Below are 71,087 nucleotides of genomic sequence, written 5' to 3'. Positions count from 1 at the left end.
AAAAATTAGCCAGGCATGGTGGTAAGCACCTGTAATCTAGGCTACTCGGGAGGCTGAGGCAGGAGAATTGCTTGAACCTGGGAGGCGGAGGTTGCAGTAAGCTGAGACTGCACCATTGCACTCCAGCCTGGGCAACAAGAGCGAAACTCCATCTCAAAAAAACAAAACAAAACAAAAATTATCCGGGTGTGGTGGCACCTGCCTATAGTCCCAGCTTCTTGGGATGCTGAGGTAGGAGGATAGCTTGAACCCAGGAGGCAGAGGTTGCAGTGAGACAAGGTCGTGCCACTGCACTCCAGCCTGTGCAACAGAGTCTCTGTCGAAAGAAAGAGAGAGAGAGAGAGAAAGAAAGAAAGGAAGGAAAGAAGGAAGGAAAGGAAGGAAGGAAGGAAGGAAGGAAGGAAGGAAGGAAGGAAGGAAGGAAGGAAGGAAGGAAAGAAAAAGTAAAGAGGCCGGGCGCGGTGGCTCAAGCCTGTAATCCCAGCACTTTGGGAGGCCGAGGCGGGCGGATCACAAGGTCAGGAGATCGAGACCACAGTGAAACCCCGTCTCTACCAAAAATACAAAAAAAAAAAATTAGCCGGGCGCGGTGGCGGGCGCCTGTAGTCCCAGCTACTCAGGAGGCTGAGGCAGGAGAATGGCGGGAACCCGGGAGGCGGAGCTTGCAGTGAGCCGAGATCGCGCCACTGCACTCCAGCCTGGGCAACAGAGTGAGACTCCGTCTCAAAAAAAAAAAAAAAGAAAGAAAAAGTAAAGAAAGGATAAATGATAAGTCTGGGCACAGTGGCTCACGCCTGTATTCCCAGCACTATGGGAGGCCAAGGCGGGTGGATCATGAGGTCAGGAGTTCAAAACCCCCTTGGCCAACATAGTGAAACCATGTCTCTACAAAAAATACAAAAATTAGCCGGGCGTGGTGGTGCGCACCTGTAATCTCAGCTACTCAGGGGGCTGAGGCAGGAGAATCACTTGAACCCGGGAGGCGGAGGTTGCAGTGAACCGAGACCGTGCCATTGCCCTCCAGCCTGGGTGACAGAGTGAGACTCCATTTCAAAAAAGAAAAGGAGAGAGAAAGAGGGAGAGAGAGAGAAGGAAAGAAAGAAAAAGAAAGAAGGAAGGAAGGAAGGAAATATTCTAACCCAAGCCTCAGTGAACGCTTTGTTAAGGGCTGAATAGTAACTATTTTCAGCTTTGCAGCCACACAATCTCTGACCTGGGTGTGGCTAGGTCCCAATAAAACTTTATTTATAAGCAGGAAAATGTGAATTTCTATGCTTTTCACATGTTGCACAATATTCTTTTTTCGTTTGTTTTTTTTTTTTTTTTTCTCCCCAAGCATCTAAAAATGTAAAAATCATTCTTACCCAGACCTGGAGATACAAAAACAGGCCTACCCATGGACTGTAGTCTCATGAGCCTTCTGCTAATTTAAAAATCCAGATGTATAATAAATGTATATCCTGACATATGACCCTGGGACAGATTACTCAGTTTTTCTTTGTTTCAATCCCTGTGGATGGATCTGATTCCTGATGTCAAATCTGAGCTATAAAATATATAAAAGTTGGCCAGGTGTGGTGGCTCATGCCTGTAATCCCAACACTTTGGGAAGTGGGTAAATTGCCTAAGCTTAAGAGTCCGAGACCAGCCCAGGAAACATAAGGAGATCCAGTCTCTATTAAAAAAACAAAAATTACTCGGGCATGGTGCCATGCACCTGTAGGCCCAGCTACTTGGGAGGCCAAGCTAGAAGGATCACTTGTGCACAAATGAGCCGTGATTGCGCCACTGCACTCCAGCCTGGGTGACAGAGCAAGACCCTATCTCAAAAACAAAAAAAGAAAAAAAGAAAAAAAATCTATATATAGTTAAGTGAGGGTTATTTCCACAGATAGATGTCCCTACATCCACCCCCTCCTAGGGACTTGATATTTGAATGAAAACACGTGCACATGGTCACCTTCCCAGCTGCTCCTCATTCAGGACTTGTGACTTAATCTGCCATCCAGGAACAAGATGCTTCTAAAGTTCTGGGGCTGGAAATGTGATCCATGATCATCAGGGGTGCCTGTGAAGGTGCAGAGGAGGGGGCCAAGTCCCCACCATGTCCTCATTGTATGACCAGGGTGGAAGAGCCAGCCCAGCTTCTGGGCCAGAAGATTGGCTTGTTTGCTTGCCTAAGAAATGCTGGCAACTCCAAGCTTCTCCTGGAGGATTAGATGATCCCCACCCCCACCACACCCCACCTCCCTCAGAGGGAAAGCCCTTGGCGTGAGAGGGAACAGCTGTAGGAAGAAAACATCACCAGCCCTCTCCTAGGACATCAAGTTCCCAGGGACTGCAGGCATCCTGCCAGGACAGGCCAGTCTCCCATGGACTCAGAAATAGGGAAGGGAAGCAGCCCCAAGTCAGCCCCATGTGCCTCAAACTAAGAGGTGCATTTAAAACCCCACTGATTATGTGATGAGTTGCAGTTTGATTTTTAAAAAACTAAAACAAACAAAATATACTGGTGCCCACACCTTGAAGGGAGACTCCATCTAAAATCCACAGATGATTTTTTTAAAAATGAAATGCCAGGCACAATGGCTCACACCTGTAATCCCAGTACTTTGGGAGGCCGAGGCGGGCGGATCACTTGAGGTCAGGAGTTCGAGACCAGCCTGGCTAACACGGTGAAACCCCATCTCTACTAAAAATACCAAAAATTAGCCAAGCGTGGTGGCACATGCCTATAATCCCAGCTACTTGGGAGGCTGAGGCAGGAGAATGGCTTGAACCCAGGAGACAGAGGTTGCAGGGAGCCAAGATCGTGCCATTGCACTCCAGCTTGGGCAACAAGAGCAAAACTCCATCTCAAAAATAAATAAATAAGAAAAAGAAATGAAATGTTACGATGTTCATGGACAGCGGTTCTTGAAATCAAGTTCTACCTCTCTTTTGCAGTAAGACTCTCCCTTGATGAAGGGATAAGAGGGAGGTTGGGGAGGGCACACCTTCCACAATCCCGTTAGCTGTTCGTGTTACACAGGCGATGCAATAAAAACCAGAGCAGGAGAGACACACAGAAACAAATGTGTCTCCATGGGGACATCGCTGGGGCACTGAGGGCGCAGGCAGAGGTGTGGTTAGCGAGGGCTGGGGAGGGAGAGCAGCCAGGGCTCCACATGGAGGTGGCATTGGAGGTGACTCTACCAGCAGGAAAGGGCAGGCAGGGGCACAACATGTGCAAAGGCTCAGAGGCATGGCAGATATCACATGGTGAAAGGATCTGCAATTACGTACATATATAATTTTTGAGGCGGAGTCTCTGTTGTGCAGGCTGGAGTTCAGTGGCATGATCTCGGCTCGCTGCAACCTCTACTTCCCGGGTTCAAGCGATTCTCCTGCCTCATCCTCCCGAGTAGCTGGGGTTACAGGCATGCACCACCACGCCTGGCTAATTTTTGTATTTTTGGTAGACATAGGGTTTCACCATGTTGGTCAGGCTGGTCTCGAACTCCTGACCTTAGCAGATCTGCCCGCCTCAGCCTCCCAGAGTGCTGGGATTACAGGCGTGGGCCACTGTCCCCGGCCGGATCTGGAAACGTATATCGGGGAGTTATTTGAAATGGTGAATTTGGGTTCACATTCTGCTGGGCTCCTCAGACAGAAACCCCGTGTTGCTATTGCTGAGTATACGAGACTTCTGCGAGACTCCCCAAGCACTGTCACCCGGGACTGTTTCACTGAACAAGGCAGACTCTTCAGGGACCCACCTGTGTCCCCTCAGCCAGCCCCAAGTCACCCTGCAGGCTCCTGTGGCTTCCCCATCCTCCATGAGGACACACCTCTGCCGTGGGGGCACACAGGCTGAGGAGTCAAGAGCAACCCTGAACTAATGAGGATTGAAACTCAGTGGGAAATGTCCTGCCTCCTCGCCTCCCAGAGGGACCTTCTGAGCTGCGTCCGCACAGTCTCCCGCGGGCCCTGCAGGATTGAGCACCAGATCCCAACAGCAATGACAGCGGTCCGTTTGCTCACCCTCACCTCCTTCCTCTCTCCCCTCCTTCCCCTCCCTGTGCTTCCTGGGACCACATCCCAGACGTGTACTCACTCCCAAATCCCTGTGCACCACCCAAAAGGTGGTGCTTTTGAGAAAACCAAAGGCAAATGTAACTTTCCAATGTGGTGCTCTATGCATCACAAAAGCAGTATAAATTGCAGCCCTAGACACACTGAGGCAGGCCAGTCTGGAGGGCAGTGGTGCGATCGATCTCTGTTCACTGTAACCTCGGCCTCCCAGGTTAAAGCGATTCTTCTGCCTCAGCCTCCCAAGTAGCTGGGACTACAGGCATGCCACCATGCCCCGGCTAATTTTTGTATTTTTAGTAGAGATGGGGTTTCTCCATATTGGTCAGGCTGGTCTCGAACTCCTGGCCTCAGGTGATCCACCCACCTCAGCCTCCCAAAGTCCTGGGATTACAGGCATGAGCCACTGCACCCGGCCTAGGCACACATTTTCAAAGGAGCTTTTTACCCTTTCCCCTTGATGCAGATGGACAGGCTGACTTCCTCACCTACCTTTGCTGGCAGGTATGGGAAAGTTCATGCCTCATAGAGGCTGCAGCCCCTGGAGGGCCCCTTACCTGCATCCCTACTTCCTCAGCCATCTGAACGTGCACAGCGAGGCTACAAAGTTCAGCAAACAACTCAAGGGAGGGAGTTCTGACCCCTGGAGATTTCTCATGGTTTTATGAAAAAATAGTATGGTCAGTTCCTTAAAGAATTAAACATAGAATGACCAGGTGATCCCGAAATTCCACATCTGGGCATGTACCCAAAAGAACTGAAAGCAGGGACTCAGATAGATATTTGCACATTCACATCAGCATTATTCACAATGACCAAAAGGTGGAAGCCACCCAAATGTTCATCCATGGATGAAGCAATAAACAAAATGCGGTCTATCCATACAATGGAACATCATTCAGCCTTCAAAACGGAGGAAATTCAGGCCGGGCGTGGTGGCTCACGCGGGTAATCCCAGCACTTTGGGAGGCCGACGTGGGTGGATCACCTGAGGTCAGGAATTCAAGACCAGCCTGGCCAACATGGCAAAACCCCGTCTCTACTAAAAATGCAAAAGTTAGGCATGGTGGTGAGCACCTGTAATCCCAGCTACTCGGGAGGCTGAGGCAGGAGAATCGCTTGAACCCAGGAGATGGAGGTTGCAGTGACCCAAGATTGCCCTGCTGCACTACAGCCTGGGCGACAGAGCAAGACTCTGTCTCAAAAGACCAAAAAAAAAAAAAAAAAGGAAGGAAATTCTGACACATGCTGCATCATGGGAGACCCTTGAGGACGTTGTGCTCAGTGAAGTAAGCCAGACCCAAAATGACAAATACTGTGTGATTCCACTTGTATGAGGTACTAGAAATGCAAAGTCATAGAAACAGAAAGTAGAAAAAAAAAAAGAAAGAGAAAGTAGAATGGTGGATGCCAGGGCCTGGGGGAGCAGGGAATGGGAGTGGTGAATGGGGACAGAGCTTCAGTTTAGGAAGATAAAGTTCTGGGGGTGGATGGTGGTGGCAGTGACACTGTACTTAATGCCACCAAACTGTACACTTAAAAGTGGTTAATATGGGCCTGGTGCACTCACGCCTGTAATCCCAGCACTTTGGAAGGCCAAGGCGGGCAGATCATGAAATCAGGAGTTCAAACCAACATGGTGAAACCTTCTATCTCTACTAAAAATACAAAAATTAGCTGGGCATGGTGGTGCATGCCTGTAATCCCAGCTACTGGGGAGGCTGAGGTAGGAGAATGGCTTGAACCCAGGAGGCAGAGGTTGCAGTGAGCCAAGATTGTGCCACTCCAGCCTGGGTGATAGCAAGACTCCCTCTCGGCCGGGCATGGTGGCTCATGCCTGTAATCCCAACACTTTAGGAGGCTGAGATGGGCAGATCACGAGGTCAGGAGATTGAAACCATCCTGGCTAACATGGTGAAACCCCATCTCTACTAAAAATACAAAAAAGGCCAGGCGAGGCGGCTCACACCTGTAATCCCAGCACTTTGGAAGGCCCAGGCAGGCGGGTCACGAGGTCAGGAGATCAAGACCATCCTGGCTAACACGGTGAAACCCCATCTCTACTAAAAATAGAAAAAATTAGCCGGGTATGGTGGTGGGCGCCTGTAGTCCCAGCTACTTGGGAGGCTGAGGCAGGAGAAACTCTTGAACCGGGGAATCGGAGGTTGCAGTGAGCCAAGATCATGCCACTGCACTGCAGTCTGGGCAACAGAGTGAGACTCCGTCTCAAAAAACAAACAAACAAACAAACAAAATTAGCTGGGCGTGGTGGCGGGCGCCTGTGGTCCCAGCTACTCAGGAGGCTGAAGCAGGAGAATGAGGAGAATGGCGTGAACCCAGGAGGCAGAGCTTGTCGTGAGCCGAGATTGCGCCACTGCACTCCAGCCTGGGTGACAGAGCAAGACTCCATCTTAAAAAAGAAAAAAAAAAAAAAAGACTCCCTCTCAAGAAAAAAGAAAAAAAAAAGGTTAATTTGGTAAATTTATGTTATATATATTTTATTACAATTATAAATAAAGAAGAAAACTGCTTTGTATTTTAAAGGAATTTATTGTCTGTAATCCCAGCACTTCGGGAGGCTGAGGCGGGAGGATCATTTGAAGCCAGGAGTTTGAGACCAGCCTGGGCAGCAAAGCAAGATCCCATCTCTAGAAAAAATTACAAAAAATCAGCCAGGTGTAGTCTGGGCAAAACCTGTCTCTACAAAAAATACAAAAATTAGCCGGATGTGGCAGCACGCACCTATAATCCCAACTACTTGGGAGGTTGAGGTGGGAGGATGGCTCAAACATGGGAAAGGAAGGTTGCAGTGAGCCGAGGTCTCCCCACTGCACTCCAGCCTGGGCGACAAAGCAATCCCCTGCCTGAAAAAAAAAAAAATTAGCCAGGTGTGGTGCCACCACCTGTAGTTCCAGCTACTATGGAGGCTGAGGTGGAAGGATGGTTTGAGCCTGAGAGTTCAAGGCTGCAGCAAGCTATGATTGCACCACCGCACTCCAACCTGGGTGACAGAGTGAGACTCTATCTCTTTTATTTATTTATTTTTTTGATGGAGTCTCACTCTGTCACCCATGCTGGCATGCAGTGGTATAATCTCAGTTTACTGTAATCTCGGCCTCCTGGGTTCAAACAATTCTCTTACCTCAGCCTCCCAAGTTGCTGGGACTACAGGCACCCGCCACCACGCCCGGCTAATTTTTGTACTTTTAGTAGAGACGGGGTTTCACCATGTTGGCCAGGATGGTCTCGATCTCCTGACATTGTGATCTGCCTGCCTTGGCCTCCCAAAATGCTGGGATTACAGGTGTGAGCCACTGCACCTGGCCTATTTATTGTTTCATCTTGGATCTGTAGGAGTTTTGTAGTAAGGGGGGCTTTTTAGGATCTCAGATGTGTCATATTTCTAGAAGCAGAGGCACTGGGACTATATTGGTCAGGGTTCTCCAGAGAAACAAGACCAATTATAAATAATTGGATAGATATGGATATATAGAAAGAGATCTAAGATCGGGCACCGTGGCTCATGCCTGTAATCCCAGCTACTAGGGAGGCTGAGGCAGGAGAATTGCTTGAACCCAAGAGGTGGAGGTTGCAGTGAGCTGAAATTACGCCATTGCACTCCAGCCTGGACAACAAAAGCAAAACTCCATCTCAACAAAACAAAAAAGAGAGATCTATTATGAGGGATTAGCTCACAGGATAATGGAAGCTGAGAAGTTCCATAATCTGCCATCTGCTAGCTGGAGGCCCAGGAAAGCCAGTGGTGCTATTCTAGTCAAAACCCAAAGCCCTAAGAACCAGGGAAGACAATGGTATAAGTCCTGGTCCAAGTCTGAAGACCCAACAACGAGTAGCTCCAATGTCCAAGGGCAGGAGAAGACAGATGTCTCAGCTCTAGCAGAGAGTGAATTCACCTTCCTCTGCCTTTTTGCTCTATTCAGGATTGGCCAATGCCCACTCACATACATGAGGGTAGATCTTTTTTACTCGATCTCCCAATTCAAATGCTGATCTCTTCTGGAAGCATACACATATATCAGGAGAACCCACTCCCGATGGTTACGTGAGTTCTTCTCTATTTCCTAAGTGTCTCAGCTGGTTTTGAGAAATAAATGGAAAGAGCACAAGAGAGAGAAATTTAAAGCTGGGTGTCTGGGGAACACATCACATGTTGGCAGGATCCGTGATGTTCTCCGAGCCATAAAACCAGCAAATTTTTATTAGCAATTTTCAAAAGGGGAGGGAGTGCACGAATAGGGTGTGGGTCACAGAGATCACATGCTTCAGAAGGTAATAAAATATCACAAAGCAAGTGGAGGCAGGGCGAGATCACAGGACCACCGGATGGGGTGAAATTAAAATTGCTAATGAAGTTTTGGCACACATTATCATTGTTAACATCTTATCAGGAAACAGGGTTTGAGAGCAGACAATCTGACCAAAATTTATTAGGTGGGAATTTTCCTCATCCTAATAAGCCTGGGAGCACTACAGGAGACCGGGGCTTGTTTCATCCCTTCAGCTTTGACCATAAAAGACGGCAGGCTTCCAAGGGGGCTGTTTAGAGGTCTGCCCTCAGGGGCGCATTCTCTTTCTCAGGGATGTTCCTTGCTGAGAAAAAGAAATCAGCGATATTTCTCCTATTTGCTTTTGAAAGAGGAGAAATATGGCTCTGTTCTGTCCGGCTCACCAGTGGCCAGTTCAAAGTTACCTCTCTTGTTCCCTGAACATCGCTGTTATCCTGTTCTTTTTTCAAGATGCCTAGATTTCATATTGTTCAAACACACATGCTCTACAAACAATGTGTGCAGTTGACACAATCATCACAGGGTCCTGAGATGACATTCATCCTCCTCAGCTTATGAAGAAAATGACGGGATTAAGAGATTAAAGTAAAGACAGGCATAGGAAATCACAAGGGTATTGATTGAGGAAGTGAGAAGTGTCCATGAAATCTTCACAATTTATGTCTTATGCCTGCAGTAAAGACAGGCATAAGAAATTATAAAAGTATTAATTTGGGGAACTAATAAATGTCCATGAAATCTTCACAATTTATATTCTTCTGCTGTGGCTTCAGCCAGTCCTTCCGTTCGGGGTACCTGACTTCCCACAACACACATACACACACACACACACACACACACACACACACACACACAATGTTTTACCAGCTATCTGAGTACTCTTAGCCCAGTCCAGTTGACACATGAAATTAACCATCACAGGGGCCGAGAACAGTGGCTCATGCCTGTAATTTCAGCACTTTGGGAGGCTGAGGTGTAGCAGGACAAGCCTCAGACAAAACCCCTTAGACACCGAGTTAAAGAAGGAAGGGCTTTATTTGGCCGGGAGCTTCGGCAAGACTCATGCCTCCAACAACCGAGCTCCGTGAGTGAGCAACTCCTGTCCCTTTTAAGGGCTCACAACTCTAAGGGGTCCACGTGAGAGGGTCATGATTGATTGAGCAAGTAGGGGGTAGGTGACTAGGGGCTGCATACACCTGTAGTTAGAAAAATAACAGAACAGGACAGGGATCTTCACAGTGCTTTTTTTAATGCAAGTAACTGATTAGGTCAGGGGTCGATCTTTAACTACCAGGCCCAGGGTGCAGCTCCGGGCTGTCTGCTTGAGGATTTCATATCTGTCTTTTAGTTTTTACTTCTTCTTTCTTTGGAGGCAGAAATTGGGCATAAGACAATATGAGGGGTGGTCTCCCCCCTTAGAGGCAGGCAGATCACTTGAGGTCAGGAGTTCAAGACCAGTCTGGCCAATATGGTGAAACCCCATCTCTACTAAAAATACAAAAAAATTAACCGGGTATGGTGGCGCACACTTGTAATCCCAGCTACTCGGGAGGTTGAGGCAGGAGAATTGCTTGAACCTGGGAGACAGAGGTTGCAGTGAGCCTGTCTGGGCTATAAAGCAAGACCCTGGCTCAAAAAGAAAGAAAGAGAGAGAGAGAAGGAAGGAAGGAAGGAAGGAAGGAAGGAAGGAAGGAAGGAAGGAAGGAAGGAAGGAAGGGAGGGAGGGAGGGAGGGAGGGAGGGAGGGAGGAGAGAGAAGAGAGACAGAAAGAAAGAAAGAAAAAGAAAGAAAGAAAGAGAGAGAGAGAGGGAGGGAGGGAAAGGAAGGAAAGAAAGGAAAGAAAGGAAGAGAGAGAGAGAAGGAGAAAGAAGGAAGGAAGGAAGGGAGGGAGGGAGGGAGGGAGGGAGGGAGGGAGGGAGGAGAGAGAAGAGAGACAGAAAGAAAGAAAGAAAAAGAAAGAAAGAGAGAGAGAGAGGGAGGGAGGGAAAGGAAGGAAAGAAAGGAAAGAAAGAAAGGAAGAGAGAGAGAGAAGGAGAAAGAAGGAAGGAAGGAAGGAAGGGAGGGAGGGAGGGAGGGAGGGAGGAGAGAGAAGAGAGACAGAAAGAAAGAAAGAAAAAGAAAGAAAGAAAGAGAGAGAGAGAGGGAGGGAGGGAAAGGAAGGAAAGAAAGGAAAGAAAGGAAGGAAGAGAGAGAGAGAAGGAGAAAGAAGGAAGGAAGGAAGGAAGGAAGGAAGGAAGGAAGGAAGGAAGGAAGGAAGGAAGGAAGGAAGGAAGGAAGGAAAGGAAGGAGGGAGGGAGGGAGGGAGGGAGGGAGGGAGGGAGGGAGGGAGGGAGGGAGGGATTAACAATCACAGGGACCAAAGGATGAATCTGGGCCTTGTCAGTCACTCAGAATCCCCATCAGCTCCAGGGTGCAGGCTCTGGAGCTGAGTCTCTTCTGCAATCCTGTCCACACTGTTGGCTTTGCAAGCCAGTTTGTTCTCCCCAGATGTGTGGTTCAGCCACGTCTCAGAGTCATGAGGCTTGAATGAAGTTTCAGCGTATGAAGCAGGATGTGTGGAGACAGTCCCTGGATAAGAGGGTAAAACCACCTTGTCCAGGTAAAAGTCCATGTCTACACCCACACAACCTACCTGGCCTGGCACCAACCCTGCCTGCTTTTCCATCCCCCCACATCTCTCACCCCTGGCTACCCAGGCGTCAGCCACACGGACCTCCTTTCAGTTCCTCACACAATCCAAGCTCGTTCTGTGGAAGGAAACTATCTTGGGCCCCCAAAATCACTAAGCTAAAGGGAAAAGTCAAGCTGGGAACTGTTTAGGGCAAATCTGCCTCCTAGTCTATTCAGTCATTCCTCTGCTCACTGAGATAAATGCATATTTGATTCCCTCCTTTGGAAAGGCTAATCAGAAACTCAAAAGAATGCAAACTTTGTCTCTCACCTACGTGTGACCTGGAAGCCCCCTCCCCACTTTGAGTTGTCCCGCCTTTCTAGACAAATGTTTTTTGTTTTTTTTGTTTGTTTGTTTGTTTTTGAGACAAAGTTTCACTCTTGTTGCCTGGGCTGGAGTGCAATGGCACCATCTGGGCTCACCGCAACCTCCACCTCCCGGGTTCAAGCGATTCTCCTGCCTCAGGCTCTTGAGTAGCTAGGATTACAAGCGCCCACCATCATACCCAGCTACTTTTTGTATTTTTAGTAGAGACCGGGTTTCACCATGTTGGCTAGGCTGGTCTCGAACTCCTGACCTCAGGTGATCCACCCACCTTGGTCACCAAACTGCTGGGATTACAGGCGTGAGCCACCACGCCGGAACTGAATGTCCCTCCTTTTGAAGGCTGAATGATGTTCCGTTGTATAAAAAAAGAAAAAAGGAAAGAAAAAAAGATGTTCCATTGTATGTAGAGACCACATTTTGCTTACTCATTCATCCCAAAGTGCTGGGATTACAGGCGTGAGCCACCGCACCTCGCCTGGACAAAACTAATGTTTTTTTTGTGTGTGAAATGGTTCACTCTTATTGCCCAGGCTGGAGTGCAGTGGTGCCATCTCGGCTCACCACAACCTCTGCCCTCTGGGTTCAAGCGATTCTCCTGCCTCAATCTCTTGAGTAGCTGGGATTACAGGCATGCATCACCATGACTGGCTAATTTTGTATTTTTAGTAGAGACAGGGTTTCTCCATGTTGGTCAGGCTGGTCTCAAACTCCTGACCTCAGGTGATCCGCCTGCCTCAGCCTCCCAAAGTGCTCCCAAAGTGGATTACAGGTGTGAACCACCGTGCCTGGCCACCAATGTTCATCTTACACATGTTGATTGATGTCTCATGTCACCCTAAAGTGTATACATCCAAGCTGTGCTCTGACCACTTTGGACACATGTCCTCAGGACCTCCTGAGACTATGTTACCAGCACACGTCCTCAACCGTGGCAAAATAAACTTTCCAAATTAACTGAGACCTGGCCGGGTGTGGTGGCTCACACCTGTAATCCCAGCACTTTGGGAGGCCAGGGCGGGTGGATCACAAGGTCAGGAGTTCAAGACCAGTCTGGCCAACATGATGAAAACACCTCTCTACTAAAAATACAAACTAAAAATTAGCCGGGCATGGTGGCAGGTGTGGTGGCTGGCTGTGCCAGCAGCCGATTAGATGGTGCTCACCCACGCTAAAGGTGGGTCTTCCTGAGGGTGGGTCTTCCTCTCCCAGTCCACTGACTCAAACGTTAATCTCTTCTGACAACACCCAGATATGTTGTAGGAAAATCCCAACACTTTGGGAGGCCAAGGCAGGTGGATCACCTGAGGTCGGGAGTTCAAGACCAGCCTGACCAACTTGGAGAAATCCCATCTCTACTAAAAATACAAAATTAGCCGGGCTTGGTGGCGCATGCCTGTAATCCCAGCTACTCGGGAGGCTGAGGCAGGAGAGTCGCTTAAACCAGGGAGGTGGAGGTTTCGGTGAGCCGCGATCAAGACACTGCTCTCCAGCCTGGGCAACAAGAACGAAATTCCGTCTCAGAGAAAAAAAAAAAAGAAAATTCAGGTTCTTGTCACACGACCAGGAAAGACTAGGCTCGCAGACACTTTAAAGGGTGAGAAAAATGAAATTTACTGGGCAAAAAAGGAACAAGGGGAAACAGGAACTCTCAGCAAAGGGAGGGTCCTGCTCGCAGGTTTCCCACCTCACAGATAGAATCCCAGGTTACCACCCAGGAACGGGAGAGTCCAGATTCCTCCCCACCACTGCAAAGGGCCCAAACTTCCCAAGGCTCCATCCCAGTGTGCACTCCTCCCTGTATGCAGGCCGGTTAAACGATCTCCAGGGAGCCCTTTTTCCTTGGCTGTCTCAGATACATCCAGAAACAATACTTTGCATCCTTCAATCCAATCAAGTTTACATTTAATATTAACCATCAGTGGGCCGGATGCAGTGGCTCATGCCTGTAATCCCAGCACTTTGGGAGGCCGAGGCAGGTGGATCACGAGGTCAGGAGTTTGAGACCAGCCTGGCCAATATGGTGAAACCCTGTCTCCACTGAAAATACAAAAATTAGCCAGGTGTGGTCGCGCACACCTGTAGTCCCAGTCACATTCCTGTAAGTGGCAGAGCATGCCTTGAAGTGCTCAGTGTTCATGAGTTCTGATGGTGAGCATCTCACAGGCCCTAATGAAACCATGGCTGGGGCAGCCAGAGCCCTCTGGTAATAAGAACCCGGTGCATCTCCTTCCACACCTGTCTTTCCTTCCTTTCCCCTCACTGGCAACAGATTTACAAATAAACACAAAGAGAACTGCACACGGCAGCTCATGCCTGTAATCCCAGTACTTTGGGACGCCAAGGCAGGTGGATCACCCGAGATCAGGAGTTCAAGACCAGCCTGGCTACCATGGGGAAACCCTGTCTCTACTAAAAATACAAAAATTAATCAGGCATGGTGGCAGGCATCTGTAATCCCAGCTACTTGGGAGGCTGAGGCAGGAGAATCGCTTGAACCCGGAAGGCGGAGGTTTCAGTGAGCCAAGATCATGCCACTGCACTCCAGCCTGGGCGACAGAGTGAGACTCTGTCTAAAAATAAATAATTTTTTTAAAAAAATCCCCACAAAGAGGTTGGTCAAGGGGAAAGTTGGCTTACAGGTCGGCTTAATTTATGTCAGAGGAAGGAAAGCTGGGAATGCTTCCTGCCTAGTCTCTAATCCATCCTGGGAGTGGGTAGAGCACAGACTGGAGCTGAAATGCACTGGTTCGAATCCTCTGTGCCTCAGTCACCTCATTTGTAAAATGGGGACAGCAATAAAATAGTCCCCACTTGACAGTGTTGCAGGAACAATTGAGTCAATATGACGAAAGCGCAGAGCCGGCACTCTCTGGAAGTTCGCTAGGGTCTGGATCCCTTCTGCAGGCCTGCACCTCTGTTTTGCTGGGCCTAGAGCGGCATTGTCCCAGCTCTGCCCTACTTAGACTGTGGTGATGCCAGGTCTGCAACCTGAGCCAGCTCCCCTGGGAGGGCAGTGAACAAAGAACAATTTCTTGGTGGTGATGAAATCTTCAAAGCCCCAGGGCTTACTGGCCCTCTAGAGAGTGTCCTGATTCTGCCTCCCAGGCAGTTGGTCTCAGAAAAAAAAAAAGCCCATTGAAAAATGAAAGTGACTTCTCAGAGCCTGAAGCTGCTCCGCCTCTCAGCAGTTCCCTGATGCATGCAGAAGTCACTGCTGGTGCCGTCAGCAGGAGCCTACGCCTACCTGCATTGTCTGCCCTGAGCCTCTGGGACTCCCAGCTTTATTTTTATGTCTTTTGTCTACCAGTTACCCTGTTGGCCAGGCATGGTGGCTCACGCCTGTAATCCCAACACTTTGGGGGCCGAGGTGGGAGGATTGCTTGAGCCCAGGAGTTCCAGACCAGACTGGGCAACAGGTCAGCCCTGTGCTCTCTCTTGCTTTGCCCCACCTCACTCATTGCTTGGAAGCTGCTGTGGGTCCAGACGCTGTGGCTTCTCCCTAGGAGATGGCCACATCCATGGTGATGCCCCTGGCACAGCACCCCTTGGTATTCAGAGTAGCTGGCACTGGGTATCAGGCTGAGGAGAGCAACACTCTGGAGACAAGAACATAGAACCCACTTCGTATGCTGAGGGTCCTCCAAGTCTCTCGCCCAGTAGCTTTTCCAACTGGGCAGCTGCCCGCCCACAATCAATGTGGCTTAAACTCACACACACACACACACACACACACACACACATATATATTTTGTTTTTTTTGAGATGGAGTTTCACTGCGTTGCCCAAGGTGGAGTGCAATGGCGCGATCTCAGCTCACTGCAACCTCTGCCTCCCGGGTTCAAGCGCTTCTCCTGCCTCAGCCTCCCAAGTAGCTGGGATTACAGGCATCTGATACCACGCCCAGCTAATTTTTGTATTTTTAGTAGAGACAGGGTTTCGCCATGTTGGCCAGACTGGTCTTGAACTCCTGACCTCAAATGATCCACACGCCTCGGCCTCCCAAAGTGCTGGCATTACAGGCGTGATCCACGGTGCTTGGCCGGTTGAAACTCATGTTGCGGGCTGGGGACCGAAAACATGACAATCATGGGGCTTCTGCTTACTGGGCACTTTCTCTGGCTGAGGCACAGTTAACGTCTGTAATCCTCACCACAACCCTGTGAGCCAGGTCCTGTTGAGGCAGTTCCATCTGCCCTCAACAGTTTGGGAAACATTATCAGAAAGGTTATGTGAAGTGCCCAGGGTGCTGGGATTTGAACCTACGTGGCCTGACCTAAGGGAGCGTGTGCTGACCTCTGCCGCAGCTCTGAGTTAAGCACTGCCATTCTGCAGGCAGGGGTAGCTGGGTTCACATCATAACTCCGCACAAGTTATTAACCTCTCCCAAGCTCAGTTTGCTCATCTATAGATTGGGAATGAGGCGCCTGGCCGCCATGGCTCACACCTTTAATCCCAGTACTTTGGGAGGCCGAGGCGGGCGGATCACCTGAGGTCAGGAGTTCGAGACCAGCCTGGCCAATACGGTGAAACTCCATCTCTACTAAAAATATAAAAATTAGGCTGGGCACGGTGACTCATGCCTGTAATCTCAGCACTTTGGGAGGACGAAGCAGGCAGGTCACCTGAGCTCGTGAGTTCGAGATCAGCCTGACCAACATGGAGAAACCCTGTCTCTACTAAAAATACAAAAAATTAGCTGGGCATGGTGGCGCATGCCTGTAATCCCAGCTACTTGGGAGGCTGAGGCAGGAGAATTTCTTGAACCTGGCAGGTGGAGGTTGCGGTGAGCAGAGATCACTCCATTGCACGCCATCACACTCCAGCCTGGGCAACAAGAGCAAAACTGTGTATCAAAAAAAAAAAAAAAAAAAAAAAAAAGCTGGGCATGGTGGTGGGCACCTATAATCCCAGCTACGTGGGAAACTGAGGTAGGAGAATCACTGGAACCCAGGAGGCAGGAGTTGCAGTGAGCTGAGATCATGCCACTTCATTCCAGCCTGGGAGACAGAGCGAGACTCCATCTCAAAAAAAAAAAAAAAGAAAAGAAAGAAAAGAAAAAAGAAAAAGGACATGGCTTGTTGGGGGCCTAAATGAGTTCAGGTATGTGAAGTGCTGGCGGGTGGTCAGTGCTCAAGGAATGTGCTCCTGCAAGTGTGGTCAGCACGGGCTCTGTGACCTCGGGCAAGCACTCAGCTCGGCCAGCCTTGAGAATACTCACTTGCAGGGTTGTCGGGTGGATGAAATGAAACAGAGATCCACAGTTCTTCACCCACAATTCTGAAACCCAAAAGCCCAGGGAGCTGGAGGTTAATTCCCTTGACAGCAGAGCCCAACATGACTCCATTTAGAGGCAAACTGACGCAGTTTCAGGGTGTTTTTATTTTATTTATTTTATGTTTGGGTTAGGTATTTATTTATGTTTTTGAGACAGCATCTAGCTCTCTTGCTCAGGCTGGGGTGCAATGGTACAAATTTGGCTCACTGCCACCTCCATCTCCTGGGCTCAAGTCATCCTCCTACGTCAGCCTCCCAGATAGCTGGGACTACAGGCACCTGTACCTGCCACCATGCCTGGCTAATTTTTGTATTTTTTGTAGAGATGGGGTTTCACCATGTTGGCCAGGCTGGTCTCAAATTCCTGAGCTCAAGCAATCCACCCACCTCGGATTCCCAAACTGTGCTGGGATTACAGGCATCAGCCACTGCTCCCAGCCTCCGGGTGTGTGTGTGTGTGTGTGTGTGTGTGTGTGTGTGTGTGTGTGTGTGTGTGTGTGTGTGTGTATATTAATCTTCACTCCAAACTATGTACCATAACTAGCCTCATTGTACAAGTGAGGAAACTGAGGCATGGAGAGATTATATAACTTGGCAGTTTGGCAACAGAACCCTATGCTCTACTTAGCCTCTCAGAAGTAGAGACAGAGGGAAGAGTGGGAGGGAGGGAGGGAGGAGGTAGGGAAAAGGGCATTGTCTACCCTGGCAGTAGCTGCCCAGCCAGTCATTCCCATGACAGTGTCATGTCATCAATTCATTTTGAGCAGCTGCCGAATTCCAAGCATGATTCAAAACACATCAGAGGCCAGGCGTGGTGGCTCACGCCTGTAATCCCAGCACTTTGGGAGGCTGAGGCGGGTGGATCACCTGAGATCAGGAGTTCGAGACCAGCCTGGACAACATGGCGAAACCCTGTCTCTACTAAAACTACAAAAATTAGCTAGGTGTGGTGGCGTGCACCTGTAATCCCAGCCACTTGGGAGGCTGAGGCACAAGAATCGCTTGAACCTGGGAGGCGGAGATTGCAGTCAGCCGAGATCACGCCACTGCACTCTCGCCTGGGCAAAAGAGCAAAACTCCATTTCAAAAAAAAAAAGTTAAAGCACACACACATTAGAAACACAAGTCTGGGCCTCTTGGACTTGAGATAGTGCACCATAGGTGCCTCCTTATAAGAAACAATCATGAACGTTTGCGGTCAGGGACAAAGAGCTCACAGAACGTGTTGGGAAAACACGTTCCAGCCTTGTAGGCACAGGGCAGGACTCTCAACAGGCAGTGGCTTTTCCTTGTCAGAGCTGGAACAACACAGGCCTTTCATTAACGAGGCCTTACTTGCAGTCTCATTAGGCCCATAGCTGGAAATCTGGCTCAGGCTGGATGGGTTGAGGAGAAATGAGACCAGGGACCTGCTGGGTATTTGTCCTTTGCCCCCAAATTGCACTACCGGCTTCTGCTGCCCCTGGGCAGAAACAGGCCTCACAGCTTCCTCTCACCCTAAGTGAGGCCTCCAGAGAGGTCCAGCCCCAGCCTTTGGCTCTCTGCTAAACTGAAATGCTCCTTACAACCCCCTGCAAAGAAATGAAACCCCAAACTTTTGGGAGGGGATGGAGGTTTTTCCAATAGCCAGCAGTTTTTGCAGAAAAACAAGGATTAAAGAAGCAATTAGTGGTTTGCCAACAAGCAATCAGAGGACAGAGCAAAAGAAATCCACAAGTCAGCAGGAAGCCTCAGGCCCTTCAAATTTGGAATGGTTACAAGAAGTCCAAACAAGCTTCTCCTCTTCCACCCCACCAAGTCAGAGACCCAGGGACACCTAAATGAATCTCTGAGTATAACTGTCTGTGAACTTCCTCCCCTCTACATCTGGCATGTCATACGTATCTACATATATTTATGTCTATAATCCACTTTGCTTTTTTACTTTATAAGTCCGTCCTTCCTTCCTTCCTTCCTTCCTTCCTTCCTTCCTTCCTTCCTTCCTTCCTTCCTTCCTTCCTTCCTTCCTTCCTTCCTTCCTTTCCTTCCTTCCTTTTCTTGACAAAACTCTTGCTCTATTGCCCAGGCTGGATGGAGTGCAGCGGCACTATCTCAGCTCACTGCAACCTCCACCTCCCGGGTTCAAGCAAACCTCCACCTCCTGGATTCAAGCAATTCTCCTGCCTCAGCCTCCCAAGTAGCTGGGATTACAGGCGCCTGCCACCCTGCTCGGGTAATTTTTGTAGTTTTAGTAGAGACAGGGTTTTGCCATGTTGGCCAGGCTGGTCTCAAACTCCTGGCCTCAAGTGATCCACCCACCTTCAGCCTCCCAAAGTGCTGGGATTAGAGGCGTGAGCCAACTCACCTGGCCTACTTTATGGTCAACTTTTCTAAAATACGTTATAATTAACGTACAATAAAATGCACCCATTTTAAGTATAACTTTTAACGAGTTTAATTCTCAATGTATGGGCTGGGCGCAGGGGCTCACGCCTGCAATCCCAGCACTTTGGGAAACTGAGGCAGGTGGATCACCTGAGTTCAGGAGCTCAAGACCAGCCTGGCCAAAATGATAAAACCCCATCTCTACCAAAAGGGCATGGTAGCGGGTGTCTGTAATCCCAGTTACTCAGGAGGCTGAGGCAGGAGAATTGCTTGAATATGGGAGGCGGATGTTGCAGTGAGCTGAGATGGTGCCATTGCACTCGAGCCTGGGCAATAAGAGCAAAACTCCGTCTCAAAAAAAAAAAAGAAAGAAAGATTTTTATTGTATGTATACATCCTGATCAAGGTATGAAACATTTTTGTCACCCCTAAGAAGTTTTTTCCAGCCTCTTTGCAGTCAGTCCCCTCCTAACCCCGGCCCTGGGCATCCATTCACTCATCTGTTCTCAGTCACTAAAGATCAGTTTTACCTTTTTTAGAATTTCATATAAATGAAATCATATACTTTTTATGTCTGGTTTCTTTCTTTGTTTTTACTATTATTTTTTAATTATTTTTTTGAGATGGAGTCACGCTCTGTCTCCCAGGCTGGGGTGCAGTGGTGCAATCATGGCTTACAACAGCCTCAACCTCCCAGGCTCAAGAGATTCTCCCACCTCAGCCTCCAGAGTAGCTGGGATTACAAGCACACGCTACCATACCCAGCTTATTTTAAAAATTTTTTATAGAGTGAGGGTCCGTCTGTGTTGCCAGACTGGTCTTGAAATCCCAGGCTCAAGCAATCTTCAGCTTCTCAAAGTGTTAGAATTACAGGTGTGAGCCACCACGCCCAGCCTCAGGCTTAAACCATCCTTCTGCCTCAGCCTCTCAAGTAGCCAGGACCACAGGTGTGTGCCATCACATCTGGCTGTAAAAATAATTTTACACTTGATCTTAGGCAAAAGGATGAGAAGGGATGTAAAAATACTTTTTTTAAAAAAAATTTAATATTAAAATAGAGATGGGGGCCAGGTGTGGGTCCTCACGTCTGTAATCTCAACACTTTGGGAGGCTGAGGCAGGCAGATCACTAGAGGTCAGGTGTTCAAGACCAGCCTGGCCAACATGGTGAAACCCTGACTCTACTAAAAATACAAAAAAATTAGCCGGGCGTGGTGGCACATGCCTGTAATCCAGTTACTTAGGAGGCTGAGGTAGGAGAATCGCTTCAACCCGGGAGGCAGAGGTTGCAGTGAGCCGAGATGATGCCACTGCACTCCAGCCTGGGTGACAGAGTGAGACTTCGTCTAAAAAAATAAATAAAAATAAAAAAAATAAAATAGAGACGGGGTCTTGCTATGTTGCCCAGGTTAGTGTTAAACTCCTGAGCTGAAATGATCCTCCCACCGTGGCCTCCCAAAGTGATGAGATGACAGAGGTGAGCCACCGCACCCAGCCTGTAAAAATAATTTTTTTTTTTTGACACGGAGTTTCACTCTTGTCACCCAGGCTGGAGTGCAATGGCGCGTTCTCAGCTCATCGCAACCCCCACCTCTCAGGTTCAAGCGATTCTCCTGCCTCAGTCTCCCAAATAGCTGGGATTATAGCCGTCCACCACCATGCCGAAGTTAATTTTTGTATTTTTAGTAGATCCCTGTGGGCCAGGCTGGTCTCGAACTCCTGACCTCAGGTGATCTGCCTGCCTCGGCCTCTCCAAGTGCTGGGATTACAGGCCTGAGCCACTGCGCCTGGCCTAAAAATAATTTTAAAAAATTTTATATTAAAATTGTTTGCACCTGGGCACAGTGGCTCAAGCCTGTAATCTCAGCACTTTGGGAGGCCGAGACGGGCAGATTACGAGGTCAGGAGATCGAGACCATCCTGGCTAACACGGTGAAACCCCGTCTCTACTAAAAAATACAAAAAAACTAGCCGGGCGAGGTGGCAGGTGCCTGTAGTCCCAGCTACTCGGGAGGCTGAGGCAGGAGAATGGCGTAAACTTAGGAGGCGGAGCTTACAGTGAGCTGAGATTGCGCCACTGCACTCCAGCCTGGGCGACAGAGCAAGACTCCAACTCAAAAAAAAAAATTGTTTGCAGCTAGCAAAAACTTTTTTTTTTTGTATATTGACCTTATTTCCTGTGATCTTGCTAAATTCACTAATTAGTTCTAGTAGTTGTTATATAGATTACTTAGAATTCTCTAGTAAACAGTTACATCATCTGTGACTGAAGACAGTTTCACTTCTTTCTAATCTTTACACATTTTTTTTTCTTTTTCTTGCCTTACTGCACCAACTAGGGCCTCTAGTGCAACATTGAGTAAGTAGTAACAGCAAATATCTTTGCTTATTGCCAATCTTAGGGGCAGTTGGTCAGTTATTTAATGTTGTGTGTGATGTTAGCTGTAGGTTTGGGGTAGACACTTTGTATCAGATAGCAGAATTCCCTCCTGTTCCTAGTTTGCTGAGAGCTTTTTTTCATGAATAGGTGTTCAGTTTTGCCAAATGCTTTTTTTGCATCAATTTACATGGTCATCAGGTTTTTTTCCATTATTCTCTCTTTCTCTTTCACTGTTTTTTTTTTTGTTTGTTAGTTTGTTAGTTTGTTTGTTTTGCTGTTGACACAGCCCCAGGAGGTCCTGGGAACATGTGTCCCTGTTATTCTTTTAATATGCTGAATTACATGGATTGATTTTTGAATGTTAAACCAACCTCTAATTCCTGAGCATCTCTCATTTCGTCCTGATGTATTATCCTTTTTCTATATTGCTGGATTTGATTGCCAATGTTTCACTAAAGGTTTTTATCTATTGGAATCTCTGTTGTATACCCAGTACATGGCCATGGCCAATGCCCGAGTTGGTGTCAGAGAGCTCTAGAAGTCTGGCTGGCAGACGAAGGGGGCCATCCTAGTCAGGGAAAACAGCAGGTTCAAGCCAGGCACAGTGGCTCATGCCTGTAATTCCCAGCACTTTGGGAGGCCAAGGCGGGCGGATCACCTGAGGTCAGGAGTTCGAGCCCAGCCTGGCCAACATGGTGAAACCCCGTCTCTACTAAAAATACAAAAATTAACCGGGCATGGTGGCAGGCGCTTGTAATCCCAGCTACTTGGGAGGCTGAGGCAGGAGAATCGCTTGAACCCGAGAGGCAGGAGTTGCAGCGAGCCAAGAACGCACCATTGCACTCCAGCCTGGGTGACAAGAGCGAAACTCCATGTCAAAAAAAAAAAAATTAGCCAAGCATGGTGACACACTTCTGTAATCCCAGCTACTCAGGAGGCTGAGGCAGGAGAATCGCTTGAATCTGGGAGGTGGAGGTTGCAGTGAGCCAAGATGGTGCCACTGCACTTCACCCTGGGTGACAGAGTGAGGCCACCTCTTAAAACAATAGGCCAGGTGCCGTGGCTCACACCTGTAACCCCAGCACTTTGGGAGGCTGAGGTGGGCGGATCATGAGTTCAGGAGTTTGAGACCAGCCTGACCAACATGGTGAAACCCTGTCTCTATTAAAAATGCAAAAATTAGCCCAGTGTGGTGGCACGTGCCTGTAATCCCAGCTACTCAGGAGACTGAGGCAGGAGAATTGCTTGAACCCAGGAGGCAGAGGTTGCAGTGAGCCGAGATTGCGCCACTGCACTCCAGCCTGGGAGACAGAGCAAGACTCCGTCTCAAAACAACAACAATAACAACAGGCTGGGCATGGTGGCTCATGCCCAGCACTTTGGGAGGCTGAGGCGGGTGGACCACCTGAGGTCGGGAGTTCGAGACCAGCCTGACAACATGGAGAAACCCCATCTCTACTAAAAATACAAAATTAATCAGGCATGGTGGCACATGCCTGTAATCCCAGTTAGTTGGGTGGTTGAGGCAGGAGAATCACTTGAACCCGGGAGACGGACGCTGCAGTGAGCTGAGATCGCACCATTGCACTCCAGCCTGGGCAACAAGAGTGACACTTGGTCTCAAAAAAACAAAACAAAACAAAACAAGAAAACCAAAACAACAACAACAACAAAACAGCAGATTCAAAGGCTGGTGCGTGAAAGATCATTGCACCAGCTGCTAAGTAGCTGTGTGACCTTGGGCAAATCTATCCTGCTTATCCCTAAAAAGGCAAGGAAAGCAAATGGGCTACCAAACATTGTGAGTATTCAATGGCACCTTGGGAAAGGTCTTGAAAAAACAAAACATGAAACGCCTTAGGAAAATTCTAATAGGAAGGCAGCCTTGCTATTGACAAGGAGGTGGGGAGGCCTGTCTGTCTGTGTAGCAGAGCACTGTACTGACAATACTTGGGAAAAGAAGGCAGGAGACCAGGTGCTACCTTGGAGTTAAGAGCCTGGGTCCCAGCCTCAAACATCTCTGTGAGCAAGCAGCCATGATGAAGGGCTGTGCTCTAAGGATAGCACTTCCTAGAGCTTCAAATCCTGCCCAGAGGCCCGGTGCGGTGGCTCACGCCTGTAAGCCCATCACTTTGGGAAGCCTAGGCAGGCAGATCACTGAGGTCAGCAGTTTGAGACCAGCCCAGCCAACATGATGAAACCCCATCACTACTAAAAATTAAAAAAAAAGTAGCCAGGTACAGGGGCAGGCGCCTATAATACCAGCTACCCAGGAGGCTGAGACAGGAGAATTGCTTGAGCCCAGGAGGCGGAGGTTGCAGTAAGCTGAGATCATGCTGCTGCGCTCCAGCCTGGGTGACAAAGCAAGACCATTTAAACAACAAAATATAGATAGATTAGATAGATAGATAGGTAGGTAGGTAGATAGATAGATAGACAGACAGACAGACAGATAGAGCAGGCAAGATGGCTGGGCGCAGTGGCTCACACCTGTAATCCCAGCACTTTGGCAGGCCAAGGTGGGCGTATCACCTGAGGTCAGGAGTTCAAGACCCGCCTGACCAACATAGTGAAACCCCATCTCTACCAAACATACAAAATGAGCCAGGTGTGGTGGCACATGCCTGTAATCCAAGCTACTTGGGAGGCTGAGGAAGAGAATTGCTTGAACCCAAGACGTGGAGGCTGCAATGAACTGAGATCGTGCCATTGCACTCCAGCCTAGGCAACATGAGTGAAACTCCATCTCGAAAAAACCAACCAACAAACAAACAAACAAAACGGGCCAGGTGCGGTGGCTCACACCAGTAATGCCAGCACTTTGGGAGGCTGAAGCAGGCGGATCACAAGGTCAGGAGTTTGAGACCAGCCTGGCCAACATGGTGAAATGCTGTCTCTGCTAAAAATACAAAAATTAGCCGGGTGGCATGTGCCTGTAATCCCAGCTACTCAGGAGGTTGAGGCAGGAGAATCGCTTGAATCCAGGAGGCAGAGGTTGCGGTGAGCCGAGATCACACCACTGCATTCCAGCCTGGATGACAGAGCAAGACTCCATCTCAAAATAAATAAATAAATAAATAAATAAATAAATAAATAAATGAAAATTTAAAAAATAAAAATAAAAAATTATTTATTTTTACTTTTTTTTTTCTTTTATAGAGACAGGGTTTTGCCCCGTTACCTGGGCTGGTCTTGAGCTACTGGACTCAAGTGATCCGCTCTTCTCAGCCTCCCAAAGTGCTGGGATGACAGGCATGAACCGCTGTGCCGGGTTTTCTTTACTTCTTTTTGTCAGATATCTCATGTCCTGGTATGGTTTCCCCTTCTCCTAGGCCTGGGAGCAATTGGTTTAATGGTAATCACTGTATTTGCATTTTGGAGGACTGCGCCTAAGAGCTGTTTTTATTTAAAGAGTCCCAGCAATCAAATACAGATTGGATTGCTAGCTCGCCTGTTTCCACACAATTCCCTCCTACTTAAACTCTCTCTGTTTACACGCAGGACTTCTAACTGCTAGTTCTGGTCAAGGTACAGCTTTCTGGAGCTCTGAGAGACGGAAGAGAAAGGGTTGGTGCGCTCTACAGGTGAATGGTGGGCTGTTGAGAGAGGAACAGACATAGTCCAAGGTAACAGGAAAGCTTCTGGCACTGGTGCCTGTACAGTCAGTGGTGTCACTGCCAGGACAGGAAATAGGAGAGGCAGAGCAGGTTTGGGGGAGGGGAAGAATGATAAGTTCAGTTTGGGAGCTTTATTCATTAGCTCCTTGGGCATTACTAGGTGGCAGGTACCATGTCAGGAACAACCGTGAACAAAAGAAAGAAGATCCCTGCTCTCCTGAAGCTTACATTCCTGTATGGGAAGGACAACTTAAATAAATCAACAAACTGCAGAAGCCTGGTTCTATAGTCATGTGACAGACTGCTCTGCAAAGGCGGCCAGGGAAGACTCCATCTTGGGGAGACCTGGAGATTAGACGATGTCAGGCTGAGTATGACAATGACCCAGGGACATAGCCTGAGAGAAGCTGTTTGGATATCTAGGTCTGGGCTGGAGATGATCAGAAAAGAAGCAAAAAGCCTACTGCAAAATATGCGCAGCATATAATACTACTTATAAGGAGATGAAAAATACACATAATGATAATGATTATTAATTATTTGAGACAGAATCACGCTCTGTCGTCCAGGCTGGAGTTCAGTGGCACGATCTGAGCTCACCGCAGCCTCCGCTTCCCGGGCTCAAACGATTATCCAGCCTCAGCTACCCAAGTAGCTGAGATGACAGGGGTGCGCCGCCTCGCCTCGTCCAGCTAACTTTTGTATTTTCAGTAGAGACACGGTTTCGCTATCTTGGCCAGGTTGGTCTGTAACTCCTGGCCTCGGGCGATCCGCCCGCCCGCCTTGGCCTCCCAAAGTGTTGGGATTGCAGGCGTGAGCCACAGAGCAGGGCCTCACTGATTATTTGAGGCTGTTTAGGTTACGGTTTTTTAGATTCTGGGTTTTTTTCCCCTAAACGGGGTAGTGAGTACAGAGGCGTGAGATGTAACACGTAATTTGTACACCTTTTGCACACGTAAATATCACAAAGTAAACTTTTAAAATAAGGCAAGGCCTAGGGCCTCGCGAGGTTTCTCTGAGGACCGAGGACCAGGCAGTCACAGCTAGTTTCCACTGCCTCCACGCTCCGGCCTAGGCCAGCCCCTCTCCCCAGTCATCCGCTCGGGGCTGGCTCCGCCCCAGAACTGCGCAAACTCCCCGCCCACATCTGCTTCCTAACCAATGGGCGCTCGAGATTTGGGCCCACACCCCCGTCACGCCCCGCCCCAGACTCGCGCGCCGCGTGTCGTCACGGCCCGGCCCCCGCCACGTGACGGCCGCGCGCCGGGCTCTCGCTCCCCGCCGGGCTCGCGCCTCAGAGGCCGGTGAGGCGCCGGCGGCCACGCCGCGGAGGGCGCGGGCCGAGCAGAGCCGGGCGTTGAGGCCCGCGCGCGCATGGAGGCGTTGCCGGCAGGCCCCTGAGGGCAGCGGGGAGACACGACCCGGCGACCTCGCGCATCCCTCGAGCCGCCACGCGCTCTCGCCACCGGGCGGCGACGGGCCGCGGAGCCGGAGCGGCCATGGCGACGGGCGGCCAGCAGAAGGAGAACACGCTGCTTCACCTCTTCGCCGGCGGGTGAGTTTCCGGGCCCAGCCGCGCGCCCCGCCGCCTGCGGTCCCCTCGGCCTTCGTCCCGGGCGCGGTCCCAGCCTCCCGCGGCGGTTACCGGCCCTCCCCGGGCTACGGCGCCGGCGCCCGGGAGGAGGAAGTCCCGGCGTCGGGGGCTGGTGGGCAGGGCCAAGGGAGGGGGTCGGGCCTTCCTCACCCCCTATCCTGACCGCAGCCCCCAGGGCGGCTGTGCCCCGCCGTCCGTCCTCCCCGCGGCGTCCCCAGCTTTTTCCCATTCTGAACAGTCAGTGGTCGGTGAGTGTTGCTCGGCGGCGGTCCTGCCTGGACGCTGTGGCGCGGTCCCCCTCCCCCGCCCCCTTCTCCCGGGGCCTTTCCCGAAGCGCAGCGCCTCAGAGCCCGGGGCAGGATCGCTGATGCTCGGGTGTGCCCGAGGTTCTTCAGGGCAGTGCGGGAGGTCATCCGGACGGGCAAAACGGTCTGCGGACGTTGGACGCCAGCAAGGCCTGGATGGTGCTGGGGAACGGTGATGCTGGCGGCCACACGCGGGATGGCTAAGCCTGGGACCCGGACTAATATGAGGTCTGGAAGGTGTGTTGAGACACTTCTCGCCGGCTGGTGGACGCTTCCAACGCCGGAGACCTCAGAATTGTAAGGTGTTCGTTGTTTTGAAAGCTGCATTAGGTCTATGATCAGGCACCTTTTTTCCAGCGGAGACAATGCATTTTTAGGAGGTTGAGTTCTGCGGTTAGGAAGGGAGATGATTTTTACCTCCCTGCCCCTCACCACCTCCCCCCTTCCTCCTCCTCCCCCCTGCGAGGAGGTAAAATATTTTTGAGTATTAGTAATTTTCTTTTTTCCTTTATCACAGCCGGTGGCTTGGGGTCCTTTCGGAGTCTTCCAGATGTTTGGGGTCTTAATTTGAGGACCTCATGGGCCTGGCACAGCAATTTTTGAGTGTAGGATATTTTGCATAAAATAGTTTAACCTGGATGATCATCTTGGCTTGAGTAGTTTAGTTGCAGCCTGGATTCCTACCTGGATATGTTCCTTACAACAATGGTTGAGAAACTTACCTTCGAAGATGATTGATGAAAGCGTCCCTGACCTTTTTTGTGCTTGTATTGTGGGCAGTCACCAGGTTACTTTAACCAAAAACTTTGGTGGGTCTTCATAGATAGGAAGAGTTTCTCATTCATCTCTTCCCTGTCATTCCCTTGCAACCCTTCCCTCCATGACTCCATTGAGACTTCCTTTGTGTCTTTTTTTGTTGCTGTTGTTGTTGTTGTTTTGAGATGGAGTTTCGCTCTTGTTGCCCAGACTGGAGCGCAATGGTGTGGTCTTGGCTCATTGCAACCTCCGCCTCCCAGGTTCAAGCAATTCTCCTGCCTCAGCCTCCCGAGTAGCTGGGATTATAGGCATGCACCACCACGCCCGGCTAATTTTGTATTTTTAGTAGAGACGGGGTTTCTTCATGTTGAGGCTGGTCTCGAACTCCTGAGCTCAGGTGATCCGCCTGCCTCGGCCTCCCAAAGTGGGAGAGCCACCGCGCACGGCCCTTTGTTTTGTTTTGTTTGAAAGGGAGTCTTCTTTTGTCGCACAGGCTGGAGTGCAGTGGTGCGATCTCTGGGCTCGCTGCAACCTCCGCCTCCTGGGTTCAAGGGATTCTCCAGCCTCAGCGTCCCGAGTAGCTGGGATTACAGGCCCCCGCCACCACGTGCGACTAATTTTTTTTTTTTTTTTTTTTTTTTTTTTTTTTTTTGAGACAGTCTCACTCTATCTCCCAGGCTGGAATGCAGTGGCGCCATCTCGGCTCACTGCAAGCTCCGCCTCCCGGGTTCACACCATTCTCCTGCCTCAGTCCTCCAGAGTAGCTGGGACTACAGGCGCCCGTTAACCTTTTGTATTTTTAGTAGAGACAGGGTTTCACCGTGTTAGCCAGGATGGTCTCGATCTCCTGACCTCGTGATCCGCCCGCCTCGGCCTCCCAAAGTGCTGGGATTACAGGCGTGAGCCACCACGCCAGACTGAGACTTCCTTTCAGAGTAACACAAGGGGGAAGCTTTCTTAAATTAAGCCACTCTATATAAATTTGTCTTTCTTGGGAATTTTAAACAAGTTGGCCATTTTTTTTTTTTTTTTTGTCTCACACGTTTTTTAAGCCAAGAAGGAGCATTAAAAAAAAAAAAAAAAAAGAATTTCTGCTCAGTGATTTTGACTTACTGTTTTTAATGAGGTGGTTTTTGTTTTGTTGTGTGTGTTTTTTTTGGGGGGGGGTTTTTTGGGTTTTTTTTGAGACAGAGTCTCTGTCACTCAGGCTGGAGTGCAGTGGTGCAATCTCGGCTCACTGCAAGCTCCGCCTCCCGGGTTCATGTCATTCTCCTGCCTCAGCCTCCCGAGTAGCTGGTACTACAGGCGCCCGTCACCACGCCTGGCTAGTTTTTTGTATTTTTAGTAGAGACGGGGTTTCACAGTGTTAGCCAGGATGGTCTCGATCTTCTGACCTCGTGATCCGCCTGCCTTGGCCTCCCAAAGTGCTGGGATTACAGGCATGAGCCACCGCGCCCGGCCAGTGAGGTGGTCTTTTAAATTTTTTCTTTGTATTCCAAGCCAGGAGAGTTGCTTGTGGAGAAACCTCTGTTGAGGCGCACTGTGAAATGGATGGCCCTGTCTTGTTGAATCTCCCTCTGTACCCTTCACTGTGCCCTCTGGCTGCCAGATTCTCCTGCTAGGGCACTAGCCTTTTACCTTGTGATGGAGTAAATCTGCAGTGGCCAGCAGAGTTCTCCTGCTTGATTAAGATGTAGGTAGTTTATTAGGATATCGCCTGAAGCCATTGTATTTAAAAAGTTTCCCTTCCTGTATTGGCAGCAGTTTGAGATTCAAGAAAGAAACGACAGCTTCCAAAAGGATGTTTTCAGAGTAACTAATTGGATTTTGATCCACTCTCACTAGCCTAAAATATTTTACTTCACTTTCTGTTAGGGAAGAACATGAAAGGAGCTGAGTGTAAAATGGCTGTATTGTATGGTTAAAATGAATCCACCCAGAGGTCCCACCTACTTCGGTGGAATATGTGCTGCTTTGCTCCAAGTAACTAGTTGCCATGCCACTGTTGTTAAGCTGGCGTGTTTCCAAAAAACGAGGTGCACTTCCTTTGAAAAGAAGTCAGAGCCCCTACTTTAAAAATCTGTCACATTTCTCTTGTTTATTGAATAGCCATTGGAAACTATAACAGCAAATAAGTTTAATACTGTTGCAAATTAATGATACTGAACAAGCGTTTCTTTTTTTTTTTTTTTTTTTTTTTTTTTTTTTTGAGACGGAGCCTCACTCTGTCGCCCAGGCTGGAGCGCAGTGGTGCAATCTCTGCTGACTGCAGCCTCCGCCTCCTGGTTTGAAGCGATTCGATTTGCGTGCCTCAGCCTCCCAGGTAGCTGGGGTGTGTGCCACTACGCCCAGCTAATTTTTGTATTTTTAGTAGAGATGGGGTTTTGCCATGTTGGCTAGGCTGGTCTCGATCTCCTGACCTCAGGTGATCCACCCACCTTGGCCTCCCAAAGTGCTGGGATTATACAGGTGTGAGCCACCACGCCCTGCCTGAAAAAGTGTTTTATTTTATTTTTATTTATTTATTTTTGATACAGAGTTTCACTCTTGTTGCCCAGGCTGGAGTGCAGTGGTGTGATCTCAGATCACTGCAACCTCTGCCTCCCAGGTTCAAGCGATTCTCCTGCCTCAGCCTCCTGAATAGCTGGGATTACAGGTGTGCGCCACCATGCCTGGCTAATTTTTTAATTTTTTTTAGTAGAGACGGAGTTTCACCATGTTACCCAGGCTGGTCTCCTACTCCTGACCTCAGATTATCTGCCTACCTGGGCCTTACTTCCCTAAGTGCTGGGATTACAGGCATGAGCCACCACACCTGGTCGATTAAGTAATTTCTTTCTCATCTCCTATCATTGCTAATTTTTTTGCCATTATAAATACCTAGACATCCTGATGTCTACATGTGTGCTTTATTTCCTTTAAATAAACCAGTACAAGTACAATTGCTGAGTCAAAGGTTTTTAAGGTTTTTGGTACCTACACAGCACATTCATAAACTGTCTTTCAGGGTGAGTGAGTTCTGCATGAGCTTACCTTATTTATTTGATGTTTACTGCCTTTAGGGTTTCTGCTGTCTTCTGCTTTCTTCCCTTTTACCCTCATATCTGGGTGATATTGTTAAAAAAAAAAAAAAAGAAAAGAAAGAAAGAAAGAAAAGAAAGAAAGAAAGAACTCAAGCACATTTTATTGTACAAAACCTGTCTTTTTTTTTTTTTTTTTTTTTTTTTTAGATGGATTCTCTCTCTGTCGCCCAGGCTGGAGTGCAGTGGCACATTCTTGGCTCACTGCAGCCTCCACCTTCCGGGTTCAAGCAATTATCCTGCCTCAGCCTCCCTAGTAGCTGGGATTAAAGGCACATGCCACCATGCCTGGCTAGTTTTTGTATTTTTAGTAGAGACGGGTTTTACCATGTTGGCCAGGCTGGTCTCAAACTCCTGTCCTCAGGTGATCCGCCCACCTTAGCCTCCCAAAGTGTTGGGATTACAGGTGCGAGCCACTGGACCCAGCCCTGTCATTCCTTTTCTGTTGTTTAAACCACCTCGTCAAGAAGAACTCAGAAGTGCTCTGAGGTGGCCCTTCTGTGTGTAGGCTTGATTTGCTGAAGACGAAAATCGTATAAATTTTCCCCATCAAATAGCATGGGGGTTCTGGTTCTGTTAGTGTTAGTGATGTCCTTCATATGCTGGGCAGGCACTTCACATAGCACAGTGCCCATTTAGATCTACCCAGTACCTGAAATAGCTGTCCTTAGATTTAGAGGTTGATCCTGGATTAGTTGCTTTGGGTCTTATTTTTATGGCATGCTTTTTTGTTTCATCATCCTAGCCTTTAAAATGTATTTTGATGGGAATATGGTATCTCTTTAAGATCTTAAACTAGGACAGGCGCGGTGGCTCACGCCTGTAATCCCAGCACTGTTGGAGGCGGAGGCAGGTGGATCACCTGAGGTCAGGAGTTCAAGACCAGCCTGGCCAACATGGCAAAACCCCATCTCTACTGAAAATACGAAGATTAGCTGGGCTTGGTGGCACGCGCCTGTAATCCCAGCTACTTCGGAGGCTGAGGTAGGAGAATCGCTTGAACCTGGAAGGCGGAGGTTGCAGTGACCCGAGATCGCTCCACTGCACTCCAGCCTGGGGGACAGAAAGAGAGAGACTCCATCTCAGAAGAAAAAAACAAAACAAAACAAAAAAATTAAACTATAATAAAATGCAGATATTTTCAAAATTCAGTTTTCCCACCTAGTATGGGCAGCTGTTGCCAGGTGTACTCAGATACTTTTCCGTACAAATTAAATCTTTATTGGGTGATGGTTACTTTTTTTTTCTTCTTCTTTTTTTTGAAGAAGCATCTCTCTCTGTGACCCAGGCTGGAGTGCAGTGCCATCTCGGTGCCATCACTGCAACCTCCACCTCCCGGGTTCAAGCAATTCTCGTGCCTCAGCCTCCCAAATAGCTGGAATTGCAGGCACGCACCACCACGCCCTGCTATTTTTTGTATTTTTAGTAGAGACTGGGTTTCACCATGTTGGCCAGGCTGGTCTCGAACTCCTGACCTCAGGTGACCTGCCCACCTCAGCCTCCCAAAGTGCTGGAATTACAGGCGTGAGCCACCGAGCCCAGCCAATGCCAGGTTTCAAGTAAAACTTTACAAAAATTTACAGTGTATACAGAAAAGCACCTAGTGTTTTTCAAATAGCACGATAGAGGTAGCAGGTGAAATGGCGGTTACTAAACCTCCAAAGATTAGGATTGCAGGATGTCTGGCAGTATCATTTGTTGGCAGAATGTGGATAAGCTGTGAGCCTGGCAAGCAGTTTACCATCAGCGGGGTAGTGATTATTATCAGAAAAAGCATACAGACCTTGGTTTTAGTGCCTGATATGCATGTATGCATAGGGAACAGAGGCTCTTGTTGAAGACAGTTGGTTTTTACAAATTTTCCTTGATAGTTTAAACTCAGAGTTAAAAAGCACAATTCTGTGTGCATAATTTAAAATTTTATGACTTCTGATCACATAAAGATACTTCTTAAAAATCCCAGTATATATTATAGTAGTAATGTTGTAGTTTTACTCTGCTGTCAACTGGAGGTGAGGTGCCTAAGCCACAAGGGGAAAAATTAAACTAGGGCGGCATGGGTGTAAAAGGATTAGAAGGTTAACTATATCTTCATGTAATAAATATAAGACTTCAATTTTGGAAAGGAATAATGAGAGAAGATAGAGGAATGGGGAGGGGAGTGGGGTTTTTTTTGTTTTTTTTTTTTTTGAGACGGAGTTTTGCTCTTGTTGCCCAGGCTGGAGTGCAGTGGTGTGATCTCGGCTCACAACCTCCGCCTTCCGGGTTCAAGCGATTCAAGGGGAGCCTATTTTTATCTTTTAAGAAAAGGAATACATAGACCAGGTGTGGTGGCTCATACCTGTGATCCCAGCACTTTATTTTTATTTATTTTTTTTTTTTTTGAGATGGAGTCTCACTCTGTTGCTCAGGCTGGAGTACAGTGGTGAGATCTTGGCTCACTGCAACCTCCGCCCTCCGAGTTCAAGCGATTCTCCTGCCTCAGCCTCCTGAGTAGCTGGGATTATAGGCGCCTGCCACTGTGCCTGGCTAATTTTTTTTTTTTTTTTTTTGTATTTTTGGTAGAGACGGGGTTTCACCATCTTGACCAGGCTGGTCTTGAACTCCTGATCTCGTGATCTACCCCTCTCGGCCTCCCAAAGTGCTGGAATTACAGGCGTGAGCCACCTCGCGTGGCCAATTCTAGCACTTTAAAAGGAGGCCGAGGCAGGTGGATCTCTTGAGGTCAGGAGTTCAAGACCAGCCTGGCAACATGGTGAAATCCCATCTCTGCTAAAAATACAAAAAAATTTTAGCTGGGCATGGTGGCGCAGGCCTGTAACCCCAGCTACTTGGAAGGCTGAGGCAGGAGAATCGCTTGAACCTGGGAGGTGGAGGTTGCAGTGAGCCAAGATCACGTCACTGCACTCCAGCCTGGGTGACAGAGTAAGACTCCGTCTAAGGAAAAGAAAAGGAATACGTAGTTAAAAACGTAAAAGGTGCAGAAAAACTTCAATTCGTAGTTTCTTTTTAGAAAATTAGTCAAATAGACTTCAAAGAGTATCCCTTGTGACTACTTTTAGACATGTAGTTTAACCACTGTTACTAGCCTTCCTGCCACTGGATTCAAATCCTTCAGATGTTTGCTATGAATGGAATATCCCACAAAGAAATTTCTTTTACTTTTTTTTGAGACGGAGTCTCGCTCTGTCACCCAGGCTGGAGTGCAGTGGCGCAATCTCAGCTCACTGCAAGGTCCGCCTCCTGGGTTCATGCCATTCTCCTGCCTCAGCCTCCCGAGTAGCTAGGACTACAGGCGCACACCACCATGCCTGGCTAATTTTTTGTGTTTTTAGTAGAGACAGGGTTTCACCGTGTTAGCCAGAATGGTCTCGATCTCCTAACCTCGTGATCCGCCTGCCTCGGCCTCCCAAAGTGCTGGGATTACAGGCATGAGCCACCGCGCCCGGCCCCACAGAGAATTTTCTCTGCACTTTGGCATCAGTGACTGACTAGAACACTGTTACCTTAGGAGCAAAATTAAATTAACGTCCAGGATGTTTACTCAGAACTGTTAAGACAAGCATAAGTCCCAACTGGCCTTTGGAAGATTATTTATATTAGTAAAACTCTTTTTTTTTTTTGAGACGGGGTCTGGCTCTGTCGCCTAGGCTGTAGTGCAGTGGCAGGATCTCAGCTCACTGCAAGCTCCGCCTCCCGGTTTTACGCCATTCTCCTGCCTCAGCCTCCCGAGTAGCTGGGACTACAGGCGCCCGCCACCTCGCCCGGCTAGTTTTTTGTATTTTTTGTAGAGACGGGGTTTCACCGTGTTAGCCAGGATGGTCTCGATCTCCTGACCTCACGATCCGCCCGTTTTGGCCTCCCAAAGTGCTGGGATTACAGGTTGAGCCACCGCGCCCGGCCAAAACTCTTTAACTGCTTTCTTGAAAAGTTTAGGTATACATTTTTTTTTTTTTGACTAGGCTCGTTTAGGGGGCATTCAGTTGCAAGTAATAGAAGATTCAACTTCAAACTGGCTTGATTATGGGTACAAAAACCTGAACTCTAGAAGGAGCGCAGGCTTAAGGTGAGGGCTTAGCTGAGCAGTTCGTCAGTGTCACCAGGAGGGGCCCACCCATGCCCGCTTGGCCTCCAGTAACTTGCTTCATTGTAAGGCTGGCCCTGCTAGCCACAGAAGGACTTCCAGTAGCAGCTCCTTGTATTTCTCCCACCATTGAGCAAGTCTTCAGGGTAATTCTGGACGCACTAAGACATGTACCCCTTGCTGTAAACCAGTCATTACTCCCAGGGAAATTATGCTGAGTACTTGGGCTGAAATCATATGCTCATCCCTAAACAGATTACAAGGCAAAGTGGATGTTATGATATGGACGGGCTTCAGTGAGTCAGGCCAAAACTAGACATGAGTTCAATCCTGTCCACACTGTGTGGCTTAAGAAATTGGGGATCTTGGCCAGGTGCAGTGGCTCATGCCTATAATCCTAGCACTTTGGGAGGCCAAGGTGGGCAGATCACCTGAGTCAGGAGTTTTGAGACCGGCCTGGCCAACATGGTGAAACCCCGTCTCTATTAAAAATACAAAAATTGGGCCGGGCGCGGTAGCTCACGCCTGTAATACCAGCACTTTGGGAGGCCGAGGCCGGTGGATCACGAGGTCAGGAAATCGAGACCATCCTGGCTAACACAGTGAAACCCCATCTGTACTAAAAATACAAAAACTTAGCCAGGTGTGGTGGCGGGCACCTGTAGTCCCAGCTACTCGGGAGGCTGAGGCAGGAGAATGGCGGGAACCCGGGAGGTGGAGCTTGCAGTGAGCCGAGATTGCGCCACTGCACTCCAGTCTGGGCGACAGAGCGAGACTCTGTCTCAAAAAAAAAAAAAAATACAAAAATTAGCCAGGCATTGTGGTGCATATCTGTAATCCCAGCTACTCAGGAGGCTGAGGCAGGAGAATTGCTTGAACCCAGGAGGCAGAGGTTGCAGTGAGCTGAGATTGCGCCACCCTGGGCAACAAGAGCGAAACTCCGTCTCAAAAAAAAAAAAAAAAAAGAAATGAGGGATCTTGCTAAGACAGAGGAAGAGGGGGATGGATGCTGGGGAGGCAACCAGCAGTGCCACCAATCCATTATATGGTCTTCAAATAGTACCCATTTTTTTGGTCTAGAGCAGGGTTTCTCAACTTTGGTTGGATGATTGATTGTGAGGGATGGGCTGTCTTGTGTATTGTAGGATGTTTAGCAGCATCCCAAGCCTCTACCCACTAGATACGAATAACACCCTCTCTCCCATTTCAAAACCCAAAATGTCTTCAGACATTTTGTTACTGGGGTGGGGACAAAATTGCCCCAATTGAGAACTACTGGTTTAGAATAGTGGCCTTCAAAGTTTTATTTTATTTTTTTAAGTTTTTGTGGGTTTCTTGTTTGTTTTGGGTTTGTTTGTTGTTTTTTTTTTTCTCCCTTTCTGTCACTCAGGCTGGAGTGCAGGCTCACTGGATCATTGCTCACTGCAGCCTTGGTCACTGCAGCCTTGACCTGCCAGGCTCAAGCGATCCTCCCACCTCAGCCTCCGGAGTAGCTCGGTAGCTGAGACTAGAGTAGCTGGGACTACAGGTGCATGCCACCATGCCTGGCTAATTTCTGTAGTTTTTATAGAGATGGGTTTTCACCATGTTGCCCAAGCTGGTCTCAGAATTCCTGAGCTCAAGCAGTCTGCCTGCCTTGACCTCCCAAAGTGCTGGGATTACAGGTGTGAGTCACTGTGCCCAGCCATGGCCTTCAAACTTTAATCATACACTGCTATGATTAAAATGTTTGTGCATATCTTATGTATAATTATATTACCCTATTACTTTGATACATATTATAAGACCTATACACAAAATAGAAATTAAATGGGCTGGGCGCGGTGGCTTATGCCTATAAACCCAGTACTTTGGGAGGCCCAGGCGGGTGCATCACCTGAGGTCAGGAGTTCAAGACCAGCCTGGCCAACATGGTGAAACCCTGTCTCTACTAAAAATACAAAAATTATCCAGGTATGGTTGGCACACACTTATAATTCCAGATATTCATGAGGCTGAGGCATGAGAATCGCTTGAACCTGGGAGGCAGAGGTTGCAGTGAGCCAAGATCACGCCACTGTACTCCAGCCTGGGTGACAGAGTGAGACTCTGTCTCAAAAACAAAAAACAAACAAAATAGAAATTAAATGGTGGAGTTTATAAACAAGATGTTATTTCTTTCTGTATGCCAGTAGGTCATGGTGCACATCTCTTAAGAGTATGTAACCCAGTTTGGAGATTCCTTGTCTAAAATACTGCTTCCCAGTCAGATTAGTTAATTTTCCAACTATGTGAGGCTAATGCTGTGTCAGCATGTAACTGGCAGTTGAATATGACTTTTCCTACTGTCTGAGCACTGGCTACTGGAGCCCTCAGATGAACCAAGAGGATCCTAGTCTAAGACTTAGGTGGAAGAACCTGCCCTGCTGCCATTGACCAGACTGTTTATGAGAGAAGAACGGTTGTGGGTGTCAACACTGGGGCCTGTGGGCAGAGAGGATTTTCCTATTATTGTCCCCAACTCTATCCCCAGCCCTTAGTAGGTCTGGGCTACAGACTGAGAGAGCTTGTAAGACAGGGAGACTGGTAGCTTACTCTGTGGCCAGATGCCTCCTACAAGTGAGAGGCTGGTGCATCAGCCCAAGCCAACAGGATGAGAAGGAACTGGGTGGTGTGCTTGGGAAGGACACTCAGTGACTCCCACTTTGAGCCAATCTTGTTAACTCCTAGAGGTCCCATTGCCTTGATGTCAAGGAGCATGGGGACCAAAGGAAGGGAAGACACCTAGTTCTGCCCACAGGCTCCCCAGGGCAAGTAAGGCAGAAAAGAGATGGGTGGATGAACTGCTGGTGGGATCATTGAGAATTCCCAGTGTTGAGACTCATAGTAGGTTGAACGCCATCTACAATGAAATAACATTCACCAAGGCCTCCAGTACATCACAAACCTTTTTTTTTTTTTTTTTTTTTTTGATACGGAGTCTTGCTCTGGAGTGCAGTTGTGCAATCTCGGCTCACTGCAACCTCTGCCTCCCAGGTTCAAGCGATTCTCCTGCCTCAGCCTCCTGAGTACCTGGGATTACAGGAACCTGCCACCATGCCCAGCTAATTTTTGTATTTTTAGTAGACACAAGGTTTCACCATGTTGGTCAGGCTGGTCTCTCAAACTCCTTACCTCAAGTAATCTGCCTACCTTGGCCTTCCGGAGTGCTGGGATTACAGGTGTGAGCCACCATGCCCGACTTATTTATACATATACTTTTTTTTTTTTTTTTTTTTTGAGATGTGGTCTCACCCAGGCTGGAGTGCAGTAGTATCATCTCAGCTTACTGCAGCCTTGACCTCCCTGGGTTCAGGTGATTCTCCTAAGTAGCTGGGACTACGGGTGCACACCACCACACCTGACTAATTTGTTTTTATTTTTGTAGAGATGGACTCCAGCCTGGGTAACAGAGCAAGACCCTCTCTCTTTAAAAAAAAAAAAAAAAAAAGTGAATGTGGCCTGCCACCTTGAAAGAGGTCACTGATTCACTGTTACTAGGGCATTTGCTGTTTTGGACAAACATACCATCCTTTGATTAGCGGCATAGACTTGGATGACAGTTGGCCAAAGTAATGAGTGCAGTTTCCTTAGGGACAAAGCAAAGGGGGTTGACCTGTATGGTATTTGAACTTACTGGCTTTCTATGAAAAGATTTACCCAGAAGCTCTTTTTTTTCAATGATTTGGAGTTACGTTATTGAACACAAATAGATTTCAGGTATTTCTTTATTTTACTATGTTGCTGGTAAGTTTTTCAGGATCTTTAAATGTTATACTTTTTAGGCATGTGGTTATTATGACAGGTAAGAATATTTTGTATGAATAGACATGGGTTAGAAAGTTTTTACGTCTAACATTTTTATTTTTATTATTTATTTATTTATTTGTTGAGACTGAGTCTTGGCTTTGTCACCCAGGCTAGAGTGCAGTGGTACGATCTCAGCTCACTGCAACCTCTGCCTCCTGGTTTTTTTTTGTTTTTTTTTTTTTTTTTTTTTTTTTTTTGAGACGGAGTCTCGCTCTGTCGCCCAGGCTGGAGTGCAGTGGCTGGATCTCAGCTCACTGCAAGCTCCGCTTCCCGGGTTTACGCCATTCTCCTGCCTCAGCCTCCCGAGTAGCTGGGACTACAGGCGCCCGCCACCTCGCCCGGCTAGTTTTTTGTATTTTTAGTAGAGACGGGGTTTCACCATGTTAGCCAGGATGGTCTCGATCTCCTGACCTTGTGATCCGCCCATCTCGGCCTCCCAAAGTGCTGGGATTACAGGCTTGAGCCACCGCGCCCAGCCACCTCCTGGTCTTAAGCCATCCTCCCACCTCAGCCTCCCGAGTAGCTGGGGCTACAGGTGCACATCACCAAACCCAGCTAATTTTTAAATGCGTGTTCTTGGTAGAGACAGGGTTTCGACCTGTTGTCCAGGCTTGGTCTCCAACTCCTGAGCTCAAGTGCTCCACACTCCTCGGCCTCCTAAAGTGCTAGGATTACAGGCATGAGCTGCCATACCTGGCCACTTCTATCTTTTTTTAAATATTTCTTACTATAGCCTATTTTCTTTAGATATATTCTAGTGCTTAGAGCAAATTACACAGACCACTATTAAGCTAGGCCCACAACTTGATTAAAAATAAAAATAGGCCAGGCGTGTGGCTCACGCCTGTAATCCCAGCACTTTGGGAGGCCAAGGCGGGTAGATCACTTGAAGTCAGGAGTTGAAGACCAGCCTGGCCAACATGGTGAAACTCCGTCTCTACTAAAAAATACAGCTGAGACCTGTAGTCCCAACTACTCAGGAGGCCGAGGCACGACAATTGCTTGAACCCAGGAGGCGGAGGTTGCAGTGAGTTGAGATCGCACCACTGCACTCCCAGCCTGGGTGACAGAGTGAAACTGTCCCCCCAAAATAAATAGGTAAATAAATAAAATAATCCCTCATGGGGATTTTACTTCATTCATTACTTTCAGAGTCTGTGTTAGGTACTAGGTTTGCTTCTAGATTTCCAACATTTGCCTCTCGTGGAATAGGGAAACTGCATAAACATTCTATATGTCCAGGCCTGTTTTTCCTTCCTGTTGTTACTTTTCCCAGGCGGAGATGCTGGTGCTCTATCATTTTTATTGACCCACCTATTTTATGCCAGGTGCCTGGTATACTCTAGTTGCAAGAATGTATGAACTGCTTTTCTCCAAGGAGCTCCCAGTCTAGTGAGAAATACTTTTTTTCAAATACTTAGAAATCTTGGAAGACATTTTCCTTGAAATCTCAGTTGAATAATTCATTTGCTTAGTAAATACTGTTTAGGAACTTGTTGAGCCCTGATGCCAGGGATGGAAAGATAAGTAAGGCCCTAGGTGTGGATCTTGAGGAAATCATCAGATTATAGAAGGATGTTTTCCAGAGTGAGGCGTAGGCATGGGTGAGGATGCGTCTATGGCCCTTGACATTGTTAATTATAACTAGCCCATCAAACATGTTATTTCACTGGTAGTATTGTTTAAGAGATGATGGATGTTAAGTATTTTAGGATAAATAAGTGAGTTGTCTTGAAGAAAAATATTTAATAGTAATTCAGGTAATATCTTGATATGAATATGTTATAAGGGTAATACTCAAATGTTTGGCTTAGGGGAACCCTGATCCAGAGAGACAGTGTGCGAGGTGAAAACACAGGATTAACTGATTAGTTGTGAATGAGGGAAACACAAGGACTTCATTGTTGAAAGTGATTAATCAGATTTTTTTTTTTTTTTTTAAAGACAGTCTTGCTCTGTCACCCAGGCTGGAGTGCAGTGACACAATCTTGGCTCACTGCAACCTCCGCCTCCCACATTCAAGCTATTCTCCTGCCTCAGCCTCCTCAGTAGCTGGAATTACAGGCATTATAGGCAGGCGCCACCAGACCCGGCTAATTTTTGTATTTTTTTTAGTGGAGATTGGGTTTCACCGTGTTGGCCAGGCTGGTCTCGAACTCCTGGCCTCAGGTATCCACCTGCCTCAGCCTCCCAGGGTGGTAGTATTACAGATGTGAGCCACAGTGCTTGGCCGAAAGTAATTAATCAAATTCTAAGAAGGGTCTGTATTGGGGTAAATATTGATTTTCAAAATAGTATATTCACCTGAATGAACTATTTTGTTTGAATGTGCAAAAATACTTTTCTAGAGTATTCATTGCAGCATGGTAGTGAAATTGGAAATGACATGAATGTCCAACAGTAGGAAATTGTTTAAAATCTTATCAATTGATAAGGTAGAGATAGTATGAAGCCATTGCAAATGATGAAGCAGGTACATAATTTGCCATAAAAGAATACCTAGATTGCACTCAGAATACCTAGATACTGGGAAGGGATTAGGTGAAAATGGCAAGAATGGAAAGCCCCAAAGAATGTGCTAACGTGGGAATAGTAGTTATCACTTTAGCTCTGGGATTTCAACTTTTTTTTTTTTTTTTTTTGAGATGGAGTCTTGCTCTGTTGCCCAGGCTGAAGTGCAATGGAGAGATCTCCACTCACTGCAACCGCTGCCTCAGCCTCCTGACTCCTGAGTAGCTGGGATTACAGGCAGACACCACCATGCCCGGCTAATTTTTATATTTTTAGTAGACATGGGGTTTCGCCATGTTGGCCTGGCTGGTCTCGAACTCCTGACCTCAGGTGATCCACCCGCCTCAGCCTCCCAAAGTGCTGGGATTACAGGTGTGAACCACTGCAGCCGGCCAATTTCAACTAATTTTATTAATCTCTGTTGTGTTCTAGCTTCCTTTTTTTTTTTTTTTTTTGAGACGGAGTTTCACTCTGTCACCCAGGCTAGAGCGCAGTGGAGCGATCTCGGCTCACTGCAAGCTTCGCTTCCTGGGTTCACGCCATTCTCCTGCCTCAGCCTCCTGAGTAGCTGGGACTACAGGCGCCTGCCACCGCGCTTGGCTAATTTTTTTTTTTTTTTTGTATTTTTAGTAGAGATGGGGTTTCACTGTGTTAGCCAGGATGATCTCCATCCCCTGACCTCGTGATCCGCCCACCTTGGCCTCCCAAGTGCTGGGATTACAGGTGTGAGCCACTGTGCCCAGCGTGTTCTAGTTTTAAAGAGAGAAAAGCTAAACTTCGCATTCCATTGTGTAGAGAATAGTATAGCTTCTCTGATCTGCTTTGATCCCTTCTTACAGGTGTGGAGGCACAGTTGGTGCTATTTTCACTTGTCCACTAGAAGTCATTAAGACGCGGTTGCAGTCTTCGAGATTAGCTCTCCGGACAGTCTACTATCCTCAGGTTCATCTGGGGACCATTAGTGGAGCTGGAATGGTGAGACCAACATCTGTGACACCTGGACTCTTTCAGGTTCTGAAGTAAGTTCAGTCTCTATTCAGTCTTCTTTGCTCCTGCCACCTGCACACCCTGTACCACCACTGTCAACCCAGAATGTTCATCAGGCTTATCAAATGTGACGTTCTGTTTGCATAGCCTTGGTCCTAACTTAAGAATTAGGTTACTTTACCAATACCTTTGAGCTGTGACCTTGCTCCCCTGGCAGCGGAGGTCCCAGTGTACATGTGACCATCATCCAGGGTAGTTAGAGTAAACCTAGCAAAGCAAACCAAAAATCCACGTGTAAATTGTTGCATCACATTGTCGCTCTTGCTCAAAGCTCTTGAGGGAAATGAAGAGGTGGTAGAGTAAAATTTTAAATTGCACAACAGAAGAGTTGTGAATATTTTATTTTATTTTATTTTATTTATTTTGTTTATTTATTTTTTTTTTTGAGATAGAAGAATCTCGCTCTGTTTCCCAAGCTGGAATGCAATGGTGCGATCTCGGCTCACTGCAGGTGATCCGCCCACCTCGGCCTCCCAAAATGCTGGGATTACAGGTGTGAGCCACCGTGCCCAGCCACAAATATTTTTAAAAGAAACAAAAATTTTTTTTTTTAAGACGGAGTTTTGCTCTTGTTGCCCAGACTGGAGTACAATGTCGCCATCTCGGCTTACCACAACCTCCGCCTCCTGGGTTCAAGCGATTCTTCCACATCAGCCTCTCGAGTAACTGGGATTACAGACATGCGCCACCGTGCCTGGCTAATTTTGTATTTTTTGTAGAGATGGGGTTTCTCCATGTTGGTCAGGCTGGTCTCAAACTTCCAACTTCAGGTGATCCGCCCACCTCAGCCTCCCAAAGTGCTGGGTTTACAGGCATGAGCCACCATGCCCAGCCGTGAATATTTTTTAAATAAACAAAAATTTTTTTTTTCTTTTTTTTGAGATGGAGTTTCGCTCTTGTTGCCCAGACTGGAGTGCAATGGCACGATCTCGGCTTACCACAACCTCCGCCTCCTGGGTTCAAGCGATTCTCCTGCCTCAGCCTCCCGAGTAGCTGGCTGGGACTACAGGCACCCGCCACTAAGCCCGGCTATTTATTTTGTATTTTTAGTAGAGATAGGGTTTCACTGTGTTTGCCAGGATGGTCTGGATCTCCTGACCTCGTGATCTGCCTGCCTCAGCCTCCCAATTTTTTTGCTTTTTATTGGGAAATATTTTTAAATGTATAGGAAAGTTATATTTAATAAAATGGGTTTTAAAGTTTGTTTTATACCTGAGCTACCTGCCCATTTTATTATTTTTACTGTTAAAAATAATTCATTTGCTTATAAAGTAGCTAAATATTCTTAAGTCAAATTTGGCGTATCAGTCTATGCTTAAGGTAAAATCAAATTCAGAAGAGAACTGATTATCTGATTTTTAGCTCAGGACCTTGTACTTTGAGATGCTCTATAAATAATAGTTGAGTTTAGCTGAGCGTGATATTCAAATGTTTGAAACTGATTCTTGGGCAAGAGTATTCAAGAAAGACATTCATCAAGAAAGCTATCAGTGTAGAGATTTATTTGGGAAATGTTAGAAAAAGAAGTAATAAAATGGAGATGCTCTGTTTTAAAAACCACACATTTAACACTCTTTTTTTTTTTTTTGAGACGGAGTCTCGCTCTGTCACCCAGGCTGGAGTGCAGTGGCGTGATCTCCACTCACTCACTGCAAGCTCTGCCTCCTGGGTTCACACCATTCTCCTGCCTCAGCCTCCTGAGTAGCTGGGACTACAGGCGCCCGCCACCACGCCCAGCTAATTTTTTTGTATTTTTAGTAGAGATGGGGTTTTACCATGTTAGCCAGGATGGTCTTGATCTCCTGACCTTGTGATCTGCCTGCCTTGGCCTCCCAAAATGTTGGGATTACAGGCATGAGCCACCACAACCAGCCACATTTAGCACTTTTAGGCACAATTTAGATGAGGCAGGATGAGTTGGAAAGTGCTTAATTTATGTTTAGGTACGTTTTGTTTGTTTTTTTTGTTTTTTGAGACGGAGTCTCGCTCTGTCTCCCGGGCTGGAGTGCAGTGGCCGGATCTCAGCTCACTGCAAGCTCCGCCTCCCGGGTTCACGCCATTCTCCTGCCTCAGCCTCCCGAGTAGCTGGGACTACAGGTGCCGCCACCTCGCCTGGCTAGTTTTTTTTTTTTTGTATTTTTTAGTAGAGACGGGGTTTCACCATGTTCGCCAGGATGGTCTCGATCTCCTGACCTCGTGATCCACCCGTCTCGGCCTCCCAAAGTGCTGGGATTACAGGCTTGAGCCACCGCGCCCGGCCAGGTACGTTTTGTTTGTAAAACCTAACTATGAATCACTCGGGCATTCATGCCAAATGTGTGCAAAGGTACATCTAAGCTTACTGAGCAAAACTGAATAGCAAGACTAGATGTCAAGGACAAGTGAGTGCATCAGAAGCCCAGCAAGGGAACAGGAGAGATTGGTGTCCAAAACTCCAGGAGAATTGGGGTTTTTGTTTGTTTGGTTTCTTTTTTGAGACAGATTGTCACTCTGTCACCCAAGCTGGACTGCAGTGGTATGATCTTGGCTCACTGACACCTCTGCCTCTTGGGTTCAAGCGATTCTCCTGCCTCAGCTTCCCGAGTAGCTGGGATCACAAGTGTGCACCACGATACCTGGCTAATTTTTGTATTTTTGGTAGAGACAGGGTTTTACCATGTTAGCCAGGCTGGCCTTGATCTCCTGACCTCAGGAGATCTGCCTGCCTTGGCTTCCCAAAGTACTGGGATTACGGGCATGAGCCCCTGCGCCTGGGTGAGAATCAGGTTTTTAAATTAAATGCTAAGAAGAGGAGTGGAGACACTGAGTGAGCAGGAAGGTTGGGGGTGGGTACAGGAGGGACAGAAGCACAGAGATGTGGAGGGACACTTTGCTCTCAGGACAGATCTGAGTCCATGGCCCCCAACAAGACAGGACGGTGAGAACCCTCCTGCTTTGCCTTTTCACATGCTTAGGCAGTGCCAGTATCCTGGTGACACCTTTCTTCTAAAGAACATGCAGTGCTTTGGACATAAGGAAACTGAGACAGGTAATGTTACTTCAGTAACATTCAGAATGAACTTCCTCTTGCCAAATAACTCATGACTAGTGAATTTGGATTTACTGTAACTGGGGAACTGTTACCCAAAAGTGTGGGTGTCAACAGGGCCAAGCATGGAAGGTAAATGGGAATGTTTCTCCATTTTAGGTTTTACAGGATATGTGGGTTGAGTGTCACTTATCCGAAATGCTTGGGACCAGAAGCAATGTGGATTTCGGAGTTTGGAATATTTGCATTTCTTTCACCATCATGTTGTCACTCAAAAAGTTTCTGATTTTAGAACATTTTGGATTCTTATGGCTTTCTAATCTCCAGTAAATCCACCCCCCCGTAAGAGATCCTGTATGTGTGTGTGTGTGTGTCTGTGTGTCTGTGTATGTGTGTCTGTGTGTATCTGTTCCCTCCCGTCAATTAGGGAAATTGTTTAGTAAAATTTAAATCAAAGAAAAAAAAGCCACTCCGTGTTTTAATACAGGAACAACTTCCACACCACACAAAAGACAAACTATTTTCGTTACAGGCCCACCGGCTTCATTGGTTAACACAGCCACAGCTACACAATAATGAGCCATCACTTACATATGAATACTTTAATTTTTTTTTTTTTTTTTTTTATGAGACAGAGTTTCACTCTTGTTGCCTAGGCTGGAGTGCAATGGCGCAATCTCGGCACAACCTCTGCCTCCCAGGTTCAAGCGATTCTCCTTCCTCAGCCTCCCAAGTAGCTGGGATTACAGGCATGTGCTACCACGCCTGGCTAATTTTGTATTTTTATTAGAGACAGGGTTTCTCCATGTTGGTCGGGCTGGTCTCAAACTCCCAACCTCAGGTGATCTGCCCGCCTTGTAGCTGGGATTACAGGCATGTGCTACCATACCCGGCTAATTTTGTATTTTTATTAGAGATGGGGTTTCTCCATGTTGGTCAGGCTGGGCTCGAACTCCTGACCTTAGGTGATCCGCCCGCCCCGGCCTCCCAAAGTGCTGGGATTACAGGCATGAACCACCGCACCCAGCATGAATACTTTTAAAATCAGTTTATTTTATTGATATCAAAATACAAACAATGGCGTTATTAAGTAAAATTTTAGTTATAATGTTTTGTTAGGAAGGTGTTTGTAAAGTGGCATTTTTCACCCAAGAGCTATTGTATTTAAGCTTTATTTCCTCAACTTTATTACATATTTTAAAAATTCGGGGCTGGGCACGGTGGCTCATGCCTGTATTTCTAGCACTTTGAGGGGCCAATGCAAACGGATTGCTTGAGCCAGGAGTTTTGAGACCAGCCTGGGCAATGTGGCGAAATCCCATCTCTATAAAAAATGCAAAGAATTAGCTGGGCATGTTGTCATGCACCTATAATCCCAGCTACTCAGGAGGCTGTGCTTAGGAGTTGAGTATAACTGAGCATGATACTCAGATCTCTGAAACTGATTCTTGGGCAAGAGTGTGTTCAAGACAGACATTTATCAAGAAAACTACTTATCAGTGTAGAAATGTATTTGGGAGCCGGGCATGGTGGCTCACACCTGTAATCCCAGCACTTTGGGAGGCTGAGGCGGGCGGATCACGAGGTCAGGAGATCGAGACCATCCTGGCTAACACAGTGAAACCCCGTCTGTATTAAAAATACAAAAAATTAGCCGGGCGTGGTGGCAGGCGCCTGTAGTCCCAGCTACTTGGAGGCTGAGGCAGGAGAATGGCGTAAACCTGGGAGGCGGAGCTTGCAGTGAGCCGAGATGGTGCCACTGCACTCCAGCCTGGGCGACAGAGCAAGACTCTGTCTCAAAAAAAGAAAAAAAAAGAAATGTATTTGGGAAATGTTAGAAAAAGACGTAATAAAATGCAGGTGCTCTGTTGCAAAAACCACACATTTAGCACTTTTAGGCACAATTTACATAAGACAGGATGTCCTTGAGTCCAGGAGACCAAGGCTGCAGTGAGCTGTGATTGTGCCACTGTACTCCAGCCTGGGCAATAGAATAAGACTGTGTGTCAAAAAAAAAAAAAAAGAAAGATTCTCTCACACAAGTATTTAATAACTTTCAAGTAAAGGACTACTTTAGAAAAATTGTGGGTACATAGTAGGTGCATACATTTATGAAGAAAACTCCTTTTAGGTAGTAGTATTTCATTGATTTTTCACAACTTTCACAGATTAGTACTCAGGTGTGATATTACCTCTATTTTAGAGAAGAGAATATGCAGGTTAAGAGTTAAGTGACATGCCCAAAGTCATGTTCAAAGTATATCCATCTTGTTTCTAAGAAAGACTTGAAGCCGCTAAAGTAAAGTAAGAAACGAACAAGCCCCAGACACAAGGCTGAGCCTCTGCTGCTTCTCTGCGAAGGCAGCAGCAGTTCCCAGCTCAGAGACTCCTAGGACTACACCCTCCTGCCTCCATGGCTATTGCTTCTGTTTCCTTTGCTGTCTTGCAGCCTTACAACCTCTGGCTGTTGGAGGGTCCAGGGCCCAGACCCTGGCCTTCTCTAGCTACTGCCACTCCCTCTGTGGGCGCACTTAGTTTCATGGCTGTAAATACCATCTGTAAACTGGCAGCGTTTCTGCTCTAAGCCTCACACGCTCCATCCGGCTGCCTGTTTGACAGCTTGGATGTTTATTAGCCATCCAAGAGTAACATGAGCAAAACAGAACTCCATAAAACCTGCTGTTCCCAGAGTCTTCGCTGTCTCTGTTAGAGGCAGCTTCATCTTTCCAGCTACACAGATCTCAAGCCTCATAGTCATCCTTGGATCTTATTTCTCAACCTTGCAGCAAAATCCTATCAAGTCTATCTTTAAAATAAATACAGAATCTGACCCCTTTTCACTACTTCCTCCACCACTGTCCTGATGGAAGCCACTGTATCTCACCTATATTGGTGCATTCGCTTCCTGACTGCTCTGTTTTGAAAGCTTGCTATCCTCTACTCTCAGTCTGTTCTCAGCAGAGCACCCAAAGAACCCTCTGCTCAGATCCTCTGTTCAAGAGTTGCTGTCTCCCTCTGGGTAAGAGCTACAGCTATCCCTGCGGCCTACTAGGCTCTACACGATTGTCACCCTTCCCATTACTTGACTTTTTATTTCCTATTTTCCCCTTTGCCCCTCCAGCCTCCTTTTTGTTCCTTTAAAAGGCCAGGAACATTTCCCACCACAGGGTGTTTGCAGTAGACATTGTCTGCATGGCTGACTTCCACTGTTATCGCCTTGCAGGAAGACCCTAAAGTGAACATGCTATTTAAAATCAAACTCTCCCCAACACCCCAGCCTACCTTCCTGCTGTATTTTTATCCGTCACACTTACATCCATCAACATACAGTGTAGTTTACTTATTTATATTCTTTTCTCCTTCTTCACCACCCCCTCTTCTTTGGAGGTAGTGACTTTGGTTTGTTTTGATTACTGAAATCATCCCCAGGCATCGAGAATGTTGCCTGGCACATAGCAAGCATTCCATACAAATTGAACGCATGAGTTTTGGTATTTCAGGAAGATACTGCATATAAAGGGCTTAACACCCTCCCTCCATGTAAATAATAAAAGCTTCTGTCATTATAATAGCTACTGTCTGCTTTTAAACACAAGGTTGTTTTTGGTTTTTTTAACCTTAAAGTCTTTTATCTCTTAATAGAGGCCAAAAAAGGGGAATATCATATTGCGTAATTCTCATATGAAGAAAGCGTACTTACTCTTCAGGGGAAATGTGTATCTTTTCCTGTTAATAAGTTCTAAAAGCAGAGTCTGTAACTTAGGACTTACATAAAAACAATATACCAATGTAGGAAGCTTTAGAGTGGCTTAAGAGAGGGTGGCTCCTTTACAGGCTGCTACCATGTGGGTTGAAGCCACCATCCTCTCTCACCTGGGTTATTGTACAGCTTTCTGGTTCTTCATTAACCATCCCTAAGCTAACAGCACGGTGGTTTACAGAGAGGGTCTTTATCTAGTAAGTGATCAAACAAGAACAAGGGTACAGGCTTTGGTCTTATCTACAAAGCCCATGTTAGTTTCCTGTTGACATTTTTGGAAGACTGTGTGTTTATCAAAAACCCATACAAGGCTGGGCGCAGTGGCTCATTCTTGTAATCCCAGCAGTTTGGGAGGCCAAGGCAGGTGGATCACCTGAGGTCAGGAGTTAGAGACCAACCTGGCCAACATGGTGAAACCTCATCTCTACTAAAAATACAAAAATACATGGCAGCACATGCCTGTAATCCCAGCTACTCGGGACGCTGAGGCAGGAGAATCACTTGAACCTGGGAGGTGGAGGTTGCAGTGAGCCAAGATCACGCCACTGCACCCCAGCCTGGGCAACAGAGCGAGACTCCATCTCAAAAAAAAAAAAAAGAAAAGAAAAAAAACCCATGCAAATAACATGGTCATTCGTTTAAAAGTTGTCTGCTTATGGCCGAGCGCAGTGGCTCATGCCTGTAATCCCAGCACTTTGGGAGGCCAAGGCGGGTGGATCACGAGGTCAGGAGATGGAGACTATCCTGGCTAACACGGTGAAACCCCGTCTCTACTAAAAACACAAAAAATTAGCCAGGCATGGTGGCGGGCGCCTGTAATCCCAGCTACTTGGGAGGCTGAGGCAGGAGAATGGCATGAACCCAGGAGGCGGAGCTTGCAGTGAGCCGATATCACACCACTGCACTCCAGCCTGGGTGACAGAGCAAGACTCCGTCTCAAAAAAAAAAAAAAAAAGTTGTCTGCTTATTAATGGTCTTACTCATTTGGGGAATACTACTTTAAAAGACTTGTCAGAGAACGGAATTTATTTATAGGAAGTTTATTTTTCAAAATTCAAAGAAAAAATGTTCTCTATTCTGTTAAAGAAAAAATATTCTCTATTGAAGAACCTATCTTTTTTTTTAAATAGTTACTTAAAAAGCAAAAAGGCAATATGTTAACAGATTCAGGCATCTGCTATTAAATTTGCCAGAGTAATAAATAGTATATGTATTTCAGGTATCTGCTTTTTAAAAAAATAAAAATCTTCTGGCTTAATATTTTCCAGCAGAGTTCTTACTGTTTAAACTGCTGAGATACATTCTTTTTGTTTTTTCTTTCTTTTCTTTTTTTTTTTTTTGAGACGGAATCTTGCTCTGTCGCCCAGGCTGGAGTGCAGTGGCCTGATCTCAGCTCACTCACTGCAAGGTCCACCTGCCGGGTTCAAGCGATTCTCCTGCCTCAGCCTCCCGAGTAGCTGGGACTACAGGCGCCCCCCCCCCCCACGACACCCGGCTAATTTGCTTTTGTATTTTTAGTAGAGACGGGGTTTCATCATATTAGCCAGGATGGCCTCAATCTCCTGGCCTCGTGATCCGCCCGCCTCGGCCTCCCAAAGTGCTGGGGTTACAGGCGTGAGCGCCGTGCTTGGCCCTCTTTGTTTTTTCAAGTGCCTTTGTCATCTGAAAAGTAATGTGTTAGTGATCTCCTATCTATCTTTTAGGAACTGCAGTGTTCAGATGAGACATTTCTCTTGGATTAGTCTGTGGTATTCATATTATGACATAAAACTAGTGAAGAGAATAAAATGCTCCAAACAAGACCCTGATTTTTTTTTGTTTTTGTTTTGTTTTCATCTTTTTCCTAAATGAAAGTTTGTGACTGTGGGAAAATGAGTCTGGATCCTTCTGGGCTTGGTTTTGCAGCTGAAATGTACCATTTATAGTAGGATCTTAATTGTTCCAGTAAAGTTTTGTAAACATCCAGCTAGGTTAGAAGTTTGGATTATGTAACAGATTTGGCTTTTTGCCAACTGTTAATATGTGTAACTATGGAGACCGCCTTTCTTAAGTTCTTAACAGGCCTGAGTCACTTCGGGACACAAGTTCCCTACTGCATTATGGATGAGCCGCTTCAAGCTTCCTGGAGCCAGAGATTCCCTTAATTGTGTTTAAATGACTCCTGAAGCTAAACAGGGTACATTAATCTGGACCACAGAGAGGATCTAAACTGAACACAATTTCTCGATACTCTTAGCATTTGAAAATCTTGATTATGTGCTATATTATAAAGTATAGGCCGCTTCAACATGTTACTTGAGAGAGGTTTTAGTTCAGAGAGCTCAGTCTTTTAAAAGAGCAATACTGCTTGAACCTAGGAGGCGGAGGCTGCAGTGAGCCGAGGTCGTGCCACTGCACTCGTCTGGCAACAGAGTGAGACTCCGTCTCGGGAAGAAAAAAAAAAAAAAAAGCAATACTCGTGGTGGCTCATGCCTATAATCCTAGCACTTTGAGAGGCCGAGGTGGGCGGATCACCTGAGGTCAGGAGTTCAAGACCAGCCTGGCCAACATGGTGAAACCCCATCTCTACTCAAAATACAAAAATTAGCCAGGTGTGCTGGCACACGCCTGTAATCCCAGCTATCCGGGAGGCAGAAGCAGGAGAATCGCTTGAGCCTGGGAGGCAGAGGCTGCAGTGAGCCGAGATGGAGCCACTGCACTCCAGCCTGGCCGACAGAGCAAGAACTCAGCCATCTCAAAAAAAAAAAAATTAGTAGGGCGTGGTGGCTGGCACCTATAATCCCATCTACTCAGGAGGCTGAGGTAGGAGAATTGCTTGAACTCAGGAGGCAGAGGTTGTATGGGATCACTTACAAGGGCCTGGTCTTACACTTGTCAGTAAAGAAAATGATTTGATTAGAAAATAAGACTACTGTCTCTCCATAATGTTTTTATGTAATTTAATTATATAAATGGGCCAGGTGCAGTGGCTCACGCTTGTAATCCCAGCACTTTGGGAGGCCAAGGCGGGCATATCACCTGAAGTAGGGAGTTCGAGACCGACCTGACCAACATGGAGAAACCCCATCTCGGCCGGGCGTGGTGGCTCAAGCCTGTAATCCCAGCACTTTGGGAGGCCGAGACGGGCGGATCACGAGGTCAGGAGATCGAAACCATCCTGGCTAACACGGTGAAACCCCGTCTCTACTAAAAAAAAAAAATATGAAAAACTAGCCGGGCGAGGTGGCGGGCGCCTGTAGTCCCAGCTACTCGGGAGGCTGAGGCAGGAGAATGGCGGGAACCCGGGAGGCGGAGCTTGCAGTGAGCCGAGATCACGCCACTGCACTCCAGCCTGGGCGACAGAGCAAGATTCTGTCTAAAAAAAAAAAAAAGAGAAACCCCATCTCTACTACAACACAAAATTAGCTGGGCGTAGTGGCAGGTGCCTGTAATCCCAGCTATTTGGAGGCTGAGGCAGGAGAATCACTTGAACCCGGGAGGCAGAGGTTGTGGTGTGCCGAGATCACGCTATTGGACTCCAGCCTGGGCAACAAGAGCAAAAACTCTGTTTAAAAAAAATATATATATACACACACACATCTATATGTACGTATATATGTGTATATATATGCATATACATACGTATATATATATACACACACACACACATGGGAATAAGGTCTGGCTTACTACTTTTTAAAATAATAGCTTTTTTTTTTTTTTTTTTTGAGGAGTCTCTCTGTCCCCCAGGCTGGAGTGCAGTGACATGATCTCGGCTCACTCCAGCCTCTGCCTCCCAGGTTCAAGCAATTCTCCTGTCTCAGCCTCCTGAGTAGCTGGGACTACAGGTGCATGCCACCACGCCTGACTGATTTTTATATTTTTAGTAGAGACAGGGTTTCGCCATGTTAGCCAGACAGGTCTCAAACCCCTGACCTTAAGTGATCTGCCCACCTTGGCCTCCGAAAGTGCTGGGATTACAGGTGTGAGCTACCACGCCCAGCCAATAATAGCTTCATAGAGATAATTGTTTTAGTAGATTCTTTAGTTTTTTTTGTTGTTGTTTGTTTGTTTGTTTGTTTTGAGACAGAGTCTCGCTCTGTCACCCAGGCTGGAGTGCAGTGGCACAATCTCAGCTCACTGCAAGGTCCACCTCCCGGGTTCACATCATTCTCCTGCCTCAGCCTCCCGTGTAGCTGGGACTACAGGCACCCGCCACCACACCTGGCTAATTTTTTTTTTTTTTTTTTTTTTGTATTTTTAGTAGAGACAGGGTTTCACCGTGTTAGCCAGGATGGTCTCGATCTCCTGACCTCGTGATCCGCCCACTTCGGCCTCCCAGAGTGCTGGGATTACAGGTGTGAGCCACCACGCCCTGCCAATTCTTTAGTATTTCAACAAAAGGTCATGTTGTCTGTGAATAGACATAGTTTTACTTTTTTCTTTCCACTCTTTTTCGTCTAATTGCTAGCCTACTTTTTAGGAAAGCTCTTTTTGAAGGTACAGATATTCTTTATTTTAAACATCCAAAAATTAGGAGAAGAAAAGCTAAGATTCAAAATTTTATTTATACATTCAGAGAATCTAGAACATGAAAAGTTGCATAGTAATCTGAGGAAGGAGAGCTGGAAATAGATGAAACCTTAACATTATCCAGTATGCCATGGACCAGAATGTCAGCTGTACCTCTTTTGCACCAAAAACCAGCTTAATTTGGGAAACTTTCCCTGTGGAGAAAGTGGAAGTCGTAGAAGTAGAACTGACAGGATTTACTTTACTATTAGCTTTACAGGAACATCTTTTCCGTAAAGTGAAAGATCTTTTCATCATACTTTCTGTGTGTTATAATGAAGGTAAAACATTCTATGAACTTTTTTTTTCCTTTCTGAGACAGAGTCCTGCTCTGTTGCCCAGGCTGGAGTACGGTGGCATGATCTCGGCTCACTGCAGCCTTGCCTGCCGTGATCAAGTGATTTCTGGCTAGTTTTTGTATTGTAGAGACGGGGTTTCACCTTGTTGGCCAGGCTGGTCTCGAACTCCTGATCTCAAGCGATCCACCCGCTTCAGCCTCCCAATGTGCTGGGATTACAGATGTGAGCCACTGCTCCCAGCCATTCTATTAACTTTTGACTAGCATATGATTATTTGTGAGCTATATCAACCTTGAGTGCTATCAAATGGACGGTACTAGTAGTAAAGAAAAATCCTCAGTAAGAAAAGGAGATTAAATTAGAGAAGACCCTAATATAACAATGTAAATTCTATCGGATACCATGGAAATTGAACCATTGAAAAGAGTAAATTTAACCAACTTGAATACCTGTGCTGCAGCAGAAAAATGCCTCTAAGAGTGTTCCATACAATCCTTTTAGGATTTTCTGAGTCGCTTTTAATCGGAAACAATATTTAACTTTTTTTTTGTGAAAAGCACATTGGCGAAGTTATAGAGAAATCGGAACTCCTTTTACGTTGCAGGCGGGAATGTAAGGTGGTATAACCACTATAGAAGACAGCCTAGCGGTTTCTCAAAAAATTAGGCATAGAATTACCATGTGATCCAGCAATTCCACTTGGATTCCACAAAAGAATCCAAAGCAAGGACTCAAACAGATATTTGTACACCCATGTTTATAGCAGCACTATTTATAACAGCCAAACATGGAAGCAACCCCAAGTGTCCATCGATGGATGAATGGATAATAAAATGTGGTGTATACAGCAGTGGAATCATATTCAGCTTTTAAATAAAGGGAAATTCTGGGTGGGCACAGTAGTTGTAATCCCAGCATTTAGTAAGGCCAAGGTGGGTGGATCACTTGAGGCCAGAAGTTCAAGACCAGCCTGGCCAACGTGGTGACACCCTGTCTCTATTTAAAAAAAAATATATATATATGTATATATATGTGTATATATATGTATATACATATACACACACACACACAAATTAGCTGGGCGTGGTGGCACTCACCTGTAATCCCAGCTACTGGGGAGGCTGAGGCACAAAAATTGCTTGAACTTAAGAGGTGGAGGTTGCAGTGAGCCGAGATCACCCCATTGCACTCCAGCCTGGATGATGGAGTGAGACCCTATCTCAAATAAGTAATAAAATAAAAAGAAGGAAATTGTGACACATGCTACAACATGGATGAACCTCAAAGACCAGGTGAAATAAACCAGTCACAAAAAAAGATGTGATGCCACTGATAAGAGATACCTAGAGTTGTCAGATTTATAGAGACAGTAGAATGGTGGCTGCCAGGGCCTGACAGGAGGGAGGGCTAGGGAGCTGGTGCTTAATGAGTGCAGAGGTTCTGTCTGAAAAGATGAAAAGGTTCTGGAGGTAGATGGTGGTATGGTGATGGTTGCACAACAGTGTGGACGTACTTAATGCCACTCAACTGTACACTTAAAAATGGTTACAATGTGGCTCACGCCTGTAATCCCAGCACTTTGGGAGGCCAAGGCGGGTGGATCACGAGGTCAGGAGATGGAGACCATCCTGGCTATAACACAGTGAAACCCTGTCTCTACTGAAAATACAAAAAATTAGCTGTGCATGGTGGTAGATGCCTGTAGTCCTAGCTACTTGGGAAGCTGAGGCAGGAGAATGGCATGAACCCGCGAGGCGGAGCTGGCAGTGAGCCAAGATTGCGCCACTGCACTGCAGCCTGGGCAACAGAGCGAGACTCTGTCTCAAAAAAAAAAAAGTTACAATGATAGATTTTTCTATTATGTGTATGTCACCACAAAAAAAAAAAGTTTAAAAGAAAAAGCAATTGGCTGGGCCCAGTGGCTCACGCCTGTAATCCCAGCACTTTGGGAGGCCAAGGCTGGTGTATCACCAGGTCAGGAGATTGAGACCATCCTGGCTAACGCTGTGAAACCCCATCTTTACTAAAAATACAAAAAATTAGCCGGCCGTGGTAGCGGGCGCCTGTAGTCCCAACTGCTCAGGAGGCTGAGGCAGGAGAATGGCATGAACCTGGGAGGCGGAGCTTGCAGTGAGCCGAGATTGTGCCACTGCATTCCAGCCTGGGTGACAGAGTGAGACTCCATCTCAAAAAAAAAAAAGCCATCATGGTATAATCTTTGGACTTGAGATACTTACTAGACTTTGGTTTTAAATAACCATCATCCTGTCCATGAAAATTATTAGAGTTTTCTATTCCTTAAATTCCACCTTCCCCCCTCCCACCAACATTTTTTTTTCGTTTGTAATTTTTGAGACAAGGTGTCTCTCTGTCGCTAAAGCTGGAGTGCAGTGGCGTGATGATGGCTCACTGCAGCCTTGACCTCCCAGGCTAAGCTATCTTCTCACCTCAGCCTCCTGAGTAGCTGGGAGCGCAGGCACACACCACCACATCTGGCTATTTTTTTTCATTTTTTGTAGAGATGGGGTTTATACTGTGTTGCTCAGGCTGATTGGGAACTCCTGTTCAAGTGCCTGGACCTCCCAAAGTCCTGGGATTACAGGTATAAGCACTGAGCTGGCCCTATTCCTTATATCCCTGTGTAAGTTTCTACTATATTAGGTAAAGATCTAGAAGATAGGATTGTTAGAAGCAGTAAATCCAAAAGAAATCTTTGAACCTATTTCTCAGTTAATCTTATTATGATGAGGAAATTGTTCCCTGTGTGGAACCCTCTGCCAGATATTCATCCTACTTTCACAGGATTTCATTGTCTAGTACAGACTCTGCACAGCTTCCTCCTGTGTTAGGCCGGTCGTGGTGGCTCATGCCTGTAATCCCAGCACTTTGTGAGGCCGAGGCGGGCAGATCGCCTGAGGTGAGGAGTTCAAGACCAGCCTGACCAGCTTGGAGAAACCCCATCTCTACTAAAAATACAAAGTTACCTGGGCCTGGTGGCGCATGCCTTTAATCCCAGTTACTCGGGAGGCTGAGGCGGGAGAATCGCTTCAGCCTGGGGAGCGGAGGTTGCAGTGAGCCGAGATCAAGCCATTGCACTCCAGCCTGGGCAACAAGAGTGAAACTCAGTCTAAATAATAAATAAATAAATAAATAAAAATACAAAACTGGGTGTGGTGGTGAGCGCCTGTAATCCCAGCTACTTGGGAGGCTGAGGCAGGAGAATTGCTTGAACCCGGGAGGCAGAGGTTCCAGTGAGCTGAGATCATACCACTGCACTCCAGCCTGTGCAACAGAGGAAGATTCTGTTTCCAAAAAAAAAAAGAAAGGCAGAAAAATAAAATATGTCTAACTGATGCTTTTTGAAGCATGTTTTTTTCACTGTGTTAATGATAGCAGTATTCTACAGACATTACAATACATTCTGTATTGTAACCAAATCAGATGAGAGTCGAGCTTGAGATCTCTCAAACATTTTATTGTCTCAAGGAACTAATGAGAAGGTTGACTCCTTATCATTTTTAATAGACCTTGCCTGAGGGGTTTTAAAGGTTTGTCTTTTCTTATTCAGGTCGATCTTGGAGAAAGAGGGACCAAAGTCACTTTTTAGAGGCTTGGGTCCAAATTTGGTTGGAGTTGCACCATCAAGGTAAGCATTAAACTTTCCAGCTAGCCCGTGCTAAGCAGTGTGGAATTCTGGGTCCTTTCTTACCAAAGGGTGATGCTGCTGAATGACCAGTGTCTTTTTTCTGTGTTGGATTTGCCTAAATGTAGCAGACATAGCAAATAGTTATTGAGAATTGTAGGTGTGTCTTCAGTGTGTGAAAGAGATTCTACTTACCGTATTCTTCATATTCTTAAGTGTGAAAATTAATCTGCTATCATTACTGTAATGTACTCTAAGTGTTTGCTCCTCTAAGTATGGCATGTGGCCAGCAGCATTAGTACTGTCTGAGAGCTTGTTATAAATACACAATCCCAGGGCACATCCCAGACCTACATCAGAATCTGCATTTTAACAGAACCCCCGGGTGACTCCAACGCACTTAGAAACACTGATCCAGAGGAACTGTAAAGGCTTTTAACTTCACTTTCTATCAAATGACATCCTCGTATTTTTGCAGGGCTTCTCCTGAAAGCCTGTTTGAAATATACAGAACTGTACTGTCACAGTATATAACGATAGTTACTGGCCACAAGGAGCTGTTTAAATGTAAATTAATCAGAATTAAAGGTTCAGTTGCTCAGCTCCCTGGCCATATTTCAAGCATTCAGTCTCCACATGCAGCTCATGGCTACTGTATTGAAGAGCAGAGATACACGGCATCCCATCTTGGCAGAAAGTTCTCTTGGATAGATGGGATAGAGAGGATAACAATGTATGATTGATTGTGAAAGTAACAGAGACAGAGAGAGAATAGCATATCTGGAAAGCAGATTAAAAACTGCCTCCAGGCTGGGCATGGTGGCTCACCCATGTAATCCCTGCACTTTGGGAGGCCGAGGCAGGTGGATCACCAGAGGTCAAGAGTTGGAGACCAGCCTGGCCAACTTGGCAAAACCCTGTCTCTATTAAAAATACAAAAATTAGCCAGGCATGGTGGCGGGCACCCGTAATCCCAGCTACTCTGGGGGCAGAGGTTGCAGTGAGCCAAGATCATGCCACTTCACTCCAGCCTGGGTGAAAGAGCAAAACTCATCTCAAAAAGAAAAAACAAAACAAAAAAACTTCTTCCAGAAAGGACCTCCTGAGAAGGGAACTGGGTGGCAGGGGCAGGACACTTAACTTGTCATACTCCAAGAGACTTGAAAGAAAATGAAGTCTTTCAACAAAAATGAGAATGTTGTCTTATATAGGGTGAAGACCAAAAGCTTATAGAATTCCTCCAGATCAGTGCTCCAATTTAAACATAAATTGGCTGGGTGCAGTAGCTCACACCTGTAATCTCTGCACTTTGGGAGGCCGAGGCAGGCGGATTACTTGAAGTCAGGAGTTTGAGACCAGCCTGGCCAACGTGGTGAAACCACATCTCTACAAAAATACAAAAATTAGCTGAGCGTGGTGGCATGTGCCTGTAATCCCAGCTGCTTGGGAAGTTGAGGCAGGAGAATGGCTTGAACCCGGGAGATGGAGGTTGCAGTGAGGTCAGGTCACGCCACTGCACTCCAGCCTGGGTGACAGAGCAAGAACGCCATCTCAAAACAAACAAACCAAAAACATCACCTGGGGATGTTGTAAAAAGGCAGACTTTTTTACTGCTTTTGTTCCTTTAGAATTTTGTAGCAAGTATGTATGATGTATTTAAAAACAGAAAGTACTAGTCTGTGAGATGATCTGGGGTGTGCATTATTCATAGATGGGAAACTACTGCCCATCTGTAGTAAACAAAGTGAGAAGAGCCCTTGCTGCTCACAGGCAGTGCTCCTACAGTGTAACCCTGGTAACCTGATGCAGATTCCTGGCTGCCTCACCCATTTAGAACAATTGGGGTTTAGGGGAAAAGGAAGACTTTTATAACACAATAATGATAAGTAGTTAAGATCCTGAACTGAAAAATATATTCTATGATTAAGATTCATTGGCCAGCAGAAGACAGAAACATTTTCCCTGCATTGCTGGTGAAAGAGCAGGAAAAGTGCCAAGTAGCTCCTATTTCCCAGCCCCAAAAGCGGGAAGATAGCAGGGGGAAAAGTGAAGAGAAAACAAAGGTGATGGGACCACTCTGTGGTAGTCAAGGCAGGGGGTGGTGGAAGGACTCTATGAAAACACAGGTATGATATGATGGCTGCTCCTGTGTGATCCTGAGTCATGCAAAAACAGTTCAAATTATGTTCGACATTCTCATTTTGGCACAAGGTGAAAAAGTGTGGTCTACTCTAGAAACATAAACAAAAATTTAAAACTTCCAATGTGTTGATGCTTAAAGGATTAGCATTTATCCAGAACGAAGAATGTAAAAGGACTTTATAGATGTCTTCCCCAAATCTCACTTTCCTCAATTATTTTTGAACACCTCTGTCATCACTAAATCATTTCTGGAGGGACACACAAGAGCTTCCTGAACGTGCCTGTGGCAGGTTTTGGTTTTAGCACAGGCGAGGACAAGATTTTTGGGTGCGTGGCAGTGTCTTTCCCATTTTATTTTCTGAAAATTTTTCAGGTATTCTGGAGGGACATATAAAGTTGCACTATGATGATTTCTTTATAATGTTCTCTTTGTTCTAACAGGGCTGTATACTTTGCATGTTACTCCAAAGCCAAAGAGCAATTTAATGGCATTTTCGTGCCTAACAGCAATATTGTGCATATTTTCTCAGCTGGCTCTGCAGGTATGTCACCCTAGTGAGCGAAGAGAGGGTTTCTCTCGCTTTTCTAAAGCATGCATTCTGCCAAACAGTTTTTCCAGGAATTAGAAATTAGCTCCTTTCTTCCTTTGCACCTAAAATTGTTTTTCTAAAGCTTTATATTACAACTGATAGGAGAGTGACAGCGGTTTGTAGCTTGATTTTATTTTCCTTGCCCACTAAAGCTCTTTATTTGCCCTCAAAATTTACATGTTCTATGCATGCTATTGGTATTTTGTTCTTCTAAAGGAATATTCATAGGTTTTTCATGTCTTCCTGTTTGCCCATCAAATTATATATGTATATAGATTTATTTATTTTAATTTTTTTTTTGAGACAGTCTCACTTTGTCACCCAGGCTGGACTGGAGGGCAGTGGTGCAATCTCGGCTCACTGCACCCTCCTTCTCCCAAGTTAAAGTGATTCTTGTGCCTTAGCCTCCTGAGTAGCTGAGATTACAAGTATTTGCCACCACGCCTGGCTAATTTTTGCATTTTTAGTAGAGACGGGGTTTCACCATGTTGCCCAGGCTGATCTCAAACTCCTGACCTCAAGTGATCCACCTCCTTGGCCTCCCAGAGTGCTGGGATTATAGGCATGAGCCACTGTGCCTGGCCCCGCCCTATCAGATGATTTTCTAAAATTAGAGTTTCTTTCTTCAGATTCCCCACGGGGTCCCACACACCCTGTGTACAATTGGCACTCCTGTCCCCAACTATGGGTTATGCAGTGAGGGTGTCGGGCTTGCAGTGGAGTTTTTCAGGAGGGTCAGTGGAGTTTTTCAGGAGGGTCACAGCTCACAGGGCATCTGTTCTCTTTTGAGGGAACCATTCCACTTCCTAATGAAAAGCCATAGCAGGACTTCTTCCCCAGGATGTACTTGTAAAACATGAACGCGTAGCTATCTGAGAGAAGGGAAGGCTCTTTTTTTTTTTTTTTTTTTTTGAGACAGAGTCTCACTCTGTCGCCCAGGCTGGAGTGCAACAGCAAGATCTCGGCTCACTGCAACCTCCTCCTCCCGGGCTCAAGGGATTCTCCTGTCTCAGCCTCCCAAGTAGCTGGGACTACAGGCACGGGCCACCACACCCAGCTAATTTTTTGTATTTTTAGTAGAGGCGAGGTTTCACCGTGTTAGCCAAGATGGTCTCGATCCGCCTGCCTCGGCCTCCCAAAGTGTTGGGATTACAGGCGTGAGCCACCGCGCCTGGCCGAGAAGGCTATGTCTAGAAGGCTGTATAGAGTTCTATGTCCATTTAAACAGAAGGGGTTTTTTTGTTTTTTTGTTTTTTTAATTGGTTTTGTTTTGTTTTTTGTTTTGTTTTGTTTTGATACAGGGTCTGGTTCTGTCGCCTAGGCTGGAGTGCAGTGGCATGATCTCAGCTCCCTGCAATCCCCACCTCCTGGGCTCAAGCCATCCTCCTGCCTCTAGCCTTCTGAGTAGCTGAAAGTACAGCCGCACACCAGCATGCCCAGCTAATGTTTTTGTATTTTTTATAGAAATGGGGTTTAACCATGTTGCCCAAGCTGGCCTCGAATTCCTGAGCTCAAGTGACCCACCTACCTCAGCCTCCTAGAGTGCTGGAATTGCAGGCATGAGCCACCACGCCAGGCCTAGAAAGATATTTTAGAGAACTTAAATTGGCATTTTACAAAAAATTTGCATCTCCTACTAGTCTGTAAGATGTACACACCATTTTTGTTTGCCATTTGTTACTCCAGATACAAGTGTGACCAACCTGTCTGAATATTTATAGCTAATTATTTCTAGACCCCGAATAGAAAATGTTAAAGTTGCTTTATACAAGGAAGCCGTTTCTATGTAATACAGAGCTCTGAGGAGGAAAGGCAGAGTTCCAAAACAGGTTGCTCTTTGCTTAAAGATAGGCCAGTAGTGAGTTACCATAAGCTAACAACTATTAATCCGTTTTGTAACTTTTGCAAAGTTAACTTAGAACCCTTGATAAATAAAGCAGACCTGAAGGAAGTTCTTAAAAACAGTGTCGGCCGGGCGCGGTGGCTCACGCCTGTAATCCCAGCTCTTTGGGAGGCCAGTTAAATTATTTCTGGATCTGAGGCTTATAAATTGAGTTTTAGGACAGTTATAATTTTTGGTAGGAATCACATTAACACAGATATCAACAGTACCATCTAGAGGTTGAAAAGACTAGAAGGGATTCCAGAAAATCAAGAGAAATTTATTTTAGATCTAGCAATACCAATAGATGTTACAATTGACGGGGAAACTGAAGCTTCTATCTGCAGGATAGAAATGTAACTGCTTCCAGCTGGGCGCAGTGGCTCACGCCTGTAATCCCAGAATTTTGGGAGGCCAAGGCGGGTGGATCACGAGGTCAGGAGATTGAGACCATCCTGGCTAACAGGGTGAAACTCCATCTCTACTAAAAATACAAAAAATTAGCTGGGTGTGGTGGCAGGCGCCTGTGGTCCCAGCCACTCGGGAGGCTGAGGCAGGAGAATGGCGTGAACCTGGGAGGCAGAGCTTGCAGTGAGCTGAGATCGCTGGAGTGATCACTGGAGTGCCCATTGCACTCCAGCCTGGGCAACAGAACAAGAATCTGTCTCCAAAAAAAAGAAAAAGAAATATAACTGCTTCCTACTGTCTTTTTATTAGGCCATTGAAATCCTGATTTCAAAGTTTATTATATGATAATAAACATCTTTAATAAGTATTGACTATGTACAGTGTTGACCTTTACTGTTTTTTTTTTCCAGCTTTTATCACAAATTCCTTAATGAATCCTATATGGATGGTTAAAACCCGAATGCAGCTAGAACAGAAGTAAGTTATTATTTGTTCCTTCCTTAATGAAAGGATTTTTGGGATTTTTTTTTTCTTGCCCGAATTCCCCCACATCTCTAAGGAATGAGATATACAGATTCCTTAGCTATCCCCCTCCTCGTTTTCTTAATTTAAGTGCATGCAGGATTTCTTTTGCATTGAGGTTTGTGTTGTGAGCATCATTGGAAGATGAGGGCGACAGAGATGACAAACGGGAAGGAGGGGATTTCTCTGGTTGCGTTCCCTGATCCGCAGTCCCGCCTGTTGTCTCAGAGAGTCAGTGACTGTCTCTCCTTTGCAGACCCCATCCCAGTTGAAGTGCTGTGGGTTCTCCTCCAGATGGTCTCCCTCTCAAAAGGGAAGACAGTAAAGGCAGAACTCTGAGTGTCCTCGGACCTCAAAGGGCTAATTTTAGTCTCCAAAGGCCCTAAACTGTAATAGGCTTCTGCCCTCGAACTCCAGCCAGGGGTTTGTAACATTTTGTAGGGCTGTGGATTCCTTTGGTAGTCTGGTGACACCTGCAGTCCCTTTTTAGAATAATGTTGTTTTTTGGGTGGTTTTTTTTGTTTTGTTTTGTTTTGTTTTGTTTTGTTTTTGAGATAGGGTCTCACTTGCTGCCCAGGCTGAAGTGCAGTGCAATCTCAGCCCACTGCAATCTATGCCTCCCAGGTAGAATAATGTATTTTTTTTCCCTTTTCTTTTCTTTTTTTTTTTTTTGAGACAGGGTCTCATCTATCACCCAGCCTCAACCTCCCAGGCTCAAGCAATCCTCCTGCCTCAGCCTCACCTCCTCACTAGTTTGAGATCACAAGTGCATGCCACCACACCCAGCTAATTTTGTTTTTCTTATAGAGATGGATCTTGCCATGTTGCCCAGGCTGGTCTCAACTCCTGGGCTCAAGCAATCCTCCTGTTTCGGCTTCCCAAAGTGCTGGGATTACAGGCGTGAACCACCACACCAGGCCTTACAATAAGGTTTTTAAAAATATACTTATCAGTGATATAGTAGTATGCCTCTTTAACACATTAAATTAACAAGATAGTAGTCCAGTAACTGCCATAATTTCTAAGAAATGATAAACCGTGTCCTGTGATGTTTTCAACAAATATAATGTGACATGAAAATATTTCTATGTGTGTCAAATCACAGGTACTACTACTAGTACTACTGTGGCCTGTTTATTTACATTTGTAATAAATACGATTAATCCAAGCTAATGGAACCCGGTGTAAAGAGTGTTTTAAACTTATAATCAATAAAGCTAAGTTTCATCTAAGTTGTAAAAAACCCTAGCTGAAATGAAATAAAGTACGAAGGTGGCTTTAATACTTCTGAAGACACAATAGCTAAGACCCAAACTGGGATTAGATACCCCACTATGCTTAGCCCTAAACTCCAATAGTTAACAATTTAACTTTTGGATTTCGGTTAGGGATTAGGGTTAAAGATGCCATTTTCTCCCCAGTCCAAGTGAACGAACTACCAGCATTCTATTAAGAACCCCTGTATTACTGTGTTGCCTGGAAATGTGTACACTGGAAACTTCTAGCCAGTCCACTCTGATTTTCAGCTGCCTCTAAAGAAAGGAGGCAGGCTGGACGTGGTGGCTCATGCCTGTAATCCCAGCACTTTGGGAGGCCGAGGAGGGCAGATCACAAAGTCAGGAGTTCGAGACCAGCCTGGCCAACATGGTGAAACCACGTCTCTACAAAAAACACAAAAATTAGCCGGGCATGGTGGCATGCACCTGTAATCCCAGGGAGGCTGAAGCAGGAGATCGCTTGAACCCAGAAGTTGGAGGTTGTAGCTGAGATCGCACCACTGCACTCCAGCCTGGGGGATAGAGTGAGTAAGACTCTGTCTCAAAAAAAAAAAAAAAAACGTGGTTAGTTCTAGGGAGCTGTAAGACAGAAAGTGTGGTTGGCGTGTAGTATGTGCATCTGCTCCGAGGAGAAGGGAGTTATGGAAGAATAAGGCTGGAAGAGCAGGGGAACCCAATCCTTCCCAGGCCTGAAAGGGAATTTGGAGTTGGACTTTGAGAGCAGTCTTGGGAAATGGAGGATGGAAGTAGGGGGTTTTCCAGGGGACATTCAGCAGCTAAGTTTGGAGACATTTGAAGTTGCCACAACTTAGGTGGGTGTTTTTGGTGTCTAGTGTGAATAGAGGCTGCAATGCTGCTAAACATCCTACAAGGCACATGACAGCCTGCTTCTCCCCAAACTGAATGATCTAGCCCCAAATGTGAATAGTGCCAAGGGTGAGAAACTCTGGATGTTTTGTTTTGAGATGGAGTCTTGCCCTGTAGCCCAGGCTGGAGTGCAGAGGCGCATCTCAGCTCACTGCAAGCTCCGCCTCCCAGGTTCATGCCATTCTCCTGCCTCAGCCTCCCGAACAGCTGGGAATACAGGTGCCCGCCACCATGCCCAGCTAATTTTTTGTATTTTTTAGTAGAGACAGGGTTTCACCATGTTAGCCAGGTTGGTCTCGATCTCCTGACCCTGTGATCTGCCCGCCTCGGCCTCCCAAAGTGCTGGGATTACAGGCACCCAGCCTCTGGATGGGAGTTGCGTGGTTGGATTTGTGTTAGAAAGGTCACTGCGACTAAGGAGCGGGAACAGTCTATGCGGAGATAATAAAGGGAGAGAGGCCAGTTGAGACTGAGTGAAGCCCAAGGGCCCCAGGTCTGCGCCTGCTTGGAGGGGTCTGTGACGTGTGACCGGTGCACAGCTGACTACGCTCATCCAGTGGCTCACTCCTGCCTTGCAGCCAGGCAGTTCATAAATGCTTTACGTCCTGGGGTAGGAGCCTCTAAACCTGAGGCTTTTCATTTGCTGTTTTATTTTGATGTTTTATGATTTTATAAATTTAGCAATAATTAGAATCTATTTGGAGATGAGTGCAATCAGAAATCTAATAAGTAGCCTCACCAACAGGTTGGAATGTTCCTGTTTTTCTTTTTTCTTTTTTTTTTTTTTTGAGACGGAGTCTCGCTGTGTTGCCCAGGCTGGAGTGCAGTGGCCGGATCTCAGCTCACTGCAAGCTCTGCCTCCCGGGTTTTTACGCCATTCTCCTGCCTCAGCCTCCCGAGTAGCCGGGACTACAGGCGCCCGCCACCTCGCCCGGCTAGTTTTTTGTATTTTTTAGTAGAGACGGGGTTTCACCGTGTTAGCCAGGATGGTCTCGAACTCCTGACCTCGTGATCCGCCTGTCTCGGCCTCCCAAAGTGCTGGGATTACAGGCTTGAGCCACCGCACCCTGTTCCTGTTTTTCTTTCTTATTATTTTTTTTTTTGTAGAGATGGGGCCTCACTACATTGGCCAGGCTGGTCTTGAACTCCTGGCCTCAAGCAGTCCTTCCGCCTCAGCCTCCCGAAGTGCTGGGATTACAGGTGTGAGCCACTGCGCCTAGCCCTTGTGATCGTCCTTTACCTTTAACTTAGTCCTGTTTTCCACTGAAAGCATTCCCTGTGTCTCACGGCCTTGTGACTTAATCTAGCAGGTGTACCATGGTCAGCTATCTGGATTGTTCTGATTGTTTTGCAGTTGTAGTTCCTCTGTGATGAGCCTTACTGCTGCCTGCAGCTCTTTCTAAAATTAGGTCAAATGTTAATGTTTTTATGAACATGTTTCTATGACTCTTGATACAGATGTAGCGAGTATTCTGTGGGCCTGTCAGATGTGCCAGCTAATTGGTCTGGCCTCAGTGGGCTGGGGGTCAGCTGACAACAGTACAAAGATACGTGGGAAAAACTCTTCCTCAAACCATGTTTTTCCTCCACTGTCACATCACAACAGTCATTGACACAGAAGATGACTTCTGTGACCAAATGTGCAGGGGGTTTTCCCACACACTGAGCAGTGGACACCAGCTGGGTGTCCTCTCGTTCAGTTCCGACACTGTCTACCAGGAGACAGCCCCATAGATTGGGGGCTTAGCCCCCAGGACTGCCCACCCCCCACCCACCCACACACCAGTTGCATGTCTGGGCCTCCAGAGCTTCTGAACAACCAGCTTCAAGTTGGGGTTCCCATGCCCCTCTCTTTGGATTCTATTAATTTGCTGGAGTGGCTCACAGAACTCAGGGAAACACTTAATATTTACTGGTTTGTTATAAAGGACATCGCAAGGATACAGAAGAAGAAATAGGTAGGGCCAGGTACAGAGTAAGGGACGCGGAGCTTTCATACCCTCCCCAGGGGCCACCCTCCAGGAGCCTGCATGCGATCAGCTCTGAAAGCTCCCTGAACCCTGTCCTCTTGGGTTTTTCTGGAAGCTTCATGCCAGCAGCATTCCTTCCCCCAAGGGATAGAAGGGGACTCTCATGGAGTAAGATCAACAGGGTAGGGACATTAGAGGATGGCCTTGGGGCAGGCGAAAGGAGATTGAGGGACTATCAGAGGCTGCCCCTGTGGCCTCACATACCCCACACTGTAACAAAAGACAAGGGCTATGAGAGTTAGGAGCCAGGAATGAGGATGAAAACAGGTATCCTAACACCACAAGGAAGACGCATTCTCCTACTGTGTGATAGCTCTGTGTTCCGCCATGATGTGTCTCTTTAACAGCCTGTGCTGGTCTCTTTTATGCAGAGTGAGGGGCTCTAAGCAGATGAATACACTCCAGTGTGCTCGTTACGTTTACCAGACTGAAGGCATTCGTGGCTTCTATAGAGGATTAACTGCCTCTTATGCTGGAATTTCCGAAACTATAATCTGCTTTGCTATTTATGAAAGTTTAAAGAAGTATCTGAAAGAAGCTCCATTAGCCTCTTCTGCAAATGGGACTGAGAAAAATCCCACAAGTTTTTTTGGACTTATGGCAGCTGCTGCTCTTTCTAAGGGCTGTGCCTCCTGCATTGCTTATCCACACGGTATGTTTTGCTTTTGTTCTTCCAGAGCAGTAAAACAGCTGTCAGGTTTGTCATTTGTGGGTATATCTAGACTTCTGTGGCACATGCTGAGGCACAGGATCCCTGCAGGTAAGGTCAGTGAGTACGAGGGAAACGGCTCTAACCGCATGGACGGAGGTCACGTGAGGGTGGGAACTCGACCTTACTCAGCTCCAGCTGATTATAGCCAAAACTTGCTGTGCAGAAACGCAGGCCCTGGGTTGCTAAACTTCTGCTGTTTTCAAGGAAGCTAAAAATCTGGATTGTATTTAATATTCCTTGAATCAAAATAATAATATGGGAGCCAAACTTAAAAATCACTCAGCCTCGGCCGGGCATGGTGGCTCATGCCTATAATCCCAGCACTTTGGGGAGGCTGAGGCAGGTGGATCATGAGGTCAAGAGATTGAGACCAGCCTGGCCAACACAGTGAAGCTCCATCCTTAAGAAAAATAAAAAATTAGCTGGGCATGGTAGCACACACCTGTAGTCCCAGCTACTTGGGAGGCTGAGGCAGGAGAATTGCTTGAACCCGGGAGGTGGAGGTTGCCGTGAGCCGAGATCAAGCCACTGCACTCCACTCTGGTGACAGAGCAAGACTCTGTCTCAAAAAAAAAATAAAAATAAAAATCAGCCTTCATTTCTAATGGAGCCTTAAGTAAGGCTACTTTGGGTAAGTTTATTTTTTTAAGTTATGGAATTGTTGACCTACTGGCCTACTTGTTTTTAAAAATGCTTAGTTTATTGTGCCATGAAAAACAGGGTTTATTTTCATAAGCCTACTTACTGTCAGCTATGACAAATGAATACAGTCAACTCAGTAACAGGTGCTGAGTCCCCCTTGTGTCCTGGGACACTAAGCTGACCCCAAAGGACATGTGAGGAAAGAGGTCAGTGATGCCTCCCAGGGTCTGAGGTCTGTGTGAGGGCAGAAATGATGAATGTCCAACTGTAGGTGTCTGGGAAGGAGGCCCAGGTGGGCAAAAGCTAGCAAAAGGAGAGGGTGGCTTTTGAGCCGGGCAGAGTAGAAAATGTTTCCAGGAGGAAAAGAAAACTGAAAAGTATAAGAAAAGAATTCGTTGAAGATATTGCCATACTTCATACAAATTACACCTTCAGTGAAATTAGCATTTGCTTAATTGGGAGTAGAAAACTGTGAATTATTTTAACATTAAGTCCCATTCAAACTAAGCTTTTCTTTTAACACCCTCCCCCCACTTTTTTTGTTTTTTGAGACTGAGTCTTGCTCTGTGCCCCAGGCAGGAGTGCAGTGGCGCGATCTCGGCTCACTGCAAGCTCTGCGGTTCACGCCATCCTCCTGCCTCAGCCTCCTGAGTAGCTGGGACTACAGGTGCCCACCACCACGCCCGGCTAGTTTTTTGTATTTTTTTAGTAGAGACGGGGTTTCACAGTGTTAGCCAGGATGGTCTCGATCTCCTGACCTCGTGATCTGCCCGCCTCAGCCTCCCAAAGTGCTGGGATTACAGGCTTGAGCCACCACGCCCGGACTTTTTAACCCCTTAAAAGTTATTTTGCTGTAATCCCAGCACTTTGGGAGGCCAAGACGAGAACATCACCTGAGAAAAGGAGTTCGAAACCAGGCTGGCCAACATGGCGAAACCCCGTCTCTACTAAAAATACAAAAATTAGCCAGGCATGGTGGCGGGTGCTTGTAATCCCAGCTACTCAGGAGGCTGAGGCAGGAGAATCACTTGAACCAGGGAGGCAGAGGTTGCAGTGAGCCAAGATCGTACCCACTGCACTCCAGCCTGAGTGACAGAGTGAGATTCTGCCTCAAAAAAAAAAAAGTTATTTTGTACTTTTGTGTATATGTAAGCGTCAATAGTTGACCAAATCCTAGAGTTGGAAATGGTTCTAAAAAGAACTTAATTTTTCATTATCTCTCTAGGTATATGACTTTCCTGTCCAAATACAGCTGAGGTGGGAAACAGACATAGTTGTAACCTTGACAATTTTATTTTATTTATTTCTTTTTTGAGACAGAGTCTTGCTTGCTCTGTGGCCCAGGCTGGAGTGCAGTGGCACGATCCCGACTGCAACCTTCACCTCCCGGGTTCAAGCGATCTTTATTCCTCAGCCACTCTAATAATAGGCGTGCACCACCATGCCTGGCTAATTTTTGTATTTTCAGTAGAGACGGAGTTTCACCATGTTGGCCAGGCTGGTCTCCAACTCCTGGCCTCAAGTGATCCGCCCACCGCTGCCTCCCAAAGTTCTGGGATTACAGTGTGAGACACCGCAACTGGCCTAACTTGACAGTTTTAAAGTTGCGTGCTGTGGATTCTTTCCCCATTTAATATGTGGAGTAAAGTAGGTCTTTCTCTCTCTGCAGAAGTCATAAGGACAAGGCTCCGGGAAGAGGGCACCAAGTACAAGTCTTTTGTCCAGACGGCGCGCCTGGTATTCCGGGAAGAAGGCTATCTCGCCTTTTATAGAGGACTCTTTGCCCAGCTTATCCGGCAGATCCCAAATACTGCCATTGTGTTGTCTACTTACGAGTTAATTGTGTACCTGTTAGAAGACCGTACTCAGTAACATGCCAGAAAATTGTGCTCTAGAAGAATAAAACTGAAAAACTCTAGAGAATTTTTCCCCCATTGATGTTTAGAACGTTTGAGACTGAAACAGGAAAGGCCATAAAATATCTGGCTAATATCACCTGTTGGACATTTCCTTTTGGATTCATGCTTTCTGGAAGGTTTAAATTCATTAACGTTAATAGTTAATTATAACATTTTTTTTAACTTAAGAGGATTCAGGGTTAAGCACCAACTAAATTAAATCATGCTATTTAATTTAAGTATACATTTGGCTTGTGTCCTCTTTTATGCTCACTGTACTATGAAGGACTTAAGTAGTTCAGATAAACATGCCCTAGAAATGCATAGAAAAATGATAAAGTCAGAATACAACTTGTTTTGTAATCTGACTTTAAGATCTTGCACTGCTAGATAAGGAAGAAATGTCACATTTTGGCTGGGTGCAGTGGCTCACGTCTGTAATCCCAGCACTTTGGGAGGCTGAGGCAGATGGATCACCTGAAGTCAGGAGTTCCAGACCAGCCTGGCCAACATGGCGAAACCCTGTCTCTACTAAAAATATAAAAATTAGCCAGGAGTGCGCCTGTAATCCCAGCTACTTGGGAGGCTGAGGCAGGAGAATCACTTGAAACCCCCAGGGGG

General features: G+C 46.7%; 1 protein-coding gene across 6 annotated transcripts; it reads left to right on the top strand.

Annotated features, from left to right (window-relative positions):
* Positions 1-26,306: 26,306 nt before the first annotated feature.
* SLC25A33 (solute carrier family 25 member 33) lies at positions 26,307-70,710 on the top strand. 6 transcript variants are annotated; one of them, XM_045381148.1, is made up of 7 exons: positions 26,307-26,565; positions 42,008-42,187; positions 57,422-57,499; positions 60,080-60,180; positions 62,929-62,995; positions 67,586-67,866; positions 70,238-70,710. In XM_045381148.1, the coding sequence occupies exons 1-7, from the start codon at positions 26,510-26,512 to the stop codon at positions 70,438-70,440; spliced, it is 966 nt and encodes a 321-aa protein (XP_045237083.1). In that variant the 5' UTR covers positions 26,307-26,509; the 3' UTR covers positions 70,441-70,710. The 6 variants fall into 6 exon arrangements, with proteins under 6 accessions (XP_045237083.1, XP_045237079.2, XP_073877234.1 ...); XM_045381144.3 differs by having other exon boundaries at positions 26,307-27,206; XM_074021133.1 differs by lacking the exon at positions 67,586-67,866.
* The last annotated feature ends 377 nt before the right edge of the window (positions 70,711-71,087 follow it).

This window comes from Macaca fascicularis, chromosome 1 (genome assembly GCF_037993035.2).
Source record: "Macaca fascicularis isolate 582-1 chromosome 1, T2T-MFA8v1.1".
In the NCBI taxonomy this organism is placed as follows: Eukaryota; Metazoa; Chordata; class Mammalia; order Primates; family Cercopithecidae; genus Macaca; species Macaca fascicularis.
The sequence above is the reverse complement of the archived record's forward strand: the minus strand, read 5'-3'. Positions and strand labels throughout refer to the sequence as shown.

Bases quoted from the DNA above. Each gene is read 5' to 3' on its own strand.
- SLC25A33 (XM_045381144.3), top strand. From the start codon at position 27,085: ATGCTGGCGGCCACACGCGGGATGGCTAAGCCTGGGACCCGGACTAAT. The intron at 60,181-62,928 runs GTATGTCACCCT...TTTTTTTTCCAG, and splicing joins TTTCTCAGCTGGCTCTGCAG to CTTTTATCACAAATTCCTTA. The intron at 67,867-70,237 runs GTATGTTTTGCT...CTCTCTCTGCAG, and splicing joins CTGCATTGCTTATCCACACG to AAGTCATAAGGACAAGGCTC.